Raw genomic sequence first — 70,709 nt, forward strand, 5'->3', positions numbered from 1 at the left:
TCCAGCTCTGAAGCCGCCATGGGCTGCAGCTCTCCGCCATCTTTGAAGGAGGCTGAGGCCCCTTCCCGCGGCCTCCCCCCATGGCTCCCAGCTGCCCGGCCGCTGCCGTCCTGCTGGATGGGACCCTCCGCCCCAGTCCAGCCAGCGTTTCGTTTCTCTGAGCAGCGCCTCCCTCACTGTGTCAAATTAGCTCAGGCGTGAGTTTCGGGAACAAATACCTGTCACCTCCTTCAGTGACAAGAAAAAGAAAGCGGTAGGGACTTTCCTTCTCTCCTGCCAGCCAAGGCTGGGCCCCTGCGATGCGGGGCTGCAGGGACGGCTGGGGCTGAGGGCGCCGCACCGGGGCAGAAGGAGGCCCCCGGCCACTTTCCACTTCGCCCCCACCTCGGGCACTGGGCACCAGGGCTCCTCTGTGCAATGTTCACAGTTGTTTGGGATGTGTGTCCTCTGAACTCTAGTGAAGTGTAACAGAGGACCTAAACACACAAACTTCACTCCCAGAATGCCAAAGGAGCAGCCTGAGCCCCTGCCAGCCCTGACCCGGCCCCACCGCTCCCCATCCCAGCCTCTGCACGGCCGAGTCACAGCGCAGGCGCGTCTCTGTGGGGCTTCTTTTCCTGAATACCCTCTTTGGGGGAACGTTTGTGTTTTTACAAGTATATATAGATCATTCATTCTCTTCCCGATGCAATAAATATACCACAAGGGGTATGGTTAGAGAGTATGAAGTTATCATTTTTGTAGCTTAAAAGAGCAAACAGAAGCTGGCTGTGGTGTCACGCGCTTGTAATCCCAGGACTTGGGAGGCTGAGACAGGATTGCAGGTTCACGGCCAGCCTCAGCTACTTAGTGAGGCCCTCTGCAACTTAGTGAGACCCTGTTTCAAAATAAAGAATTTTAAAAATGGGGCTGGTGATGTAGCTCGGTGGTAGAATGCCCCTGGGTTCAATCCCCATTGTCCCCCCAAAAATAATAATAAAAATGGCAATTTCATAAGCATGTGTTCGTGCCTGTTATTTCTGCTAACGTTTTCATCTTGAGTGGTTGTCCTGACTCTCTTTTCTTTCACTTGGCCTATGTTTTCTTTTTTTTTCTTCTTCTTTCTTGTACTAGGGATTAAACTCAAGAGTGTTCTACCTCCAAGCTATATCCCAGCCCTGTTTTTAAAAAATTTTATTTGGACACCAGGCGTGGTGGCACATGCTTGTAATCCCCGCGCTTGGGAGGCGGAGACAGGAGGATCGCGCAGGTCCGAAGCCCGCTGTGCTGGCTTAAGAGACCCTGTTTCCAAATAAAAATATAAAAATAGGTCTGGGAGTGTAGCCCAGAGGTAGAAGGGCTTCCAGGAACCCCAATACCATCAAAAAAAAATTTTTTTTTAATCTGGAAACACGGTCTCACAAAGTTGATGAGAATCCCACTCTTGCTGAGGCTGTCCTTGAACCTGCAATCCTCCTGTTTCAGCCTCCCAAGTACTGGGACAACAGGTGTGCACCACCACGCACATCTGGTGTTTGATTTGTAAGATCCACCTACACTCCTATCTGTGCACCGGTCACCTGGTCCAAACACCTGCACAGATGGGGTACGCCCACTGTGAGCCCTCCAACTATGAACACAGGGGGGCACTCCCGCGTTCCCAGTATATACAACACCCCTGGGCATCCCCTCTGAATCCCCGAAGGGCCCAGGTGAGAGTATCTTGAGGAGGATACTCAGGAGTGTGCCTGAGAGGCCACATGTATGTTCTTGGGAGACCACGTGTTTCGAAACACCTGGCATCCCCCATACCCTGCGGCTTATCCAGAACCCAAAGGCTGGAGAGGAGGGAAGGGAAGCCAGGAGCGCCAGAAACAGCCAGCCAGCAGGGGGCGCTGCTGCCCCGAGAATCATCAAAGCCAAGGGTCCTGGGAGGTGGGAGAGGCCTGGGACCTTGTGCACTGCTCCCTCCAGCAGCCCTTGGCCCTTCTCAGGGACCCAGCACGGCCTGGAGGCGGCCTGAACCCCAAGATGAGCTCCTGGGGGCTGTGGAGGTGGGGTACCCAAATGTGGGGCAGGAAGGGGGACCTGCCTCCCTGCATCCTCCGCCAGCACTTGGGCACCAGGAAAAAGAGCAGGCTGCGGGACAGTCCCTGGGGCCATGACAGCTCCGGAGAGGTCAGGGCCACCCAAGCCTGGGCTCCCAGTCAGAGGACCCCAGATATTTTGCTGACACAGGCCCCCTTTAACGGCCTATTTTGCATCTGGACTTCAAGTTTCAAGGATAAGAAAGAGAAAATGAAAGAGAAAGTCCACCAGATACTTCCAGCAGCCCCAGCAAGCTGCGCACAGGGACGGTTGTCCTTATCAAACATGATAAGCCCAGAGCTGAGCCTTGGAACAGCCCTGAGCTCAGAGGTCACCAACGTGGCCTGCTCCTTCCCAGGCACCTGGTACACCGGGCGGCGTGGCGTGGCGCACTCACAGGAGGCCCAGGGCCCCAGGACCAGGCGGGCAGATGCGCCCGCTCCCAGAGGCTCGGTGCACACAGAGGGACATGTAAAGGAGACGTCCGCTGTAGTAGGCAGACCTCCTGCTCACGTGCCCTTTGGCACGTCTTCACCTTTATGAAATCAAACCATGGGCGCCCACAGCCCCGGCAGTGGCCTGAGCTTTCCCTGGAGGCCGGGCAGCCTGGGCCACGGCCCCTCTGGCCTCCTGTGGCTGCCTCTCCCCAGCCAGGTCCTTTAACGCGACTGTTTTTGTCAAGTTAATGTTGGGGTGTGGCTAGGACCACCTACAGTAACTGCCAGGCATCTGGCTTCGTGTCTGTCCGGCCATGAGGACCCCATTTTACAGAGGAGGAAGGCAAGGATGGAGAGGCGAGGCGAAGGTACTCTTCAAGGTCAAGGCCTGCCAGGTCAAGGTCACTGGGCAATTGCAGAAGGAAGGTGCACCCCACTCGCACCCCAGCTGGTTCTAGAACATGCAACACCCCACAGGTGCAGAACTGGGGCTGTCAGCCACGTCTCAGATAATGGGGCATCCGGCCTGTGGGAGAAGGTTCTAGAAGAATAGAGGTTTTCTGCTGATGGCATCCAAGATGGCTTCTGAAAGGGCAACACCCTGAGACTTTATGGCCCCTCAAAACTGGAAGCAGGACGGTGCTTCCGAGAAATGTGGGGGTTTTACGACAGATCCATATCAGGCGATAAAGGTTCGGCTTTCTTTTTCACTTTCTTTTGTTGGGGGTTTGCTTTTTTAATTTTTTTATCCCCCTCCTATTTTGCATCTTCCAAGTTCAGCCCGTGTTGCATTTGGAATTAGAAAATAGGTTGCCTTAGGCGGGTCGGTCAATAAATGGTGACTTTCTTCAACCCACAGTTCAAGGAAAAAAATTAATAAATTGCCAGGATAATTCCAGAGAATGGGATCTGTATCCTTTCGTGCCTAACTCCTCAGTGTATTTCCCAGGTGTGCGTGGCCTCAGAGAAAACTGGACACATCCCTCCATTTTGGAGTGAAAACATGGTCGCATTGACAGTCGGGAGTCTCCGCGCTCCTGTTACAGGTGGGCACGCGGATGCCAGCGGTGGCTGGGCCCTGCCCAGTGTTGGGAGTACATTTCTATAGTGTCCAAAGCCACATGTTCAAAAATGGCCCTGCGAGGTGATTTTACTTTTTGCAGAGGGTCTTCCCATCAGGGAAGCCAGATACAACCAGAAGCCTGCCCAGTTTTTATATTCCTACCGCAAATTTCTTTCTTTTCTTTTCTTTTCTTTCTTTTTTTTTTTTTCTGCAGTACTGGGAATGAAATCCAGGGGCATTGTGCCTCCGAGCTATGCCCCCAGCTCTATTTTTTTATTCTTTATTTGGAAACAAGTTCTCGCTGGGTTGCAAAGGGCTTCACTAAGTAGCTGAGGCTGGCCCTCTGTCACAGCCTCTCAAATACTGGGATTACAAGCGTGCGCCACCACACCTGGCTTGTTTTGAATCAGAGCCTCTGACTCTAGGGAAAGATGAAACTCCAGCCTTTGCACCCTGAGGGACCCACGGCCCCCTGGCTACAGCTTCTTGTTCTACTCAGCTCCACAGGCAACAACATTGGCATCCAGAGACATTTCAGACAAGAGGTGGGCAGCAGACAGCGCTGTGCCCCTTCCCCAAGGCAGAATCGAGGCCATTTGTGAGCCAGCCGGGCAAGCCAGCTCCCTGGCTTCCAAGAGGCAGACGCAGGGAGAACCGCACACCTGAGCCTCCCTGCCGCAGACCCAAGCCCAGCCGAGCTCAGGGCGCCGGCCCCCACCTTCAGACAGTGACGACAGCCATAGGAGCCCGCATGGTGCTGGGAACTTCACACTATGACTCTATCATCCTCCCGCCGTCCCAGGAACAGAGGCCATTCTTGTCCTCGTGTCCCTAAGGGGGAAGTCAAGGCACAGGGACCCCTGGGCTAGACGGTGGTCGGGAGGGTGCTGGGAGGCCAGCCCCAGAGGGCTCCAGAGCCAGCCCCAAGAATCCTGGCGCTGCGGCCGTCTCGGGCAACCTGGGACTGGACAGCGCATCCTTGACCCAGCAGGCTGGTGCCGCTGAGGGACAGCCCCAGGCTGTGGGTGGGTTCAGAGGCAGCGAAATGGCGCACCGTGCAGAAACAGACATCTCCCACCAGGTAGCCAGCGCTCCCTGGCTTTGCAGAGGAAACCGTAGCGGGGGCCACAGAAACCCGGCTCAGAGTGGCCGCCAAGAGCCCTGAAGGGCCGGGGGTCTCCTGTGAATCTAGAGCCTCCCTCTGGCAGAACCCCACCCTCCAGGGCAAAGGTGGGCAGGGAGGACCAGGTGGGGCACCCTGCTGGGCCCCAGGGGCACTGGGTCTCAGTTTCCATGGGGTACTGCAGGGAGCGGCCCGAATCCACATGCCCTCCATCTGTGCCTAGAGCTGTATGTATGACCTCCATCAAACATTTCTGCCCCTCTGGACTTCTCCTCTGGGTCTTGGGCTGGGAGCTACGGTGTGCTTAGACTACAGCTGGTGTACAGTAAGCTACACTTCTCCTCTTACTTTTACCTGCCCCTCCCTGGCTACAGCCAGCCTGGCATCCACTCTACGGCCCAAATGAGGCCCTGCCCTCTGTCCTGGGAGAAGAGGTGCCCAGGGGAACTGGGGCCTGATGCCTGAGGAGGGCTGCAGGAGCCCGGTCAGCAGCTCAGGCCGCGCTGGCGTCCGCGGGGACGGGGCAGCAGATCTCAGTTGCTCAATGCGGGGCCGCTCTGGGTCTCAACGGTCGGACCGGCTGGCGCAGCAGGGGGCCTCCGAGCAGCCTCTCAGGCCACAGGCTTTTAATATTTTTAGAGAAGTTGGGTTTCTGCCAAGTTCCTCTCCCTCAGGGTCTTCCTGTCGCTGGTGCGTCCCGCCCGCCCCATCCCAGGCCCCAGTCCTCGAACATCCTCAGCTGGACTGGCGAGGTCATAGAGGACACGGGGGCCGAGCCCCAGCGACCCCACCCGGCCAGCACAGCTCAGGCCAGCACCCGCGTTCCTGCACCCTCGGCACTGCAGGGGCCTGCGTCCTTCCTCCCTTCCTCCCTCTTTTGGTCCCCTCGGGCATTCTCATGTGAGAGACGGGCCTGACCAGCTGGCCAGCAGGGTGTGCACAAGCACATCCACCCCAGCCCACAGGACAGCCGGTTAGGCCTCCACCCCAGCCCACGGGACGGCTGGTTAGGCGTCCACCCCAGTCAACAAAACAGCCAGTTAGGCGTCCACCCCAACCCACAGGGCAGCAGGCTAGGGTGTGTACCCCCAGCCCATAGGGGAGCTTTCCCTTTGATTGTTTTGTTTGTTCAGGCAGAAGCCAAAGTCATTGCTCCCTGATCCCACAGGGTGTAACTGCCAAGTCCCCGCGGTCTGCTCTGATCCCGTCTTGGCGCTGGAGCCGCTCGGCGACAGGAGCGACATCACGCACGGCCCAGAGCCATGCCAGGGGCTGGGGTCAGCCTCGGAGTCCTGTGCTGTGGCTGGAAACCTGGGAAGCTCAGGGCTGACCAGGGCCTCACGGTGAGCGCCAAGGGCTCCGAGGGCCCCGGGTCTCCAGGCAGGAGCTCCTGTTCCAAGTCCCCTGCCCACTCCTAGACCTGCCCTCAGCTCCTGTTGCTGCCATGACAGCCACAGAGGCAGCTGGAAGAGAAAGAGACACATGCTTACCAGCTTGGGAAGTCAGAGATCTGACATGGTCACACGCTTTACAGTCAAGATGTAAGTCAGGTGCAATGGAGTGTGCCTGTAATCCAGTATTCCAGAGGCTGAGACAAGAGAATCACAGGTCTGAGGCCAGCCCCAGCAACTTAGCAAGACCCTATTTCAAAGTACCAAATAAAATAAGGCTGGGGTTTAGCTCAGAGTTAGAACATTCATGGGTTCAATCCCCAGCTACACACAAAAAAATAAAACAATAAAAAAATAAAGTCAAGGTATGACCAGGGCCGGTTCCCCTGGAGGCTACAGGAGAATCCATGTCCTGCCTTTTGCAGCTTCCCCAGGGACTGCCCTCCTTGACTCACGGCCCCACCTCCAGAGCCAGCACCATCACCTCCTTCAACCCCCCCATTCTCTCTTCACATCTCCTGTGCCCCTCCCATGAGGACCCTGTGATGACATCAGCCACCCAGGTCACCCAGGAGGTCTCCCAGCTCACGGTCCCTCACTGACCCACACCTGGAATGTCACTCTCAGGTGCCAGGGATGCGAGGAGGGACAACTGGGAAGGAGAGGGGAAGGGGCCTTCCTGCCGCGAAAGAAGGGACCCTATTTATCTTCTCTGGATATCGCTTCTCCCTTCAGTAGAATGGGTTTGGGTTTGGATATACGATGTCCCCGGGCTAAACTTATGTATTGGCAACAAAGAAATGTCTAGAACTGGAGTCATCAGGGTTCTAAGCCCAATAGTGGGTAAATCCAGTGATGGATTCAAAATTAGAATTCACTAGGTGGTCACATAGCTGCGCAGGGCCTGGCTGGAAGAGACAGGCCCCTGGGGTGTGGTCTTGGGAACTATTTATGTCCATGGGTCCCCTCCTCCCCCACTCTCTGCTTCTGGCATCCATGATGTGAAAGCAGCGTCCCTCCTGACACCCTGCCACCACCACCACCACCATTTGTGTTTCAGAGCCCGCCCTGTGGACTGAAACCTCCAAGACTGTGAGCCGCGTAAACCTTTCTCTTCTAAGATGTTCTTGCCAGGTCCTTGGGTCACAGTGATAGGAAAGCTGACAATGGGAATGGTGGTGATGCTGGTGACCATGGAGATGGTGATGATGATGGTGACCATGGTGATGATGCTGATGATGCTGGTGACCATGGAGATGGTGATGATGATGGTGACCATGGTGATGATGCTGATGATGCTGGTGACCATGGAGATGGTGATGATGGTGGTAATGATGGCAGTGGTGATGATGATGATGATGATGATGATGATGGTGACCATGGAGATGGCGATGAAGACGGTGGTGATGATGATGCTGGTGACGATGGCGGTATCACATGGCAAGCTTTCAGGAGCCTTTGGGGGAAAACCAGCATTACCACCATCTCATCAAGATGGCTCAGTGTTCCCTGAGGGCTGCTGTACAGGTGAGGTCTATCAGAGAGTGCCAGCCCTGGTTTAGAAAAGGCCCTGCTGGACATGGACAGAGCAAGGCAACCGCCTCCCGGCACCATGCCCCCACTCATAGCCTCTGCCCCTCGCACACCAAGCCCCCTCTACCCCGCCACACTGTCTCCCTGGACGGCTCTCCCTGCTGTCCACGCCATTCCATTACTCCCCAGATGGCTTCCCCTCAGCCCCCACCTGCAGGGAAGCTCATCAGAAAGACCCTGCCCAAGAAGCTTCCTCGTGCCTATGACCACCAACCCATCCCCACAGCAATGTTACAATACTGAGCGCTCAGGGGCCTACTCGCCAGCCCTGCTCCCGGAGGTGCTTAGCTGCTTGACTCATGAATCCAACACAGGAATCCCAGGAAGGAGCCGGCACTAATTCTACCCCATGCTGTGGCTGAAGCAGGTTCAGCCGAGCACCCTGTGTGGCCACGTGCTGCGGGGAGGAGAAGGAAAAGCAGCCAGGGCTCCATGAGCAGAGCTGGGCACCGCTCAGGCAGCTGCGGCGGCATCTGAGACCAGAACGCAAGGAGGCATTGTGCGAGCTGAACGCAGGGGAAGGGCCCTGGAGAGTCTTAGAAGGGGGTGGGAGTGGCCGGGCGTGGTGGTGCATGCTTGGAATCCCAGTGCTTGGGAGGCTGAGACAGGAGGATCGCAGGTTCGTGGCCAGCCTCAGCTACTTAGTGAGGCCCTCCACAACTTAGTGAGACCCTGTTTCAAAATAAAAAATAAAAAATAGGGCTGGGGGTGTAGCTTGGTTCATTCCCAATAAAACAAACAAAAAAAAAAAGGAGGCCGGTATGGGATAGCATCACCTAGACAAGGAAAGTGACCCAGTGCCAGCCACAGGAGCCAATCAGAAAACAGAAGGAATGAGAGACCCGGCCTGGGCACTGCCCGGGCCGCAGGGACCTGGGTGCTTCAGGCAATCGTAATCGCCGTGTGCTAGGTCGCCTTGCAAGTAACTTCCTCTCCCTCTTTCTGGTTTTCTCTTTGGCCAGCCTCCGCTAAACCCAGATCATCCTGAAGCTGAAACAGGTGGGAAAGAACACTGTTAAATACGTAAGAGGCTCAGATACCGTTCCTGAAGGCTCCGTGCCATGGAGACCCGCGACGGGAGCCGCGTGGTGATGGTGGTGGGGGGGGGCGCGGGGGCTTCTGCATTTCCTGTTCACCACTCACAGATCTTCGTGGGACCAACCAACCCAGGAGCCACTTCTTTTAAAAGCCCACTCGTAACTTCCAGCATAGCCGGTCACGGTGATGCATGCCTGTAAGCCTAGTACTTGGGAGGATACAGGAAGATTGCGGGTTTGAGGCCAGCCTCGGCAACTTAGCAAAGCTCTCAGCAAATCAGTGAGACCCTGTTTCAAAAATAAGAAAGCGGAGCACGCTTGTAATCCCAGCATTTGGGAGGCTGAGACAGGAGGATCATGGTTTGCCAACAGCCTCAGCTACTTAGTGAGGCCCTTTGCCACTCAGTGAGACCTTGTTTCAAAATAAAGAATAAAAAATAGGGTTGGGGTGTAGCTCAGAGGTTGAATGCCCCTGGGTTCCATCCCCAGTACCGCAAAAAAAAAAAAAAAGTTTAAAAAACTAAGAAAGCGGGAGGAGGGGGTGTAGCTCAGAGGTAGAGTGCCCCTGGGTTCCATCCCCAGGACCACTTCCAACTTAAGGAATTCCGTGGCAGGCAAAGTACACTGCAAAGCGAGGCTCGCTGCAGGATGACCCCACCTCTGGGCTGGCGGGCGTAAGTGACCCTGGCCCGCTGACTCCCAGGCTGCACCTGAAGGAGCCCGGGACACCTCCCAGCTGAGCAGCAGACCCTTACGCTGCACAGCAGTGACCCGTTTACCCACGCCATGTGTTTGAACCCTTGAAACTATCTCAGCATCTTCCCGTTTCCTGGGGAGGGGACAGACAAAGGTGTAAGGCACAGCGCCTGCCCTCGGGTGCCAAGCCAGGGAGGGCCAGTCCTGAGACCGCAGACCAGCCACCCCGAGCATCTGCGTTGAAAGCCACACACTGACACGGGCGGGGGGGGGGGGGCTGACGGCCTCAGGCAAGGTGAGGAGCCTGTGCCCTTCAGCTAGGTGAGGCACGTGCAGCCCCCGATGTCCTGGACACCGCGCCCCCAAGCCTCGGTCTGTGACCAGAGGCCCGCCCGTGACCATCTCTAGGTCCACCTGAGGCACCATCTCTCCTTGCAGGGCTCACTGAGGCTGCTCCCGGCCCGAGGCGTCTCCCCTCTAGGTCTGTGGCTTCCAACCTGATTCCACATTACAACCACCGGAGATAGTCTTAAATTCAGATGATGCCCAGGCCCGCCAAAATCAGCAAAGAAAGATCTCCAGAGTGGGCTCTGGGTGCCTGTATTTTGGAAGCACCCAGGTGGGTCTAGGGAGCAACCAGGGCCCAGATCCCCTTCAAACACATTGCTTATACGACCTCCAGCTGCAGCAGGCTGCCTCCACCGGGCTTCCCAGACCCTCCTGCCCAGGCCAGGCCCGGGCGCATCCCACAGCATCCAGCTCTTAGACACTTACGTACGATTTCCTGCTGTCCCACCGCACCTCCAGATCACACGCTCAGCTCCCTAGACACCAGTACAAGGACTCCTTACACGTGTGTGCAACTGAATTAAACGGCCACGTGGAAGTGTAGGCACCTGCTCCCGATCCCTGCTTCTTCACAACACTGCACGTCCTCCTGTGTCCAGCCAGACCCTCGCCTCTGCTCTTGCCTCCCATAGTGGGCACCACCGGACCCCCTAGCAGGGCATCCCAGCCCCCTCCCTAAGGGTAGCCACTGCGTCCCAGCCCGCTGGCTCCACAGTAGTGCCAGGCTACTCCTCAGGTTGATGTGGGCACTGGCTGTGACCTCAGCCATCAGAGCATCCTTGGGTACCAGCTGGGACCCTGTCACCGGGGCGACCTTGAGCCCCAACTGGCCTTGTTTTCCTTCTGTCTTGCTCTCACACCGCTCTCCCCAGTGGGGGCTTGGGTTTCTTCCTTGCTGTCTGGAGCCCTGCTTTCTTCTTTGCAACCGTTCTGCAGCTCCCCATGCACATGTAAGTACACCTGCCCCGTGATGTTGGAGAACCCTACCTCCTGCTCTCCGGACTTCCCAAGCCGACCAGCTGTGGGCACCAACATTAGGCAGAATGCCCAGGGTTTAATCTCTGGTATCAGAAAAAAAAAAAAAGGAAAGATAAAAGAAAAAGCACTGGAGACTCCCTTTGGGGCTCACCTAGCTAATCCCAGCTGTCTTCCCAGGTCAAAATTCTTGATTTAGGCAAAAATTGTTATTTATTTATTTATTTATTTATTTATTTGTGTTGTATTGATTGATTATGTGCAAAGCTTGCTTTTATTGATTTATTTCTATTTTGTGGATTTCTTGGGTTTTGCCACGCATGGAGTCTACCACGCGGGCACGGAGTCTACCACACAGGCACGGAGTCTACCACACGGGCACGGAGTCTACCACACGGGCACAGTCTACCACACGGGCCATGGTGCGCCGCTTCACACCAGGGACACAGGAGCGCTCTGTAACCCTGGCCTCGCAGGGGCCCTTGGGAGCGCGGGGGGTGGGGGTGGGGGAGAGAGGGAAGTAACCATCGCGGCTGCTGCTGCTAGCTCCCTGCAACCAGAATGTGGACTCAGCACTTTCTCACACTTTTTTGGGGGGTAGGCAAATGCACCTGCTGTTTGTCTGGCTAAGACTCCCCGCTGTGTTGTGACCACTGGTTCCCGTGGTCACTTCCCCGAAAAAGGTCAGTAGACCCAACAGGCTGGGCCCGGAGCCGGAGGAACCAAGCCTCAGCGCTGGGTGCAGACAGAGCGGAAGGCGGACGCTTGGCCTGGAGTGGTGAAGTCAGGAGAACGGGAGACAGCGGGTGTCAAGAGGAGCAGTGGAACCCACACCCAGTGGTGCCAGAGACACCTTATCTTGGGCCAAGGACCAGCGCCTTCCAGCAAGCTCAAGGTCCTTGAGCTCATATGACCTACCCAAAAAATCTCTTTGGGAGAGAGATGTTAATATAGAGAAAAGGAGGAAGAAGACTTCAGGGCTGGGAAATTTTTCGATCATTTTAGAGGCTGGAGAGAATTAACTTTCTTTTCAGAGTCAAATGAAAACCAATAATGAACGTGTCATTGGGGCATTTTAGTAGGGACTGAATATTAAAGTTGATATTAGCTGGATATGGTGGTGCACACTCATAATCTCAGTAATTGGGAGGCTGAAAGACAAGACGATCACAGGTTGAAGGCAGCCTCGGCAACTTAGCAAGACCCTGTTTCAAAATATAAAATAAAAAGGGCTGGGAGTTTAGCTTAAAGATAGAATACCCCTGGGTTCAATCCCTATTACCAATTTGTGAGGGGGGGTCTGGGGATGGAACCCAGGGGCATTAGACCTCTGAGCCACACCCCCTGCCCTATTTTGTATTCTTTGTTTTGAAACAGGATCTAAGTTGCAGAGGGCCTCACTAAGTGGCTGAGGCTGTCTGCGAACCACGATCTTCTGGTCTCAGCCTCCCGAATGCTGGGATTACAAGCCTGTGCCACCATGCCCGGTGCAAAAATGTTTTTAAATATTCATTTTTCACATGATAAATAGTATTGGGGCTATAAAGAAAAAAACTATTTTTAGGAGACACTGCTGACATGTTTGTGTGGGGTCTACCATTGTGCCTGAAACTTACCTTCAAAATGTCAACAAATGAGCCTGGCGTGGTGGCGCACGCTTGTAATCTCAGCATTCGGGAGTCTGAGACAGGAGGGTCGCACGGGTTTGAAGCCAGCCTCAGCTACTTAGTGAGGCTCTCAGCAACTTAGTGAGACCCTGTTTCCAAATAAAATATAAAACAGGTCTGGGAGTGCAGCTCGGAGGTAGAATGTGCCCGGGTTCCATCCCCAATACTGCAAAAATTATACATATATAGTTATATAATATATATAGTCATATAATATATAAATATTAGTTGATATGTATAAATCAACAAATACAGCAACGCACATGTAGAAAGCAGCTACCAGATGGTTCCAGCTGCTACATGCGTGTCGGCAGTGGGTCAAGGCTGGTGCCTTCACGTCTCTGTAAGTTTGAAACACTTCCGTAATAAGAAGTCCTAGGCTTTACAAGAAAAGAAAGATGTTTGCATGAATGGGGAGAAACTGGCCGCTTGCCCCAGATGGACCCGGTGATCAGGGGCCTGCCCGAGACCAGGGCGAAGCTTCGGCCAGCAAAGGCTTCTGAGAGAAAGACGCCATGCCTGGGTCTCCAGACAGGGATCCAAGAGGGAGAACCAGCCGGACCGGGAGGAAAACCATGGTGAGCAGCCGGTCCAGCACCACCGAAGCCAGGACACCAGGCAGCGGCGGGACCCACAAGCAGCTGGTGAGAGCTGGCCGGCCAAGAGGGAGCGGTGGGTGCCACACTCTCTCGTTCTGTCTACTCCTCCTGTGTACGTGCCTGTGTGATACTGGGGACCGAGCCCAGCAGCGTTCTGCCTCTGAGCTACACCTCAGCCCTATTTTATATTTTATTTGGAAACAGGAACTCGCCAAGTTGCGGAAGGCCTCCGTAAGTTGCTGAGGCTGGCCTCGATACTGGGATCACAGGCATGTGCCACCACGCCCGGCAGAACCTACATTTTATTTATTTATTTTTCTATGGTACTAGAGATGGAACCCAGAGGCATTCTACCTCCAAGCTACATCCCTAGCCCTATTTTTTTATTTTTATTTGAAACAGGGTCTCACTAAGTAGCTGAGGCTGTCTGCGAACCGCGATCCTCCTGCCTCAGCCTCCTGAATGCTGGGATTATAAGTGTGCGCCACCACATTCAGCTATATTTTAATATAGAATAGGAGGCCTGGGATTCCACAGAGGAGATCACTTGCCTATAGGTGAAGAGCCAGATTCTACCACTGGGTCTCCATGAACTCTCCTAGAGACTAGTAACCAAATTTTCCATCCCTCCAGCCTCTCTGTTTTATTATTTTATTTTATTTTATTTTATTTTATTTTATTTTATTTTATTTTATTTTATTGCAGTACTGGGGATGAAACCCAGGGGCATTCTACCTCCGAGCTACACCCCCAACCCTATTTTTCTTTATTTTGAAACAGGGTCTCACTGAGCTGCAAAGGGCCTCACTTAGTCGTTGAGGCTGTCCGCAAACTACGATCCTCCAGCCTTAGACTCCCAAATACTGGGATTACAAGCATGAGCCACCATGCCTCTCTAAATGCAAGATTCTCACATTCTCCAGAGAAATCTGAATTCACTACCTCCAGCAGGCCCAGAGAACCAGATCTTGCCAGCCCCAGAGAGCCAGCCACACCCATCACTTCCAACTCCAGGACCAGCAGCCTCAGGCTGACAGCTCGAAATCCACCGATTTACACCACGGAAATTGGCAGCCCTTTCTTTTTCCTAGAAAGCCAGTTGTGAAATCCCTGCCAGCATACCACCTAAAAGTCCCAAATTTCCTGAAAGTATCTGGCCCTATGTTTAAAATGCTTGTGTGTTTTGTAATTACTACCAAAAGCAATATTCTTTTTGCTAAAACGTGTGTGTGTGCGCGCGCGCATGCGTACACGTGATGTACTGGGGATTGAACCCAGTGGTATTCTACCTTGGAGCTATACCCTCCAGCCCTATTTTATTTTTTATGTTGAAACAGGATCTCACTAAGCTGCTGAGGGTCTGGCCTCGAACCTGTAATCCTCCTGTCTCATGCTCCCAAGTACCAGAATTATGGCTGTGCGCCACCATGCCGGGCTTTGAATAAAACATTTTCATGACCCCCACCACCAATCTTAATTCAAGCAGATGCACAGAGAAGATGGCTGACACGTTTATTCCAGAGCTCCACACTTCCGGCCGCCGTGGAATTTTCCGGTTTGAGAAGCAGAGCCCTGAAGAGGGCGAGGGAACTGGAGAACAGAGAGGGCTGGGGCAGGGCCATGAGACAACAGCGGGTACACACCATTACAATCTGCCCAAACCCCAGGATGCCCTGCGCCAGGAGCAAACCCTGGTATAAACAAGACTTTGGCTGGGTGTGGTGGTGCACACCTGGAATCCCAGCTACTCCGGAGACTGAGGCAGGGGGCTCAAGAGTTGGAGGCCAGCCTGGGAAACTTAGCAAGACCCCGTCTCAAAAATAAAAGTAAAATAAAAAGGGCTGGCAGGGCAGCTCAATGGCAAAAGCCTTTGCTTAGCATGTGCAAGGCCCTGGGTTCCCGGGGGAAACAACTGGACTCTGGGTGCCAAATCACGTCCCTGCGGGTGTCGACGGGAGCGCTAGATCTCTCCGGTGGAGGATGTTGTTGGGGAGGCTGTGTTTGGGGGAGGCCAGGACGTACGGATACTCTGGACTGTCCACTCAACCTTGCTGCAAACCAAAACCCAATCCATTTTCAGCCCCCCGAGTCCTGGGATGACGAGTGCGCGTCACCACGCCTGGCTCATTTTCTTAATTTAAGAAAGACAGAGCGGGAGCATTTGTGTGTATAGGTGTTCCCCCAGACCTGGGGCGGTTGGGGTCCCTGCTCTCTTTACTCAGCACTAGTGAAAGTGGGATTTCCTGGTCCCGGTTCCTCCTGCAGGGCAGAAGCTGCGGCTCTCCAGGTGTCCCGGGTCACTGCCCGACGTCCTCACCGTGTGGTTAGCGTTTGGGGAAGAGGAGCCTGGGGAGGGCTGGGCTCGGGCCGTGGTTTCTCCAGGTGTCCTTTGGCCACATGCACCTGGATCACCTGCCAAGTGTGCTGGGATGCAGAGCCTGCCCCGCCTGGGAGCCGCAGAGCTGGACCGCAGGGGCAGAGGCCCGAGTCTGCTGGCCGCGGACCCTCCTCGGCCCAGCCACGCCGCAGCGGGTGGGCTGTCCCCAGAGCATAGGCGACCAGGGTGGTGGCCAGCGTTGACTCTCAGCTAATGGTTGATAGTGACAGCCCTGGGAGTCCTTCCCTGTTCTAGCACTTTCTGCATAATGGTAGGCAAGGCCCTCTGCCTCTTTGGGCCTGAGTTTCCCCAGCTGTAAAATGGGAAGAAGGAGGGCATCGACCCATGAGGTTGTTACAAAGAGTAAACTGGACACCCAACTTAGAAAGTGCCTGGATTCACACACAGGAGCTGCTCTTGGGAGCATCCCAAGACCTGGGACCCCTGCCCAATCTGGACTCACTGCACGCTCAGGTTCCAGTCGGGGCAGGCACTGGTGTCCCTGATCAGCAGAGGTGGAAACTGGGGTCTGGAGTCAGGGAGAGGCTAGGACAGTTGCTGGCCATATATATCCCTTTGCCTGGTCACCAACCTCACCCTGGATAGAGGACACTCCACTGAGGTCTCCTGCCCTCTCCAGGAGAGCGAGGCCACCCCTTGGGGACCAGAGACGAGTAATCAAATGCCGATGTCAAGGAACCCAGGCCAGGAGCACCGAGCAGCTGCCAAAGCTCAAGCCGGGTGGACTGTGTACGGGGCAGAAAGAGGCCACCAGGGGCTCGTGAAGAGGCAGTTCCAGCCTATTCTTCCCAGGAGCGAGAAGCACCATCGCTCACATCCTCCAGGGCGTTTAAGCCTCCCCAGATTGCAAGTGGCTGAAGGTCAAAGAAGAACCCGGATCATGGGAGAGGAGAAGGGGATTGCCTCTGAGTGCTGGAATCTGAGTCAACACACCTGTTAAAATACATCCAAGCTGGCCGGGCATGGTGGCGCACGCTTGTAATCCCCGCGCTTGGGAGGCGGAGACAGGAGGATCACGCAGGTTCGAAGCCAGCTGCTCGTGCTGGCTTAGGAGACCCTGTTTCCAAATATAGGTCTGGGAGTGTAGCCCGGAGGTAGAAGGGCTTCCAGGAACCCCAGTACCACCAAAAAAAAAAAAAAAATACATCCAAGCTGCTGGGCATGGTGGCGCACTCTTGTACTCCCCGCGCTTGGGAGGCAGAGACAGGAAGATCATGCAGGTTCGAAGCCAGCCATGCTGGCTTAAGAGACCCTGTTTCCAAATAAAAACAATATAAGGTCTGGGAGTGTAGCCCTAAGGTAAAAGGGCTTCCAGGAACCCCAGCATCACCGGGGAAAAAAAAAATACATCCAAGCAGCCCGGGCGTGATGGCGCACGCTTGTCATCCCAGAACTTGGGAGGCTGAGACAGGAGGATCACAGCTTCATGGCCAGCCTCAGCTACTTAATGAGACCCTCTGCAACTTAGTGATTTCCTGTTTCAAAATGAAAAGTAAAATAGGGCTGGAGGTGTAGCTCGGAGATAGAATGCCCCCGGGTTCAATCCTCAGTACCACTAAAAATAATAATAATACATCCCAATACAAAAAATAATAATACATCCACAGCGCGCCGGTGTCTGAGCCCAGCTTGGAGGCCGGGTTTGCGCCTCCCTCTGCCCCTTGGCTGGTCCACTCTGGCCAGCAGGATCCTTCCCCCAGATCCCCGCCATGAGAGCAGAGCCCAACCAGAGGCATGCTCTATTCCAAGAGAACTTCCCCTGGAACCCGTGGGCAGAACGAGCCGACTCTCCCTTCTGAGACTGGTAGATTCCCCTCCGGCCGCCTCCAGCTACCAAGACAGAAAACCCTGCCCAGAGCACAAGGGCGTGCCCAGCGCCTCGCTGCGTTGGCGTCAGATCGGGTCGAGGGTGCTGAGAGTCGGGTCTGCGCCTGGGCTGGCTGGGGTCGGGCCCCACTGCTCCGGGTTCTCAGGGACCAGTTTGCTCTGACTCTGACCACGCTGCGGTCTGACATCTCAGGACCCAAGTGATCGGGAGGCACCTAAAACATGCAGCTCCGAAGTGGACTCCTGGTGTCTCTTCTGGGACCTCGGTGCACCCACCACCCAAGGGTGTCCATGGGGGTGTCGAGGGAGGCATAAGCCCCACCTGAGATAGCCCCATACCTTCATATGTGCCGGGACACGGCTGCACCTTCCCTTGACAACTTGGTGGCCCAGAGAGAGACCTGGAAATGTCCCCAGCCCGCTAGGAATTCATGTGTTTGGTTGACAGGTACTTACTGAGCTCCTTCGGAGTGTCGGGACACACAGAGACTGGAGGTACAGCCAGGCGCATAGCCCTTGGCTGCATGGGGCCCCCCAGCTGGCAAATGTTGGTGGTAAGAGCTCCCAGGAAAGGGACACCTAGACAGCAGCAGAGAAAGGAAGGGTGGCACAGAGATCTCCAGGTATCTGCAGCCACCAGACCCAGAAATGGAAAGCCATCCAGAGACGAGCAGGTGTGGGCTGCCATGCACGGGCCAGAGGTAGACCATACCTCATGAGCCTGAGAGCAGTTAGGAAGCCCGGTGCGGCGTGTGCTGCAGGAAGGAGGGAAAGCGGCCAGGGAGCAGGGCGCATTGGCCACCAGTACTGCTGGCCCCGGGCCTATCCTAAGAGAGGGAACAGACGTAAAAACACACACACAGGGTCATTTGCAATATTGTCCCCGGAAACTGGAAATTGACGGCCTAACGGCCAGCTATACTGGGACTGTTTTAGAGGACGATGCCATCCCAACTCGCCAAGCCTCCAGATGACTCTCGTGAAGATTCTATAGCAAAGAGGAAAATGTGCATGATATAATAAGTTTAAAAAAAAATCACAGTTTAAACTCCGACCTGGTTCCCGAATGAAGACGCGGCTGTTTGGTCGGTGTGGGAGACAGGTGGGGAACGGTTCTTTTTTTCCTTTTTCAGATTTTATATGATGTGGTTGCGGCTGTATTATTTTTGTAATTAAAAAAAATTAAGGGGGAAAATGTGTTCACACCAAGCCAATGGCTGGGAGAGGGCAGGCAACGCAAGACAGTTTCCCTTCCTCCTGCCACCCACTCGCACCGAAGCGTCGGCTTTCTCACCACGGCCCCCTGGAAACCCGCCAGCCCAGGACACCACACCCCGCGCAGGGGCTGCCTCCTAGCTCAGGGGCTGCCCAGATTCTCAGGACGGGAGGATTCTCAGGCCAGGGCCTGATACCAGGGATGGGCGCAGGGAGGGGTGTTCTTACGGAACACCTGAAAACCCTCACCTCGCCCCAAAACCTCCCCAGCCTCAGCCTCCAGACCCATCCGGGCCAGCAGGGCTCCCGCCTACCCCCGATGGAGGTAACCCACTCCACATGATGCCCCGGATTCAAACGGATGGATCTGAGTTCTAGCGCCAGCCTCAGATTCAAACGGAATTGTTCTGTTACATTTTTAAATGACTTATTACAGAAATGAATTCAGAACACCCAGAAATAAACACACAAAGATGAACCCCCAAGCCCGATTCATTCCTGCTCCTGCCTCAGCAAGTTTGCAGGTTTTAAGGAGAGCCTCGGACCAGGCTCTCAGCCACACCGCCTCGGACAACAGGGCCTGGCGCAGGCCAGGATCCGGGACAGAAAACTCCTCATTCTGACCTGGGGCAAAGATCAGGCCTTTCTATATATTATAGTGTGTGTGTGTGTGTGTGTGTGTGTGTGTGTGTGTGTGTGTGTGTGTGTGTTACTGGGCATTAAACAGGGGCATTCTACCCCCAGCCCTATTTCTATTTTTTGAGACATGGTCTCTAGTTTACCGAGTCTTACTCCTTTGCCTAGGCTGTCCTCAAACCTGCCGTCCTCCTGTCTCAGCCTCCCAGGCACTGGGATTGCAGGTGTGCAGTGCACGCCCAGTTGGGGTGTAGATTCTAATGAGCTCTGGTGACTCCACTTAGGGTCTGGACTCGCATGTACCCTCCCAGGAGGCCCATGTTTTCAACAAGCCACCATCTCTGCCACAGGACTGCCTTCCGGTGACTATGGGAGTCTTCGGAGGGAATCATGGCTACCAGAGAGGTATTGCAGAGAAAGAAAGCGGAGCTCAGAGGGGCGCTGGGATGCTGCAGGTGCCCGTCCTGCGCCCTTGACAGGCAGCAGGCCACAGGGGCCCAGTTCCCCACCCGCCGCAGCGGCCGCCCCGTGGCCTGGCCAGCCGGGGCCTCGGCAGGGGTGGACGGGCTCTGGTCTCAGCTGAACTCTGAGCCCCCCTCCTTCCGTGTGGGGCCAGCAAAATGTGCAGCACCTTTGGAGGACCCTCCTCACTAAAGGCCGTGGTCTACAATTCCAGCTCGCTCCCTCCAAGCCTCCCAGTTCCCTATCCCCGTGAACTGGAGACTGTAACCTTCTCCCCAAACCACCTGCAAGCCCGCAGACAGAAACCCGTCTTCAAAGAAGCCAGGGCCCCCAATGAACACCCCCAGTGAACGTCTCAGGCGCTGACAAGTTCTTAGTTTCACCTCCCTCTGCGTCCCCAGGTGGCCTGGGCCCTGCACACCACCCACTTGCCATTAACTGAACAGAAACCGGCGTGGCGAGAGGGCGGAGGCCTTGGCTGGAGCCACCTGCGAACCGGGGGCAGGAATATCTAGGTGCAGCCCCCAGCGGCACCTGGAGCTTCTGCACCTATCTGCTCGGGCTGTGGGAATGGGATGTGCCCTGCATCATGGAGGAGGGCCGGAGCTCCAGCCAGCGGGGCTGCAGGGACGGAGGCAGAGGGGGCGGTCCTCAGGTGTGCCTCGGGGGCAGGGGTCGCCCGGGGGTCGCCGTCACACAGTCGCTCACTCGACCCATCGAGGCACGCTGCCCGATCACTGCGAGACTCAGCTTCTTCACCTGCAACATGGAAGCAATGAGTAGAAAGTACTGTGGGGGGCAGCGCAGCCCCCCATAGATGCCACGTGCTGAACCCCAGAACCGGCCACTGTCAGGGGGCAAGAGTGACCTGCAGCTGGGGCGGCTCAGGCTGCCCACCAGCTGGTCTTGTCTACTTGTTTATTTTTTCTTGGTGAGCTCCAATTGTGTAACAGTGGGGTTCATTTTGATGTGTTCACACACGCATGGAACATGATTTGGCTGGCTTCATTCCTTGCCTTTATCTACCTCTTCCTCCCCACCCTGGCCTCTCCTCTCCTCCCATCCTCTCCTCTCCCCCCTCTCCTCTCCTCTCCTCTCCCCACTCTCCTCTCCTCTCCTCTCCTCTCCTCTCTTCTCCCCCCTCTCCTCTCCTCTCTTCTTCCCCCTCTCCTCTCCTCTCCTCTCCTCTCCTCTCCCCCCTCTCCTCTCCTTTCTTCTTCTTCTTCTTCTTCTTCTTCTTCTTCTTCTTCTTCTTCTTCTTCTTCTTCTTCTTCTTCTTCTTCTCTCTCTCTCTCTCTCTCTCTCTCTCTCTCTCTCTCTCTCTTTCCCGAGTCTGGCTGATCCCACTCAGCACGCTGTTCCCAGCCCCAGCCACCTTCTTCACAGCTGAGTAGGATTCCACGTGTGTCTAGACCACACTTTCTTATCCATTTTGTGTTGGCCGTTGTGACCTGCACTGCTATAAACACAGCTGTGCACGCGTCATGAGCGTATGCTGACTTTCTTTTGGAAAGCGACTGGGAAATGGTATGGCTGAGTCTACGGGGCCTCCATTCCTGGGCTTTTGGGGACCTTCCATAGCAATGGCTGACCTTTAGACAGAGCCCCTGAGCCCTGCAGGTGCTCTGCCCATGTCCCCAGGGTCCTTTAATGTGGGGGGAGGGCACAGGAGGGAGTCAGGGTGAAACGAGGGCCTGCTGGGCACATCTGGCTTGGGGGTGGAGGGGACCACGAGCCCAGGAATGCAGGCACCTCTACACGCCGCGAAAGGCAAGAGAGCTGGACGCAGGCCGCACACTTGTCATCCCGGGACTTGGGAATCTGAGACAGGAGGATCACAGGTTCTAAGCCAGCCTCCGCAACTTAGCAAGACCCTCTGCAACTTAATGAGACCCTATTTCAAAATTAAAAACAAAACAAAAGCCAGGCGTGGTGGAACACGCTTGTCATCCCAGCCCTTGGGAGGCTGAGACAGGAGGATCTCAGGTTCAAAGCCAGCCTTGGCAACTTAGCGGGACCCTGTTTCCAAATAAAAAATGTTTTAAATGGCTGGGGGTGTAGCTCAGAAGTCAATGACCCTGGGTTCAACCTCCAGCACCTAAAACAAACAAACCTCGGCCATCCTGCTTGCTCCCTGGGCAGCGCCGTGTGCACGGAAACTGGAAGAAGGCCACGTCCTGCTTCTCTGCACAAAAACCAGGGCAGGGACTCTGGGCCCTGTCCTCACTGCCAGGGTGGGGCTCCTGTGCTCTCCAGGGCCCATCTCGTGTCCCCGCTCACACCTTCCCTGGACCCTTGCTTCTTCCCAGCGCGGGATGGATCAGGGCCGCCCCGCCGCCAGGCAGCTGCAGGGCGCGGCTCCTTGGCTCCCAGCACCGGGCTTGGCCCAAGTATCAGGTATCAGGACGCATGCTACAGAAATGTTGGACCCGCGGCGTCGGCGGGGCATCCTCGCGGGTGAGAGGGTCTCCGAGTCTCTGCAATGTAGGGAACCACCGATCAGAAGGGCGCATAAAGTATTGACACTTGAAAAAATATCAACAATAGGTGACGGGCGGCAGCGAAGGGATGTGGGGGCTCTGGGAGGAAGAGTGGTGAAGGCATTCTAAAATTGACTGCGGCGACGGTTGCACAACTCGACACAGTAAAGGCCGCTGGATCCCGCTTTATTACTTTTTTCAGTGCGGGTGGGTAGAACCAGGGTGTCATGCGTGCTGGGCAAGTGCTTTACCACTGAGCTACACCCCCACCCCAGCTGTGTGCGCTCTCGATGGCTGAGGTCTGTGGTCTGTGAATTCCATCCCAATAAGACGGTCACCAACAATGGCTGGAGCCGGGCGTGGGGGCGCACGCTTGTAATCCCAGCATTCGGGAGGCTGAGGCAGGAGGATCATGGTCCGCGGACAGCCTCAGCTACTACTTAGTGAGGCCCTGTGCAACTCAGTGAGACCCTGTTTCAAAATAAAGAATAAAAAAGCTGGCCATGATGGCACACACTTGTAGTCCCAGCATTCGGGAGGCTGAGACCCGGAGGATCCCAGTTCACGGCCAGCCTCAGCTACTTAGTGAGCCCCTCTGTAACTCAGTGAGACCTGGTTTCAAAATAAAGAATAAAACATAGGGCTGGGGGTGTAGCTTGGAGGTAGAATGCCCCTGGGGTCCATCCCCATACCCAAAAAAAAAATAAAAATAAAAATAAAAATAAAATAAAAATAAAGAATAAAAAATAGGGCCGAGGGTATAGTTCAGAGGTAGAATGTTCCTGGGGTCCATCCCCATACCCACACACAAAAAAAAGTAAAATAAAAATAAAGAATAAAAAATAGGGCCGAGGGTATAGTTCAGAGGTGGAATGCTCCTGGGGTCCATCCCCATACCCACAAAAAAAAATAAAAATAAAAATCTAACAAAACAACAGCTGGATCTGGCAGTCTACGGTGGTGCTCTCTGTACTGTTTTCGTTTGTTTTTCTTTTTCCTTTTTTTTTTTTTTTCATTTTTGGTACTGGGAATTGAACCCAGGGCATTCTACCTCTGAGCTATCTCACGGCCTTTTTTAATTTTTTTTAAACAAGGTCTTGCTAAAGCTGGCCTTGAATTTGAGATCCTCCTGTCTCCGCCTCCCAAGTACCAGGATTACAGGTGCATGACACCACACCCAGCTCTGTACTGTTCTCATAGAGTTTCTGTACATTTAAAATTATCTCCGTGCCGGGCGTGGTGGCGCACACTTATAATCTCCGCGCTCGGGAGGCAGAGTCAGGAGGATTGTGCAGGTTCGAAGCCAGCCACGCTGGCGTAAGAGACCCTGTTTCAAAAATATAAAATAGGTCTGGGAGTGTAGCAGGTAGAAGGGCTTCCAGGAACCCCAGTACCACCCAAATAAATAAATAAATAAATAAATAAATAAATAAATAAATAAAATTATCTTGGTGGTGGTGCACATTTGTAATCTCAGCATTCGGGAGTCTAAGACCAGAGGATCGCGGTTTGTGGACAGCCTCAGCTTCTTAGGCCCTTTGCAATGCAGTGAGACCCTGTTTTAAAATAAAGACTAAAAATTAGGGCTGAGGGTGGAGCTCGGAGGTAGAATGCCCCTGGGTTCCATCCCCAGTACTGCAAAAATAAATAAATAACTATAAAAATGATCTCTGGATAAATGATTTTTTCAGTGAGTACGTCAAATCCTTCCTCTGAGCTCGTGTGGACATCCATTCAACATTCTTCCTGCCACACTCGTCTGAGGAGGACTCCTTCCCCAACATTGGAGCCCTGCAAGGAAACCGAGTGACTTTGGCCCAGCACAGAGGTGCGGGAGGCAGGAGCCGCGCCCGGGACCTGTGGCCCTTGCTGCGGACAGAGCTGGCTGCAGGCTGTGATTTCCATGGGTGTGGGTCCAGGACAAGCCCAGAACAACAGTCTGGGGGGTAGTTTTGTTTTGTTTTGTTGTTGTTTTGTTTTGTTTGTGGTCCTGGGGATGGAACTCAGGGTCATTCTGCCTCCAAGCTACACCCCCAGCCCCATTTTTTATTCTCTATTTTGAAGCAAGATCCCACTAAGTTGCAAAGGGCCTCACTAAATAACCAAGGCTGTCCAAGAACCACGATCCTCCTGTCTCAGCCTCCGGAATGCTGGGATTACAAGCCAGTGCCACCACGCCCGGCTTGGGTGGTGGTTTTTCCAAGGGGTTTAATTCAGTCTCCCCTGCTTTGCCCTCAGCACCTGGGCAGCCTCTGGCCTGGGGGCCGCAGAAACCTCAGCAGCTGGTGTTGCAAGAGCGTGGCAGGGTTGGGGCAAGGCCCGCGGCCGCACAGAAAAACACAGCCTGGAGCTGCGCTGCGCAGGTGACCCAGGGACCCCCCCCAGCCCCCCTGGCCAGGGAGGTGAGATCCCGAAACCAAACCTGCTCCGACCAGTTCCCTTTCCACCACCAATGAAACGCAGGACTTCCACCAGGCTCTCCTGAGGGCCGGACGTGGACGGCAGGATTCAGGAAGTTTCTGGGCGTCTTCAGCTTTTAACTTCGTCTTTTCGCTTTTCTTATCAGAAAGGTGCGTGAGTCATCTCAGGAGTGGGCGCCTGGCGCTCTGGAACCACCTTAATGAGCAAGGACCCCGAAACTCCGCTCTTTCCTCCGGTGCGAGCGTCAAGGTGGGAACCTGAGCTGAAACGAAATTCAGAATGAGAAGAGCTGAAATAAAAAGGAGAAGAAACGGGACGGGACGGGACGGGAGCATCACGCAGCCCTGACGCCACCCGATGTTCTACCGCCTGAATCCTCTCTCGATGGCCTGGGGAGACGTCCCCTCACAAGGGAAATGGCTTCTGAGCCACACAGACCTGGCTGTGCCAGCCGGCAGCCACTGGACGCACTGGTCATGTCTCCTTGCTAAGCCTTGGTTTCCCCACCTGTAAGATGGGCACCAAGAACACGTACCCCGTCAGGTGGTAGAAGAGTAAGCCAGCCCACCTCTTCCTCTCCTCATTAATACTATTAATCATAATAAGAGCTATGGTTACGGTGTAGGTGCTAGTTCTGTTGAGGAAACAAACGTGTCCAGCATCCAGGTACAGCTCCCTTACCCATTCCAGGCGCTATGCAGAAAAACATCTGCCCCACTTACTTATCTGATCCTACAGCCAGCCAGTGAGGTGGGTCCTATTATTCTTTCTTTCTTTCTTTCTTTATTTATTTATTTATTTATTTATTTTGGTGGTACTGGGGTTCCTGGAAGCCCAGTACCTCCAGGCTACACTCCCAGACATATTTTTACATTTTTATTTGGAAACAGGGTCTCCTTAAGTCAGCGTGCGGCTGTCTTCGAACCTGCGCGATCCTCCTGTCTCTGCCTCCCAAGCGCTGGGATTACAAGCGTGCACCACCACGCCCAGCTTCTTATTCTTAATTTAAAGATGGGGGACGGAGGTTAGCAGGGCGAAGCGGCTTCCCTTGTGGGCCTGCTGTATGAACAACTCAGAGATACAAAATAAAAGAAAAATACAAAATTCAGCACAAGACCCAGTGAAGAACCAGCAAGAAAGGAATGCTACTATTTAAGTTTGGGGAACCTCACAGACGTCTACCTTGCCCCAAGCAAGGCAGAGCTGAGCTGGGGAAGCTGGGGCCCATTGCACACTAGCCTCCCAGGGCCCAGGGCAGGGAGGGGCAGCGAGGAGAGATGGAGGGCTGCGGTGAGGCTGCTGTACGGAGGGGACTACACCTGTGGATGGGTGCACCTGGGATGCTCTCTGGCTCTTGTCTAACTGATGGACTGAGGCCTACATGAGATGCAGGCAGGAGGATGTCATGACTCTTAGGTAACTCATTTGAATCTTAATGGCCCCTGGGACTGGTGGCCACCTGTGGGCAGCGCTGCTCTGAGCCTATAGCGGGTTGAGCTCAGCAGCCGCGACTGATTGGATTGGTGGCCGATGTTTACAGGGAAACCATCACCCCACTGTGGCAATAACCCCGCAGGAGATGGCCGTGGCTTGAGAGGGTCCAGTCTCTGCAGCCAACCCTCACTGAGATGTGAAATCCGGGAGGTGGAGCAGACTTGGGTGCAGGAGTGTGTCTCAGTGAGGGGTCTGGGGTGGTAACCTGAGTGTCAGCCGCCTGCAGGCTGTCTGGGCAGGCGTCCCAGAGGTGCTCCGTGGACAGGTCCATAGTCCTCGCACTGGGAACAAAGACATAAATTTGGAGGTTTTTGACCCAGGCTGGTGGCTGTCCCATGGGAGTAGACACAGTCAGGCGAGAAGACCCAGCCCCGGCTGGGGACGCACAACCCTGGGTCGTGGCAGGAAGTAACCCAAGATCCAGCTGGCTGGGCCACCAGCACACCCGAGAGTGACCAGGCCCAGGAACAGCTTCTCTTGACTGGGGGTGGTCTCCCAGAGAGGCACAGCCCTGGCCACGATCCCCCTTCTCCTTGAGCTCACCCTTGAAGTGCAGCTGGATGCCCCGATTTCTTCATCGGGGCTTTTTCTGGTCATCTGCACCCACCCTGCCACCCAGGAAGGGCCAAAAGAGCCGGGGAACCACAGCTGGGCCAGCGCCGGCCTGCACCCCACTCTCCTGCCTGGAAACCCTGAGAAATAGGGGCTCCAGGGTCACCCTGCTTTACAGATTTCCAGCCCGGCCACTGGCCACCAAGTGAGTGGCCCTCACAGCCAGGACCCTAGGGCATTGCACCTGGCACCCACGTCCTTCACCCCCAGGCACGAGGCCGTTTCCAGCCATCTTTGGGACTCCCTTGGGATAGTAAGGGCTGCTTCACAGCTGGCCCCTGGCTCTCTGCCTGCCCGTCGACCTGGCCACAGGCCAGCCCGCTCCAGGGGTGTCCTCGGACCCTCCTGCTCAAGTTGAGGGCTGGGACTGCTGCTTCATGCAGGACGCCCCTTGCCTCACTCTCCAGAACCAGGCTCAGAAAAAATAAGAAAGCCAAGTTCAAAATTAGCACATGATTAGCTAAGAACCCAAGACACAATTTCCTGTACTTTTTTTTCTTCAGTTTTTTTTAAGACTTCCAGAAAAGTTTCCTTTGCAAAACAGACCCAAAATGGTAAAAAAAAAAAAAAAAAATGCAAATGTGATGGTCTGACCTTGAGCCATTTTCTGTGCCCAACGCTGGCCACCACAGAGAGATTCCAAGACCCCCCAAGACCCAGAGAGACATTCTAGAGAGACACCAAGTCCCAGAGAGACCTCAAGACCTATGATGAAAGCCAGGAGATGTGGCCAACCCCTCAAGGCCTGGAGGCGCCAAGCTCAGGCTGGAGTCTTACAGGGTCACCAAGACCGGAGCCTCCTTGCGGGCAGGGGTGACTTGACTCTGTATCCCAAGCCTGGTACCATGCTTGGCTCAATAGCTGGGTGCATGGGTAGGTGCATGCATTGATGGGCAGGTGGGTAGATGGATGATGGATGGATGGTGGGTAGATGAATGGATGGATGGTGGATAAATGGATGGATGGGTGTGTGGATGGTGGATAGATGGATGGATGGAAGGATGGATGGTAGATGGATGGATGAATGGATGGTAGATAGATGGATAGATGGATGTGTGGATGGTGGGTAGATGGATGATGGATGGATGGGTGTGTGGATGGTGGATAGATGGATGGATGATGGATGGATGGATGAGTGGGTGAGTAGATGGATGATGGGTGGATGGGTGGCAGGGCTCAGGCTCTGCTGAGCAAAGAGGACGACTAGCAGCTCTGGAACATTCCAGACACTTTAGAACCCATGGCTCACCCGCTCACACACCCAATCCATTTGGTTGTTCATTCAACAGACATCCCTCAAGTGCCTACTATGTGCCAAGAAGTGGACTGGACGCACAGTCAGCAGCCATCAGTCTGAGTCACGACGCATGGGCACATCATGTCTTTAAGTTCTGGGCACCTTGAAGACAATCCTATGTGAAATGAAACAGAAACTGAGCCTCGTTTAAAAATAATCCTTTTCCTCCCACACAACCTATGACGACAGGTGTGAGGATGTCGCTTACATTTTCCATGACAAGCCACCTTTAGGTCAAGCCCAAAAACACGAAGGAAGAGAAGGAAAATGTCCCGAGAAGGTGATGGGTACATGGGGGTTTTGAGTGGAAAAAACTCGCTGGCTAAGATGGCCTCGGGGTCACAGCTCACACTCAGACACACCAACTTCAACCTCAAAACTGGAAGGCCGTCAGGCGAGAAGAAAGACAAAGCCGGCAAACTTCCGCCCCAGGTCCTCGAGCCGCGGCCTGGGCAGGAAACCCGGGAGAAGTCTTTCCAAAGAGCAGCAGCTCCAGGTGCCGGGTGTCTGAGGGCCTGGGTGACAGAGAGCCTGAGCCCACGATACAGGACAGAGGGCAGGCGCCAGGGGGACAGGCCGGCGGCAGCCAGCCAGAGGAAGTGGCTTCGAGAGCCTGCGGCCCCGCAGCGGGCGGAGAGGCAGAAACTTAGCCAAGCAAGGTGCAAAGCTATTTTCAACTTGGGGTTTTTACCCCGGTGTCCTCACAGCGCGGGGGGCAGTGTGGCTCCCCCGAGAGGACAGCCCGGCTGACAGGACGGGACAGAGGCCGCAGGCATGGGGAAGGAGCGTCAGAGTGCGTGGGGACTGGGCCCCTCGCTGTCCTCACACTGGGTCTGTCCAAGTTTGCTGTAACAGAGGCCACACGCTTTGGCTTAAAAGAATCCCAGCATTTGGGAGGCTGAGACAGGAGGATCAAGGGCCACCTCCTCCTTCAAAGCCTCTGACTCTCGTCCCCCAGCTCCGACCTCTACCCCACCCCGCCCCGCCCCTGCCAAGAGTGTCACCAGCTCCGAGTTACTCAGCCTCCCTGTGCCTGCTTCCCCCGTGCTCAGTGGAGAAAACGTGGACATCGTCCTCACTGGTGTCACGATGGGCCAGTGGCCCCCAACAGGGCCCGTGGCAGACACTGGTACGCTCCCTGGGGCTAGAGAGCCCATGGATGGTGAGTGCTTAGGGGGCCGCGTGACTCTGTCGCAAGGTCTCAGCTCTGTCCCCGCACCATGACCACCGGCCAGATCTGTCTGCTGCCCGGGATGAGGGAGCGGAAGAGGCAGGGCAGGGACTGGGGTGAGAAAGACAGGGTTGTTCCCCAAAGGTGGCCACATCCACAGGACGAGGAGAGCGGAGCCCACGAGGAACCAGAGTCACGGGCGGAGGCCCTGGAGGAAGCAGGGTGCAAGCGCCCGACCCTCTCCTCTCGTGCACTCCTTGAGCTGGGGCTGCCCGGCTGTGGGGTGTCAACGTCCAGGAGCCCCGTCCTGACAACCAGAGGTCCAGCAAACTGAGCTCAGACCCCGACGGCTCAGGCGCTCAGCCTCCTCATGAAGCGGCCTCCGGAAAGAGGCCCTCAGCAAGACCTCTGGCCCCTGCCGGCTCCACACCCACTGAGCAGCTCCTCAGATTGCTGCCCGCGTCCCCTGCCCACAGGGAGAGGCCGGAGCAACGCGCTGGCATGCTGGCCACTGTGGGAGGAGCCCGCAAGGTTGGTGCACCTGCTGGCCACTGGCCTGGGGGGCCAGCATAGGGAGGTCCCCTCCCACGGCCAGCCAAGCCAGGGGGACCAAGAATGAAGCACCGAGCTCAGCTCCCCCCATACCGCTGAGTCCCCGTGGGCACACCAGAGACAGCCCTGAGCCTGCAGCGAGGGCGTCTCTAGAAGAGGGGCCATGCCGAAGATCCCGAGAAGTAGCCTCGGCCGCCGCTGCTGTCGGATGGCACAAACAGCCCCCAGTGCTTACAGTGTGCGGGCACCTGATCCTGCACTTTCCAGGGACCCTCTCGCTCAGTCCCCACAGCCACCCCCAGGAGGTCAGGACAAGTGCGGGACACGAGATGGTGAGCGCTTTGTGCTCAAGGGACTGGAGCTCAGAGAGGGCAAGCCGGGCCCCCAACCTCACACAGCTCATCCCTGAGGACTTGGGGTCTGAGTCTCAGTCTAGCTGACTTCGGGACCATCCTCCCTCCTCCCGGGCTGGTCCTGGGCTCTGCCCCGCAGCTGAGTCTGGCCCATGACGCAATCGGCCCGCAGGCTGCTGGGGGCTGTTCTGCAACGCGCTGAGGGCGGCCATCTGCTTCCTCCTAGTGGCCTTCTGCCTCGGGCGGGGCGCGGGGCAAACGAGCAAGACCCCAGACCAACAGTCACTTTATTTCTGGGCTCGGGACTTCTAACTGGCATGGGTTGCTCAATGCCTGGCTCGGGCGCAGGGTGAGCCGTGGTCAAGAACAGCTTCGCAGAGGGGCGCCTGGAGGGAGCGGCGCCCGGCCGGCCGCACAAACACATCGTGATTTTCTTCCCCACAAGCAGGTCAAGAAGACAGTGCAGGTCCCGCCCTCCTCTGTTTTCCTAGGGAATTTTTATTTACAAGTGCCCTTTTTCTTTCCTAACTCCATCTGGCTCAGGTGTGAGCCACGCTGGCTCCCCTCATAACATCACTGCGACTCAGGAAACATCGAGTAAGCACCACTGTATACCTCCAGACACTGGGCGGGGAGGTAGAATCAGAGAGAAGACCAGAGCAGAGGCACCTAAGTGGAGCTTATCCTGGGAGCTCCTTAAAAGTGAATGATCATTACTTAAATAATTACTGCTATCAGCCCGGCGTGGTGGCGCACGCTTGTAATCCCCGCTTGGGAGGCAGAGACAGGAGGATCGCACAGGTTCGAAGCCAGCCATGCGTGTTGGCTTAGGAGACCCTGCTTCCAAATAAAAATGTAAAAATAGGTCTGGGAGTGTAGCCCGGAGGTAGAAGGGCTTCCAGGAACCCCAGTACCCCCCCAAAAAAAAATTACTGCTATCTAAGAATTATATAACTGTGATCACTTCAGTAATTCATATAACTATTTATAAAATTAAATATTATGTTATCTTGACCTGGTGGCGCATGTCTATAACTCCAGTACTTGGGAGGCTGAGACAGGAGGATCCCAGGCTTGAGGCCAGCCTTAGCAATGTGGTGAGACCCTGTTTCAAAATAAAAAGGGCTGGAAACCAGCCATGGTGGCTCACGCTTGTAATCCTAGTACTTGGGAGGCTGAGACAGGAGGATCATGGTTCACAGCCAGCCTCAGCTACTTAGTGAGGCCCTCCCCAATTTAGTGAGACCCTGTTTCAAAATAAAGAATAGAAACTAGGGCTGGGAGGTAGAGTGCCTCTGAGTTCAAGCCCCAGTACTGCAAAAAAAGAAGAGAAATAGCGCGTTCGTTGCTCTTGACTCCTGGCTTGTGGCAGCGGGGCCTGAGAAGGCTGGCTCCCGTGGCAACGCTCGCCCAGCGCGCAGGAGGGGTCACGCCAGCCCGGGTGGGCGCGGAGCTTCGTCCCGTGACGGCGGCCTCCTGTGTTCTGCCACTGAACGGTGTGCGTGTCCAAGGAAAGCGTGGCGCGGTGCGCACCCCGTGGGTTGGAACATTTGCTGTTCTCCTCCTACTTTTCATAAAAGCAGCCAGATTTTTCCACTGTAAGGCCTTTCTTCCCCCACTCAGCCCACTGAGATGTTAGAATTACAGCTATTTAATTATAGACGCCTCTTTAGAAAGAGCTTCTAAATGCTTCTGAGTAATTCGGTTGCACAATTTTCTATTCTAGAGGGCCTGAATCACGGGCCTGGGCAATTCCTTCCCGCTTCTTCAGCTGCGCTCTCAGCAGAGAAAAAGTCTCCACAGCACATGGGGACCATTTCCCGGTCAGCCCTGGCCTGAGGATTCTCCCAGGATTCCCTGAGCCCGGCAGGTCCTATGGATGCCTATGCCAGGCTCATCTTCAACCTTCCAGATGTCACAAGGGAAAACGAGAACCCTGCATCCAGGCAGGTGTGACAAGAGTCGATGAACCAAGCAGCAGCCACTCAGAAAGGGGCTGAGCCGGGCGTGGTGGGCACGCTTGTAATCCCAGCACTCAGGGGGCTGAGACCGGAGGATCGTGGTTCGCGGACAGCCTCAGCTACTTAGTGAGGCCCTCTGCAATTCAGTCAGACCCTGTTTCAAAATAAAGAATAAAAATCAGGACTGGGGGTGTAGCTCAGGGGTAGAACGCCCCTGGGTTCCCTCCCCAGTACAACCAAAAAAAAAAAAAGCCTCAAAATCAGTCTCATATTATTTTGTAATTCTTCTCCCTCAAAGACCCTAGAATTTGGTGCCATATTTAGCAGTGGATAAAAAAATAAATTAATAAGAAGAAGAAAGAGAGACCAGGCATAGTGGGGTATGCCTTAATCCCAGTACTAGGAAAGCTGAGAGAGAAGGATCACAGGTTCAAGGCCAGCCTTAAGGAGACTCGGTTTCAAAACAAAGTGAGGGTCTAGCTTGCAGGTGGAATAACCCTGAGTTCCACTGCCAGTACCAAGAGTGAGAGAGAGGGCGAGAAAACACATCAGCTTTATAAAAAAGCATTTTATTTTAATAAAGAATAAGAAAGATCAAAATGTTGTTTAAGTGGATACAAAAATAAATACCCATTCGCCATTTTACAGATGTGCTCGTTAACACTCCAAGGCGCTGGAGACCCAAGCCTACGCTGATCTTACGACCCCTCCCCGGGATCCCGGGGCAGCGGGCGGCGAGACGCTAGCGCGCTCCTTCTGACCTCGCGCTCAGTCACCGTCCCCGCACCAAACTCGGTGGCTGGAAGAGAGGCCGGCGATGCCCCGGCATCCACCTGGCCCTTATATTGGCGCCTCCATCCTACCCATGTGGAAGAAAAAGGACAGATTCGAAGCAGTTTACAACTGTAAAGTAAGACAAATTAAAGTTCAAATATATTTTTGAAGGTTGAAAGCTTTTACAAAGAAAAAGAAAAGAGAGATCCGGGATGACTTAAGTACAGAGGACAGAAATTTAGCCTTCGGCCCTCTGACAGTCTCCAAAGGGAAAGTTCGCGTGGTCTGGAAATAAAAACGCACCTGGGCGTGGATGGACTTTCCTGGCCCCAGGTCCAGGAGGAACGCAAGCAGCCTGGATCTGCCTTGCTGAGGGAGCCTGGGATCCAAACTATTTCGAAATCTTACTGAGGAGCTTAGATGCACAAAGAAGCATCAATCATCATGGAATCACAAGCCTAAGCCTCCAAGGAGATGAAGACCACACACACAGAAAGAGCCTGGTGCTCCCAAGTTGATTTTAAACTCTGAATTCCTTTACTCGAAGCAGATGACCGCCAGTCAAAGACAAGCACGCACCTCTGGAGATGCCGCTTCACCCCGAGAAGAATCGTAGCGACTAATGACAATTAAGAAAAAATACAGACAGTGCAAGTTTTCATGACGGCTCCTAGTTACAGCGTCTGGACTCTTTGGTAAAGTTGCCAATATTGGCGTCTGAGCAGCGGAACTGTGCCCGACGCAGACTCCTGAAGTCAAAGCCTTCCTAAATCACAGCGAAGAGGCACCCCACGCCATCAGCAGGGTCCTCGGCCTTGAACAGCGCGGTGGGTGGACGCCCGGGATGAGACGCCGCTCACACGGTGATCTGTTGGTTTTCTCTGAAAAAGGCCCTCTGGTGCGAGGCGCAGTTATCCGTGAACATCCGGAAGGCCTGGTCCAGCCGGGGCTCCTCGGGGGCCTGCAGCACGGAGCCCGGGCCGGCGCCGCAGCTCTTCCCCGCCTCCTCCATCAGCTGCCGGACGTAGACCTGCTCGATCTAGGGGCACAAAATCAGGGCTAGAGTAAGAACAGAGGCAGGGCCTTGTTTGATCACCGCAGCCCAAAGCTCTGGTTCCTGGGTTTTCGCCTGCGTCCTACAGAAGGGAGCCGGGCAGGCGGTATTCCTTCAAAGAGTGATATATACTGCCAGTGCAGCCCAGGGTGGCTGGCTGGGCAGTCCCAAAGTTCCACCATGACAGCTTCATGTCTTTGGCTGTAGTTAAATAAGGGCTGATGGCGCACAGTAGTAATCCCAGCATTTGGGAGGCTGAGACCGGAGGATCTTGGGTTTGCGGACAGCCTCAGCTATAGCGAGGCCCTTTGCAAATCAGTGAGACTCTGTTTCAAAAAAACTAAAAAAACTAAAAAGATAGGGCCGGGGATGTAGCTCAGAGGTAGAATGCCTCTGGGTTCCATCCCCAGTACTGAAAAAAAGAAAGGGAAAAAAAAAGGCTGGTCAAGACCTGCCCTGCTCTTAGACTTTTTTTTTTTTTCAGTACTGGGAATGGAACCCAGAGGCATTCTACCTCTGAGAGGCACCCTCAGCCCTATTTTTTATTCTTTGTTTTTTGTGTGTGTGTGGTACTGGGGGTCGAACCCAGAGGCTTTCTACCACTGGGCTATACTCCCAGACCTATTTTATATTTTATTTGGAAACAGGGTCTCACTAAGTAGCTGAGAGCCTCACTCAGTAGCTGAGGCTGGCTTCGAACCTGTGCGATCCTCCTGTCTCAGCCTCCCAAGCGCGGGGATTACAAGCGTGCGCCACCACGCCCGGCTTATTCTTTGTTTTGAAACAGGGTCTCACTGATTGCAAAGGGCCTCACTAAGTAGCTGAGGCCGTCCTAGAACTGCGATCCTCCTGTCTCAGCTCCCCAGTGCTGGGATGACAAGCGTGGCCACCAGGCCCGGTGCCCTTACACTTTAAGGCATCCAAACAGGTAGAATCCTTCAGAAGAGGCTTTGATTTTTAAAAACAACCAAACAAAACACCTCGGTCTGGGCTCTCGACTCACCCCAGCCCGGGGTCCTGCCGCTCTTACCTGCACAAGGATGAGCTTGGAGCGCAAGGGGGCCATGTCGGGAAACTCCTCCCCAAAGCACAGCACCACCCTGCCATCCGGGAGGCGGCCCTGGTTGTTATAGAACTGCTGCAGCTCTGGAAGACAGGAGAGGGGGTGAGCCCCAGCACAGAGCGGGCGGGGACTGCGGCCCCCACCCCCGCCCAGGGCAGGAGGCTCCGCAGAGGGCGGGGCGTGGAGCCTGGAGCACTGGAGCTCACACCAGAGGCCCTTTGGCCAAACCCCCACTGAGGGCCACCGGGTTGTTGCTGGGTTTTTTATTTTCTTTTTCTTTCATTTATTTATTATTTATTTTTGGTACTAGGTTCTATCTCTGAGCTATATCCCAGCCCTATTTAATGTTTTGGTTTTAAGAAGGTTGGTTTCACTTGGTTGTTGAGAGTCTCGATAAGTTGCTGAGGCTGGCCTCAAACCTGCAATCCTCCTGTCTCAGCCTCCCAAGTACTGGGATCATAGGTGTGTGCTATTGATTTTCAATTCCTGTACTGATCACCATTGCTGGGAGCGGCCTCCCCGCTGCACAGGTCCTACTGTCCCATAAAAGAGTCACTCTGTCCTCACGCACTGCCCGCCCGGCCCTGAGGGCATGTTTACAACCCGACAAGAGGGACCTGAGGGCACCCGGGCACGTCAGTCGGCTTGAAGCCTATCGCGGTCTTCGAGTGTGCGGTGTCCCAGAGCAAGGAGGAAGAGAGTGATGGTACTTTTTTTTTTTTCCTTTTAGCAGCACTGGGGATGGAACCAGGAGCATTCTACCTCTGAGCTACACCCCCAGCCCTATTTTTTATTCTTTACTTTGAAACAGAGTCTCACTGCAAAGGGCCTCACTAAGTAGCTGAGGCTGTCCTCTGCGATCCTCCTGTCTCAGCCTCCCAAAGTGCTGGGATTGCAAGTGTGCACCACCACACCCGGCAGGACACACACACACACACACACACACACACACACACGTCTCCAAGATGCAGGCGGTGAACCTGGCCTGGATGGGAGCTGCAGCCTCACACTTCTGCCCAGCTCCTGGCCCGGGGATGGTCTCCAGGCAGCTGCAAGAAACAGGTGTTACAGAGTCCAAATCCCAGAGGCAGATGCTGATTCTATCCTGCCATCCGTTCTATCCTGGAGAAGCCGGGGTGCGGGGAGGCTCCCTGGCTAGCTCAGACTGCAGAGCGGGATTCAAGGGGCTCTGGCCACAGCCTCCGCAGGAGGGGGCGTGGCCAGGCCCGGGGCTTGGGGCTGCAGTACCCACCTCGGAAGAACTGGCTGGTGTCGAAGACCTGGACCACATCGTCACGCTCCAGCTTGTTGGGCCGGCCGCGGCCCAGCACGGCATTGCCGCTGAAGAACACGCGGCCCTGGCACAGCCGCTTGACAAACACGCCCTGCCGGCTGCTGTGCAGAAGCACCCCGCGCTCCAGGTGCCCAAAGAGCTTCCTCGTCACCTGTCTCTGCCGCTCGCTGGCGATGGCGTCGGCCGGCGGGAAGCGCACCAGCTCCAGGCCCTCGGGCCCGTACAGCCTGGCGTTGGGCACGCCCGGCTGGCTCAGGGCCAGGCGGCAGCCCTCGGGGCAGGTGGTGGTGGTCTGGCCCACCAGCCTGCCGCCGTAATAGAAGCCAATCACCATCTGGGAGAAGCCTGCAGAGACAAAGGGGCGCTCAGGGATGGGCAGGGGACTCTGCCCCCTCCGTGTGCACCTTGGACTTCGTTGGCATTCGGCAAGGTTGGGCACGTTTCTAGAAATGACACTCACATACAAACGAATAGACACACTAGTGTTAAAAACTGCCAGCGTGTGCCAGCTCTGCAGGCCTAGGAAGGCCTGGTGGTCACGCAGCGCACAGCCGTGAACGTCCACACCTGTGACGGCTCGTGAGCAGAGGTCAGGGGGAGCTGCCAGGCCGGGCGGGGCACACCTGTGATCCCAGGACTCGGGAGGCTGAGACAGGAGGATCACAGGTTTGAGGCCAGTGTCAGCAAGTAGTGAGCCTCTCATCAACCTACAGAGACCCTGTTTCCAAACAAATAATAAAATAAGGCCAGGGTGTAGCTCAGAGGGAGAATGCCCCTGGGTTCAAGCCCCAATTCTAGGAAAAATAAAAATAAAAAAGAGTCAGGGAGAGTCAGGATGGAATCTCTCTCGACAAAGTCACAGTCGCCTTGGGGCTCCCTGGATGGAGATTAGGAACCTCTGGAAAACTCTTCACCGGCCTGTTCCCAGGGAAGGCCTGGAAACCTCGGGGCAATCGCTCTGACACTGAGCAGCGCCCAGAGGGCAGGCACGCGATGGAGGGCCTGCCTCACTCCAACGCTGGCGGCCCCACTCCGGAAAGACCGCTTGGACGTCGGCAAGGGACCGGTCTACGCCGAAGGCGGAGTGCAAATGGGCGCAGCCACTGTGGAGATGCGTACGGAGGCTCCCCAGATGGGAGAGGAGCCACCACATGGCCCGGCTGCACCCCCTGCTCCGTATCTCTCCAAAAGAGCGGAAGTGACCACACCGTGGACATCCCTGTGTGCCCCTGCGGACCGAGCACAACTCAGCACGGCCACGTCAGAGAATCCACCCAGGAATCCAGGAATCTGCCAACAGGTGGATGCGCAAAGAAAATGTGGTATACACACACACGCGCGCACACACACGCACTCACACACACACACACGAGACAGAGTTTTACTCCACCATAAAGAAGAACAAAGTGGCATTATTTGCAGGAAAATGGATGCCAAGTAACCTCAGCCAAACTCAGAAGATGAAGGGCCGCGTGTTTTCCCTCATATGTGGAAGCCAGAGAGAGAAAAGGAAAGAAAGGGGCCGCAAACAAAGGATAAAAAATAGGGCTGGGGGTGGAGCTCGGAGGTAGACTGCCCCTGGGTTCCATCCCTAATGCCCCCAAAAAAGAAAAAAGTAAAATATGCTGCTGAGAATAATCCCGGTCGTGCCTGACCATAAACCCCGCAGCGACGGCAGGCTCGGGCACCTGGCCAGGTCTGAAAAACAGGAGGCGAAGGTGGGGCGAAGGAGAACTTCCAAACGCGGGTACCCAAGGAATCGGCATCTTCATAGCCTTAAAAGAACCGCCCCCACTAAGGAGCTCGGGAGTTCGGAGCTCGGGCTCCATCCCGCCGGCCCGTCCAGGGCTGCCCTCTGGAGCCACCCGAGCACTGAGCTGCCCACCCCGCGGCTGTCCTGGAGCTGAGCAGTGCATGGCCGCCTGGCTAACACCGCTGGGTGCTGCCAACCCCTGGCAAGACCTCCTAGCAGCAGTCACAGGCTCCGCCTCCCCCTCATCAGTACGAAGGGTCAGAGCTGTGCTAGTCCAACTTGACAATTGGGGAAACTGAGGCCAGGCAGGGTCAGCAGGCGGGTACGCGGCAATGCTGGTCCAACACCCCTGCTCACAAGCCCTCCTGCTGGCCCAGTGGAGGGCTGCCGGGGGCATGAGCTCACACCTATGCCGGGCACCAGCAAGCTCCAGGAATGTGGTCGTTTAGCAAACGGTAGCAGGACAGGAGCTGGGCTCCACAGATAAGACTCCTGCAGCCCTGAGCCACCGACCCGCAGGTATGTCCCACGTGCTCCTTCCCAAACATTTAACCCCGCGGAGTAGATTACTAATCATTACAACTACTTTCCTTGCGAGGAAACGAAGGCGTGGATGGTGAGGTCACGCGTCCAGCCCACAGCGGCTAAGCCGGGTCAGGTTGTGCACTCACCACAAACGCACACAGGTGGAGCTAACTGCACCAAGCACCGGGGTCTGGTGGGGCCCGCCAGCAGGCGTGATGCTAAGGTGGACGGTGCCAGCCCCACACACAAGGAGACATCACACACAGCCACCTCTGGCTCCGCTGGGAAGATGCGGAAATGGAGCCCGGCTGGGTCCGCAGCCCTCGGGCCTGGGTGCCGCCTGCCATGGTCTGTTCCCAGTGCACTCCCACCCACCCAGCTCCTCCTGCACCCCGTCATCCCCACAGTTGAGAAGCAGAGTGCATGTGAACTGAACCTCTGCAAGGACGTCCTGGGTTCTCTCTGCACACGGCAGTGGCTGTAAGTCACTGTCCCCGAGTGCTCGGGAACACGGCCCCTCGCTCACGTGACAGTCCCGCCAGCGGATTCCCAGGCTTCCTCCCAGAGCTGAGCAGCTCAGAGCTTAGCCCCGAGGTCCTGCCTGGGGAGGCTGGAGCCAGAGCCTGCGAGAGCCTGGGCTAGCCACGCCGTCCCCAGCTGTGAGGCCAGGGTCAGAATCACACCTCTCTCTGCACGCCATTCCCTCTCTGTCCAGACATCCCCGGTCTACAGCCTTCTGTTCTGTGCCACCGTGAGGGGACCAAGGGTACACTTCCCAAGGGTCACCCTGGCCCCCGGGGCTCAGAAGGTGCTGCCTGCAAACCCCAACCTCAGGCCCAGGGCCAGAGTCCTCCAGGAGACCAGGCAGCGAGGCAGCTGCTGGTACACAGAAGCCACCTGTCCCCACAATGGGCAGCAATGGGCACAGGACAACCAGGGACAAATCCCTGCTCTGTGGCTAATGAGCCACATTGTGGGGGAGGGTTAACAGGGCAGAGCCTAGGAAACCGGAAATAACTACACGGCCTGGAAGTGGCGGAAGGGGAGTCGGGAAGGAGGCTGCGAAGTCTAAGCTGTCCCCGAGAGCTTTCAGTAAACATCGGCATCACCGCCATCACCAGCAGCATCACCAACACCATTGGCATCCGCTTTCCACTGAGACCTTGGGTACCGGCGGAAGCCAAGGACCCAGGACAGGAGTCATTCACAGTCACGTCCAGGCTCAGAAGTTTTCATATCAGTACAGAACACGGAATCCTCACAACAGTCCCATAAGGCAGGTCACGGGTCCCCTTTCACAGATGAGAAGCCTGAGGCTCCACCTGGGGCCCCAGCAGGGGGCAGGAAGGGCCTGGAGGGGCCCACCCACCTCTCCCTCCTGCAGAGCCAGACAGCTGCACTTCTGAAGAGCCCTAACTAGCTGGTGGACTGCTCAAGCAGAGGCTCAGAAAGGCCCACGGCATGCCCACTCCCAACAGGGGGACAGAGAATTCAGGTCCTCCACCCCCACCCCCACTGGAGCTCGCCCGCAGATGTCACAGCCCCAGGGCTCAGCCAGCAGTGCCCGTGCCCACAGCCACCCAGGCCGGCACATACCTGAGTGGTGGGCGTCGTAGGCCGCGTACCCGGCCATCAGAGGCAGGCCTACGGGAGAAACAGAAAAGCAGATTGGGACGGAGCCCGGTGCCACGTGCAGGGAACCGCCCCAGATGCTCCCGGAGTCTCACGCGGCGAGCCCAGGAGCCCGGCCACAGACTTCCGCCGGACGCTGCTTTTCGCTTGCAGGGCAGTGACCCATCATTTTATAAATACAGAAACCAGACTTCAACCACAGCCGAGCAGAGGAGAGACTGCCTCGGAGCTGTGCGATCCTGCCTATGTGTTAGTGACCCTGCAGGGCTGCTTCCTTCCAGCCCCAGGGCCTGGCCCCAAATTATCTCAGGACTGAGTGCCAGCACCCAGGGCCTGTCTGCGGAGGGAGCCGGGGTCCAAGCGAGCCTTCCAGAAGGTGCTCCTGCAGCCGGGGAGGGCCTTCCCAGAGGCCTTGCTCCACGCTGCCCGCCACAGCCTGGAACTTGAGGGCTGCGGGACCACTGCTGTCTCCCCGCGTGCCCCGCGATCATGGCAGAGAAGAGCAGGGCCGAGGTGGGAGCCCAGAGGAGCACCTCGAGCTCCTGAGGATGCTCGGCAAAGCTGCTAAGGCGTGAAGTCTCGCTGGCCTTGGGGACCCCCGGGCAGGCCCTGCCGTCTCCATTTACAGAGGAGTCGACTGAGATTCCGTGAGATCCGCATCTTCCTGAGGCCCCAAGCTGCTTCCCTCCCTCAGGAACCCCGCCACCTCTGTCTCTGCAGGGGTCCTCAGTGTTGGACCAGACCAGGGAATAGAACAGAGAGCCAGGGAGGGGGCTGGGTGGCCGAGAGCCAGGCCTTCCCTCCAGGGTTGGGATGCTCCCATACCCCTCCTCAGCATCCCGGGAGCACGTGAGCGGGACAACCAGGAATTGAGTCATGGGTGCCCTCCCGGGAGCTACAGCGGGCTGGGCTCTGCCCAGGGCTGGAAGCCAGGCCCGCATTCAGTCAGCTCCCTGGGTTCAGCTGTCTTGAGCAGGACGCGGGTCCTCGTAGTACCAACTGCTGCACCCTGCAGGTGCGAGGCCGTCGGGAGAGACCGCCGACGCATGGACGGAGCTGCGTGCCCCCCACACTCGTCGCCTCACCTGTGCCCGGCTGCGGCGCCCACCACTCCGGGAGGAGCTGGCTCCTGCAGGCCTCGGGGGGAGAGGGGCTCCTCTTGACCATCTCCATGTACTCGCCCACCTGAGGCTGTGGGATCGGGAGAGAAGAGCCGCTCAGTCACAGACCTCCAGGCCAGGGCTCCGATGCTTGGAAAGCCGGCAGCCAGTGGCAGCCACAGGTCGCCTTCAGCCCAGCAGGTGAAACAGAAGCTTCACTTTTTTTTTTTTTTTCCTTCAGCACTGGGGATGGAACCCAGGGGCATTCTACCTCCGAACTACACCCCCCAACTCTATTTCTCTATTTTTTATTCTTTATTTTGAAACAGGGTCGCACTGAGTTGCAAAGGGCCTTAGCAGCTGAGGCTGGCCGCAACCTGGATCCTCTGTCTCAGCCTCCCGAATGCTGGGATCACAAGCGTGGGCCACCACGCCCAGCTGCAAAGCTTACTTTGCAACCTGGAAGACCCCAGACTAGAAACGCGCAGGGCTGGCAGTGGAGCGACGTGGCGGAATGACTGGCCTCCTCGGGACCCGTGGCAAGCGTACAGAAGGTGCCCGCCGCAAGTCCAGTGCCTCCAGCTTGCCCAGCTGCCCTGAGAGCAGCAGGACAGACAAGCCCTGGGAACCGCACGAAGCCCGCCACGCTCTCAGGAGCCCGATCCTCAAACTCAGCTCGAACCAATCCCAGTGATGAGACATTATGGAACCTGTGTGTCTCATGACCCTGGTGTGGCAACCGCTGACTCCTCTCTCTCTCTCATACATTGTGTGTGTGTGTGTGTGTGTGTGTGTGTGTGTGTGTGTGCGCTGAACTGGCAGAAAACTCTTGCATGGAAAACAGGAGGATGTTGGAGAGACAGAGAGCCCAGAATTCATTCCATCTGCTGCCAGAGATCACTCGGAAACTGAATGGCTGCCACGTACAGAACCAGGCAGCTCACGACAGGTCACACAGTGTTGTCTGTACTCCCAACCACTGCCCCCCTGGGCCATAGCTGCCCGGTTACCATTAAGAACAGTACCTCCAGTGCCCGGACCACCGTCTGCAGGGACTGCGTGGGATTATTTTAGTTATGCAAAGTTCATCTTGTAACAACCATAAAAAAAAAAAACATAGTAGAGAGGCTAAAGATAGAATAAAAGGACATTCAAAGAACTAAAACAGGGGCATCAAAAACCTTGCCTAAGGAGACCCAGGGGTCGTTTCCGTGCAGCCTAGCAGCTGTGCGATCGTGTTCAATCCCAATGGGCTTGCTTATCTGGTTTTCCAAGCCATTGAGGAATCAGATTTGCACATTAAAAAATAAGCAGTCGAGCCGGGCGTGGTGGTACACGCTTGTAATCCCAGCACTTGGGAGGCTGAGACAGGAGGATTGCACAGGTTCAAAGCCAGCCTCAGCTCCTTAGTGAGGCTCTCAGCAACTTCGTGAGATCCTGTTTCCAAATAAAGAATAAAAACTAGGGCTGGGGGTGTAGCTTGGAGGTAGAAAGGCCCCTGAGTTCCATCCCTAGTACCACAAAATAATAATAATAATAATAATAATAATAATAATAAGCAGTCAACATCCATGAACCAGGACAAGAGCCCAGGTCACAGTGACAATGCAAGTGGACGTGTCCTCCGCCGCCTGCCTGAGAAGGCGAGGGGGTACCTGATGTGTTTTCAAAGACTTCCATTCAGAATGATGAAAATCTGAAACGTCTAGAACTTGGGAACCCGCACGGACGGGGGACAGGCCGTGGGGGGCTGGCCGGGCTGGCGGCAGAGGGGCCAGTGAGCCCCGCGTCCATCTCCCAGGAGAGCTGGAGCACTATGGCTCCCGCAGGCTGGGCTGGCCCTGCACCCGCCACCCCACTCACCTCTTTGATCAGTTCCTCGATCTCGGAGCGGCCACACTCCATCTCTGTGACGTCACTCACACAACTGGATGGCGCCACACCGAGCTTGCCTAGGGAAAACCAGAGGGATAGACGCCATGACGCAGGGCCGGAGGCAGCGTCGGTGCTGAGCACGAGCAAAGCAGAGCCGCGAGCGTCCTCGCCAGCTTGAATCAGCAGCTGCCGGAGGCTTTGGGAAAGGCAGCGGCGACTCTTCCCATGCCTGTCATCTGACCAGCGAGGCCAGAAGGGAGAAGTTGGTGGTGGGGGCTGCAAAATCAACATTTTTTTTTTTTTTGCGGGTCTGGGGATGGAACCCAGGGGCATTCTTCCTCCGAGCTACACCCCCAGCCTTATTTTGTCTTCTTGAGTTTGAAACAGGGTCTCACTGAGTTACAAAGGGCCTAAGTAGCTGAGGCTGGCCGCAACCACGATCTTCCTGTCTTAGCCTCCCAAATGCTGGGATTACAAGTGTGCGCCATCACGCTGAGTTGAAATCAACATTTTTATGGAATGAAAACAGCACCCCAGCCTCCTGTGTTTGCTGAGACCCAAAAGGAACCCTCTCAAATGCACTTCCTACCAGGTGTTGACTACTACCCTGTAAAAGTTAAATTTACAAGCTCAGGCATTTGAAAACACCCAAGGACTTCCTGGTACCATATGTTTCTTGGCAGGCTGGGGTTTTTTTTTTTTTTTTTTAAATAAAATTGGCAGGAAATCTCTTTTTGGCCTTTCCAAATATACATGTGTCTATCTGCACACACAAGCCAAACCATAGCTGCAAGGACACCCAACTGGACCAGCCTTAGCCAGCAACTGCCCAGGGGTACCCAGCACTCCCACAGCAAGCACCCAGCACCAGACTCTGGTCTTCCCTACCTCATTCCCCTCCCCGGTCAGAAATCTGACTAGCTGGGCATGGTGGTGCACACTTATAATCCAAGTTCTTGGGAGGCTGAGACAGGAGGATCACAAGTTTGAGGCCAGCCCTTAGCTACTTTGTGAGGCCCTCCATAACTTAGTGAGACCTTGTTTCAAAAATAAAAAAAAAAAAGGGCTGGGGGTGTAGCTTGGAGGTAGGATGCCCCTGGCTTCAGCCCCCAGTACCACAAACAAAAATAAAAAAGAAATCTACCTTGTCAGTGTGTGATGGATCAGAGCCAAGAAACACTGGGACCTCATCTGCCCCTTTAGCTAAAGAATTCCCCCATCCCTTTGTCCTAATGAAATTCTGATTCCACCTGGACGGGTTTAAGAATTCTCTCAGAAGCAGCTGATGGGGGAGGGAGGGGCGCCCCAGTGCCACTTGCAAATCGCTGAAGCGCTAAGATCTTCATACCGTTTAGACATCACGTAAACACGGGCTGTGCTCCCGGACCCTGCCTGCCTGCCTGCCTCCCCTCCAGCCCAGGCCCTGCCCGCTGCAAACTCTTTGGAGCCACCTGCCCCGGGTGTCAAGAGAAGCTTTCCTATTGCTTTACATGGTGAAAAATTACCCGAGACTGGGAACGAAGCTAGAACAGCCACCGCGTGGCCTTCCAGAGCCACCTGGGGCCACCAACTGAACACCAAGGGGCCTGCAACGCACCCAGAGAGGCCACTGGGCTCGACTTCCTACTACTGTTGGTGCTCAGAAAATTGCGACGGGCCAGTATGCTCGCTGCTGCAGGGAATGGCTGGGAAAAGCAAAGTGCTCAAGGAACGTTTTCAGCCTGGGATGGCGATCAGGCCGACTCTTGTGAGCCAGCTCCGAGTCACAGCGGCTGCACTGCACGCCACCGGAAAGGATTCTGCGGCTGAATTCCGATTGATTAGTGATGTCTGACCAGAGCACAGGGATGTGGAGTAGGGACGCGCGGCAGTCTGGAGCCTCCACTTTTCAACCCTTCACAAACGCTTTGGGGGGGTTTAGAACCAGAAGAGACTTCAGGGATTCTCACGTTCCAGAGCGCCCAAGTGATGGTAAGATCTCATGGTAGACAGAGGCGCAGCCCATCTCCAGCAAGAAAACCAACCATGCCATGCTTGGGAACTTCGAGAACTCTTCTCCAAACCCTTACTAGCCATCCTTCCTCAAACACCGGGTCTTCCCCTTCCCCCTCTGTAAGAAAAAAAGGAATTCCTCCTCGCAGATGGCTGGGGTCCTGGTTCCTGTCCACTGGGTCCTGCGCCCAGCCCCAGGGAGGCTCCCTGCACGCTCGGATGCCCTCCGTCCGCCCTTCCTTCCCTTCCGCCCCGGCGCCCCTCAGCTGGAAGCCACCACTTGACAACAGATGGTGTGTGAGGTCAGCGGAAAGAAAGCTCCGTATCTTATACAAGGACAGAACACTTCTGTTGAACTAAAGCCACGCAGCCAGGTCCCAAGGCCGGGGACGTCTCCCCAGACCCACGCCCCGGGGGAGGGCTGCAGACCGGGTGGCAGACCAGGCACTCTGGAAGGCTTGGCGCCCGTAACTGATAGTTACATTTTTGTTCTTCCTCGGGGACAATTCGGTAAACTTTGTATGGCTCGGAGATGTCCAGCTGGGACCGGTCAGTCACTTCCTCAAAATCCGGGCTCTTGTTCAAAGCGCAGCGTAACCTCGTCTTCCATGTGGCCGGCTCAGCCTTGTCTCCTTCTTTAAACTTTCCCTTAAAAACTGCCCAGGCCTGAAGACAAAAAATAGAACCGCATGAAACCCCGGGGCAGGCCACCGGCCACCAAATCCCACGCCCCTCCACCCGGCGGGTTCGGGTGGCCGTCCAGGCTCATTCAAAGACAGCCGCAAGGAGCCTTCGAGCAGGCCACGTTCTCTAACTGCTGTGGGAAGACCCCGGCGGAGGCAGGGTTCCCCAAGATCACCCCCGCGCCCCGAGCCGAAGCTGGAAGCCAGGCCCATGGCTCCTCCCACGCATGCCCCCAGGACGGCCTTTCGCACAGTCCTTCCCTGGACACGAGGCCTGAGGTTAAGCACTGCAAAGGGGAAGTTGCACGTGGTTCCAGCAGAATGTTCAAAACAGTCTTTTTCTTTTTGTCCTTTCATTCGGGGTTTGGGGTGGCAGTGTGCTGGAGATTTTCAAATCAACCCCGAGCTAAAACTTAGAAGAAGGAACACTTACAAGTCTACTGCGCCACCCGTTCCTTCTAAAAACAAATTTGTTTTTGCATTTTTGGCATGACTCTGGCCTCCCCAACCCCCGGGCGCTGTTTAAAATGCAGCGAAATGTTGATTGGTGACTTTAAAAAAATAAATAAATAAAAGCTCTGTATTCTGACCTCTCCAGGACTCAGAATCTGAACTAAAAGCAGAAACTCAAAGCTGGAAACAAAGTCAAAATGTAGGATGGGGCAGAATTTAAAAATAAAACATGAGAATGAACGTATTTTAAGATTCCAAAATTAGAATATAGACCCAGCAACCCGGTTAGGAGGTAACCCACTGCCAGGCCGTGACCTTGGGTTTCAGGCAAAATCAGCGTCCTTTAGCCTAAAATAGTTAAGAGATCTGGGGGGGGGGGGCTCAGCACCACTCAGGAAGGTCAATTCCAGGAGGAAGTTCCTCTCCCTAGGTATGCCAGCACCTGCTAGTAGCGATCACACTTCCAGAAACCCCTGAGGGTCCCTGCGAGTCACCGCTCCTTTAAAGACAGGTTTGCAAGGTGCCGGGCGCAGTGCCGGGCGCACACCTGCAATCCCAGCACTCAGGAAGCTGAGGCCGGAGGATCACAGATTTGAGGCTGGCCTCAGCAACTTAGCAAGACCCTGTTTCAAAATAAAGAAGGAAGGAAGGACGGACGGACAGACTGGGGTATATCTCAGAGGTAGAATACCCCTGAATTCAATCCCCAGAACCACACACACACACACACACACACACACACACACACAGTAGCCTGGCTTTTCACTCTCCCCCAAAACAAAACTGTTTACAGTTCAAGGCCTACGCCTCCAATCTGTTGATGCTGAATTTTGCATCTGTGCCCAGGAAAAAGAAACCGGGAGGACATTCCTGTCTGTGAGGTCAAGTGGTTGTTTCCTGACATTGAAGCAACCCCCCTCCTTCCAAAACAGTTTCACAAGCCCATGGTCTCCAGTGTGCCCTCGAGGAACCGCACTGTTCCCGTGCATGGACTCCTGTCGACGCCGAGCTCCGAGAGCAAACCACGCTCTCGCTCGCGGGACGGTCCCGTCACACGTGTGCCACCGAGTCGGGCTCTGTCCACCTGGCACTGCGGGGCTGGCCCAATCCCCCGCTGTGCGCGCCACGTGTTATAGGACTATTACTTGCATCCTCCGCCTGCACCCTCGGGTGCCAGTAGCCTCCCCTGCTCAAACTACCCAAAACATCTGCAGACGTGGCCAACTGTCCCCTGGGAAATGAAGCTGTGGACCACCCCCACCCTTAGTTTTGAGAACCACTGGGGTACCCCACATTCTAAAAGGACCTTGGATGGGCCAGGCCTGGTGGTGCACGCTTGTCATCCCAGCATTCGGGAGGCTGAGACCAGAGGATCGCAGTTCGCGGACAGCCTCAGCTACTTAGTGAGGCCCTCCGCAACTCGGTGAGACCCGGTTTCAAAATAAAGAATAAAAAATAGGGCAGGGGGTGTAGCTCAGAGGTAGAGTGCCCCTGGGTTCCATCCCCAGACCCGCAAAAAATATGTAAATAAACAGATAAGTGGACTTTGGATGGAAGGGACTGGGAAAGCAGGGCTCCGAGGCAATGCTACCCAGTTGGCAGGTGCACGCACACAGCTGCAGCACTGTGGGTCCTGCAGCCCTCAGAGACTCATGCTCACCTGGTAAGGGAGACAGGGATGCGGCAGCCATCAAAACTGGCCCAGATGCCGGGCGTGGTGGCGCACGCTTGTAATCCCCATGCTTGGGAGGCGGAGACAGGAGTATCACGCTGGTTCAGAGCCAGCCTCACTGGCTTAAGAGACCCTGTTTCCACATAAAAAAAGTTAAAAAAAATAGGTCTGGGAGTGTAGCCTGTGGGAGTGTAGCCCGGAGGTAGAAGGGCTTCCAGGAACCCCAGTACCACCAAAAAAAAAAAAAAAAAAAAAAAACTGGCCCAGAGGCCTCATGGGTTGCCACTGGGCCCATGCGCAGCCTGCCCTGGGCCCTGTCACCCGGCCTCTCGGGGCCTCTCTGGCCAGCTCCAAAACTCAACTTAGCTGGAGGGTCCCTGGAGATCTAGGGCTAAAACTAGACACACAGATGATTCTGAGGCCCGCGAGCAGGAGCCACTAAGCGTGTCCCTCCGGATGCGCAGCTCTGTGCTCTCAGCAGCAGCAGCAGCAGCGCCGTGTCTCCCAACTGCATGGCACCGTCACACTGTGTTTTAAAAACAAACTGCTGTCGGGCGTGGTGGCGCATGCTTATAATGCCCACATTCCGGAGGCTGAGACAGGAGGATCGCGGTTCCCAGACAGCCTCAGCTACTTAGTGAGGCCCTTTGCAACTCAGCGAGACCCTGTTTCAAAATAAAGAAAAAAAAAATAGGACTGGGGGTATAGCTCGGAGGTTGGATGCCCCCGGGTTCAATCCCCAGTACCACCAAATAAAAAAAAAAAAAAAACTCCTAATTTTTTCCTCCAGGGCAGTTTAACTGTTCAGACCTGTGACAATCCCGCTCAGGGACCATGAGCAAGTCACCCACTCAGTGACCTTCATGGGAAGGAGGCCAAGGGCTTTTTCTTTTTCTTTCTTTCTTCCTTTTTTTTTTTTTTTTTTTTTTTTTTTTTGGTGTGTGGTACTGGTAAATGAACCTAGAGGCATTCTACTTCTGAGCTACACCCTCAGCCCTACGTTATGGTTTTTATTTTGAAACGAGTCTTATTAAGTTGCTGAGGGCCTAAGTTGCTAAGGCTGGCCTCAAACCTACGATCTTCCTGTCTCAAGTCCCCCAGTCCTGCGCCGCCACACCCAAGGACAGCAAAGTGCTTTTTAAAAAATAAATATGAGCTCATAATCCTGAGGTTTGGTACCACATAAGCTACATGTTATTTTTTTGGGTATACGGGATTGAACCCAGGGGTATTCTACCTCCAAACTCATCCTCCAGCCCTTTGATTTTACTTTTATTTGGAGACAGGGTCTCTCTAAGTTGCCCAAGGTCTTACCAGATTGCTGAGGCTAGCCTCAAACCTGCGGTCCTCCTGTTTCAGCCTCCCAAATACTGGGATTACAGGCGTGCACCACCATGCCCAGTGCTACATATGTTTTTAGCCTCCCATCTGAGGTCTACGCATGAGGCCAGGCACCAGATGACGCCTTCGGACACCAAAGGATTCTCTAGTATAAAATAAAGTGGTTTCTTATGATCCTTTTACCAAGGCAGAAAACCAAACACATATATTTTTTTGTTTTACTCCTAAATCTCGGAGAAATTTTCTTTGTTAAGGCAGCTCCTGAGCCAGAAAATGCCCGAGGTGGTTTATCTTACCACGTCCTCAGTGTCCACTCCTTCCATCAGCGAAGTCACACTGGTCCACACTGCAGAGCGAGGCGCCTCCCGGGGGACAGCGACCAGCCTGCACCTCCGCGCGGCCCAGCGCAGGGAAGCACCAGACGGACCCCTGTGGGCGTGCGTCTCCCGACGCCGCTCCGGGCATCACCCCTGCTGGCCTCCCTGCCCCTGCTCCCAGTGGGCGCCTAGGTGCCCACCCCCGTGCCCGCTGAGATTGTAGGTTCTCTCTAGATTGCCACATCTACTGACTGCGTAACCAGCGGAAACACTGGAGATCTTGCAGCCTTCCCGGCGCTGCTGAAACGGCCAGGAGGAACTGCGTCAGAGGTATAAATCTGGGGCTCTGCTTCCTTACACCGGAGCCCCGGCTGAAGGCACCGCCTGAAGCGGACACCCGCACCTCCATTGCCAGCCCGTGTTGCTAGGCCCTGCGGCCTCTCGGTCTACAGTCCACAGTTCCCTGGAAGCCGTCTGCTGAGGCCTCACCTGCGGCTGAGCCTCAGGACCCAGACCCTCAGGTTAATGATGATCAACAGCGGCCACTCTAGTGAGCTCAAAATATAGTTCTCAATGGGGCACGGGAGACGGTGCTCCCCCAGGGACAGCTAGTGTCCCAGGCACTTTTAGCTGTCACACTAAAAGCAAGGATGCTCCCGGCATAGTGGGCAGAGGCCAAGAGTGCCACGAATACCCTTCAGGTCACACAAGAGGACAGCCCGCACAGCAGACACGCTACCTGGCCCCAGATGTCAGTGGAACCCCAGGGCCCACGGCTGCCAAGATCCAGAATCCCCGACTCCCTGGACGGCCCCTGGGCACTGCTTAAACTGAGCAATCATCCCACAGAGGACCCCACCACGGTGCCAAAGGTACTCTGAGATAGAAGGTGAGGCTCGCACCGTGCCAAGCACGAGGAGGCAGGCGCTGGCGCGGCAAACCCGGCTGTCCAGCTTCCTGATCCCGCCGCTGATCGGAGGGGATCTGGGGACACGTGCGCAACACGAGAGGCTTCGAAGGTGGTAATAAAACATCCCCCGTGCCCATTTTCCTTGCATCCTCAAAGAGACTTGCCCCCCAAGCTACCGGCTTGATGTTAGTGCTACCATGGACAGCCCCACCGCAGACAGGGGCCAGGCCAAGACCCAAGTTACTCTTCAGCCAGCCCGGCCTGCGGGTGCTAACTCTGGGGTCCAGCTGTCGTCTTCTGCCATCCCTGTACATGAGTATAGAACACAGACATTTGGGGCTGAGATATGAGGTGGCCCTGTGCCCGCAGGCCTGTCCACCACCTCGGGTCTGTTGTTGGTCCTCTGCGTCTGGGTCTTCCCCACCTCCCTCCCTGCGGTCACGACTCCCCCACCTGTCCCCAGTGCACACAGAACAAATGCATGGCTGGAGCCTGCAACCTGGGCTGCAGGTCAGTCCAACCTGGGCTCCTGGGCACTCACCAGTGACACAGCAACTCACAGGGCTAACCTGGACCTCGGGCTCCAAACCTCCCAGGGGTGGACCCTGGGTACCTGGTGCCCCAGAGATGTCCACGGGTAACTGTGACACTCAGGGGCCCCAAAGACCCAGCCAGCCTGCAGAGCTGAGCTGCCCAGTTCCTCTATCCGGAGCTAAGTGTAACTTTTTTTTTCTTGCGGTACTGGGGATAGAACCCTGAGGCTTTCTACCTCTGAGCTACACCCCCAGCCCTATTTTTTATTCTTTTGAAATAGGGTCTCACTAAGTCATAAAGGGCTTCACTAAATAGCTGAGGCTGGCCGCGAACCGTGATTCTCCTGTCTCAGCCTCCCAAATGCTGGGATTAAAAGCGTGCGCCTCCACGCCCGGCTCCAGATCTGGGTGTAATGAAAGAAATCTCTCTACTTCTCAGTGGTGTGAGAGGTCGGGGCCAGGGGCTCACAGCCAGGCCACCCCCATCCAAATGCGCTCGAGCACAAAGGGAAACAGATTACCACACGTGGGCCAGGCTGGTGCAGAACGAGCCCTCGGCCAGGGCTGGCTGTCAGTGTCCACAGAACAAGGGCCAGGCTGTCCATGCCAGGGGTGGACAAGGGAGAGGAGACTCTGCTCAGACATCTGGGGCAGGCTCAGGAGTGCCCCTGCCTAGAACCACAGGCCTTGCCCTTCTGAACAGCTCCAGCGCCTGGCAGTCCTCACAGCTTTGAAACCGCCCAGAGGGCACCACGCCTGGTGGTAGCGCAGGGACAAAGGAGTGAGTGTGGGGAGGCAGAGCCAGTAAGGGAAGCGCTCTCCATCCCCAACAGAAAAAGGCCAGTGAGAGCCGGGCGTGGGCACACGCTTGTCATCCCAGCATTCAGGAGGCTGAGACAGGAGGATCGCAGTTCAAGGACAGCCTCAGCTACTTAGTGAGGCCCTATGCAACTCAGTGAGACCCTGTTTCAAAATAAAGAATAAAAATAGGGCTGGGGGTGTAGCTCTGAGGTAGAATGCCCCTGAGTTCCATCCCCAGTACTGCAAAAAGAAAAGAAAAGAAAAAGGCCAGTGACCAGGCGTTTTCACGATTTAGTACATGCAAAGTCACCTAATGTACACTCCTGAGACAGCCCCGGCACTCTTGCTTGCAAAGACCACAGTAGGTTCTGGTAAAGCACAGAGGTTCCTGGTCACCTCCGGAGCCACGGGGGAAGAGGCTGGGGCGCGTACCTTGAAGATGGAGGCGTCCACCTCCTGGTTGTAGTCCTGCTTGCCCGCGTGCTTCCAGGGGATCCGGAACATGGTCTTCTCATCGTTCTCCCAAATCAGCCCCGGGTACATGGCGCTGTCGATCTGCTCAATGAGCCACTGTCGGAGCCGCCGTCCGCCGTTCCGGTCACACATCCTGGGGACAGAAACGCGAATCCCATCACGTGACGGTCAGAACACGGCGGGAACCACGTCCAGGACAATCAGAGGAACGGCAAGGTGCCGGCTGCAGGGAAAGCCCCTGATCCAGGGAGTCTGGGCCACCTGCCAGGAGAAGACCATGCCGGCCTCCATGGACAAGCCCCAAAGAAAACTGGAAGCTGCAGAGAGAGACCCACCCGCCACGGAGCCCGGCCTACAGTCCCGGCCATGCTGTCCCCCTGACCTGCCGGCCCGGCAAAGGCAGCTGCATCCAATAGGCGCACTTTGAGCACCAGCTGGGGAGGCTGCACCTCCGCCCAGGTGGGCCCCTGTTCACAGATGGCGGCACCTGTGCTGCCGGGGAAAGAGGAAACCGCAGTGACAAGACCTGGGGGCTCGTTCCCGCTGGGTGACCCCAAGGAGCGTCAGGGAGGACTGTGGGTACTGGGTGGCACTGCAAGGGGTCCCTGTGGGTCACATAAGGTGCCTGTTCTGGAAGATTCTCCCAGTAACAGATGTGGTCACCTGCTTCCAGGCAGACTCTGCCAGAGGCAGAGGCATCATGACCTAGGGACCTGCCCATCCCAACACACCCAGAGGCACCCTCAGACACCCTGCCAGCACCACCGGACAGCGTTCCCAGCAACTCCAGGCCGATATTCACAAGAACACTGTGGAAATCCCCTAGCAGCTGGATGGGCGCCCACCCAAGACCAAAAAAAAAATTTTTTTAATAGCTTTTCTAGCACCGGGCGTGGTGGCACACGCTTGTAATCCCCGCACTTGGGAGGCGGAGACAGGAGGATCGCACAGGTTCGAAGCCAGCCGCGCTGGCTTAAGAGACCCTGTTTCTGAAAATAAAATAGGTTGGGAGTGTAGCCTGGAGATAGAAGGGCTTCCAGTAACCCCAGGACCACCAAAAAAAAGTAATAATAAAAATAGCTTTTCTCTTCTTCCAATTAAAATGTGACCTCCAGAGACTAACAAGTTTGAAGCAATCAGCAGTGACAAGACATAATGTCCCTGAGAATATGGTCATATTCACACTAAATAAGACAAGTATCTGAAAGGTCCATGAAGTAAAACAAGGGTCAAGAACCTTTGCAAAAACATAGGCATTTTGGAAACTCCAGCCACCCAGCAGGTGGCTGTGGGGGTGGAGGGCAAGTCCCACGGGGAAGGAGGTGAAATCTCTCCGGTGCCAATCTTAGCCCTCCAACCCAACCACCCCAGTCGCCCACTCGTGGGTGGTGTGAAATCGGAGTCGGACTTTGATCTGGCAACCCTGGACCTAAAGGGTTCTTCTCTAGCTAGACCTTTTGGAAGACACTTGAACTTCTCTGAGACCTCTCACCTGAAAAGGGGCGAGCCTGTATCTCAAAGACGCCCAGAATTCTAAGGGCCCTGTGTTTATAAATAAAAAGGGACTGATTTGGGAGGGGTACCTGGGGAAAGAAATGAGACCACCACCACCAGGCAGCACCCCCTGAAAACAGCCAGTGTGCCGAGTCCTTCAGCAGCTCAGGGAAGGGGGGGGGGGACACGGGGACAGAGAGCAAGGGAGGGGCTGGGCACAAAACAACTCAAGGAGCTGTTTCTGCTTATCCACGGAGCCTGGAGACAGGCTGGCTCTTAAAGTACCGTGCGAGGTCCCAGAGCCCCCTGAAGTCAAAGGTAAATTCTCCTGGTGTGGTGGGCCCTTTTCTAGAAAGAGGGTCAGTACTTTCTCATGAGAAAACCTAAGGGGTTCATTACCCCCAGAATTGTAGAGGATAACTGTCAGAGTGACTTAGAGAGAAGGGCCCTGGGGAGAAAAGTGGATGGGAGACTATGCACGCTGAGAGAGTGCTTCGGAGATGGAGTCCAAAGTGGATTCCAGAAGGAATCCTTAACTGGATCCATCACCTGGATCCCAAAGAGAACAAAGGAGGGCTCAGAGAAGTCCTGCCATCAGCAGAACACACAGCAGCCGCATGGGAACTGGCCCCGGCCCCCAGCATCGGCCCTCTGGGGCTCATCCGTTAGGGTTAGGCAGAGAAGAGCCGCGGTTCAGCTCCGGAGCTCAGCACGTGGACAGCCCCACCTGCGTTTCCTCAGCAGGGTAGGGACCCGCCATGGCTTAGTGAGACAATCACAGTTGGGGCTTAGTGAGCCATAACAAATTAATTCCACCCGATACCCAGCAAGGAAAGAAAATAAGAATTCCAGTCACATGTTTATAACTTCCTTGATTTTGAAGTGCTAATTCTCTCTATTGGCCAGGTCCGACCTGAAGCTAACCTGTGGCCCTATTAAAGCGTCCTGGGCCCGGCTTCCAGATGGGAGGTGACCAGAGGCTGCCCTGCAGACCCGGACCGCGGCAGGACGGACGGACGCAGGGTCCACCTCCCCCACCTCTAGAACCCTGGGCACTCACTCCTGAAGGCCACTCAATACCCTCATCGGCGCCGGAAAAATGCCAAAGTCCTTTCTCTCTCCGGCCCCAAACTTCCTCAAGTGGCCCAATCACTCCCAACCCTCTTCACGAAGGAACCTGCCACGGCCCCAGAGGACAAACTGAGAACGTCGCTGGCACTGGCCCTTACCTTGGGTTTTAACCAAGAAAAAGTGGGAGTGGGACTTTTTAAAATCTGGAACATGCCGCCCCTAGTTTCCACCCCTAAAGCAGTTCAGAGCTCTGGGTAAACAACCCCGCCGGCAGAGTTGCGCAGCCCCGGGGCTCCTTTTCACCAAAACCTCCTCCTGGGCCGTGACCTGGGTACCGGATTTCTTGCCCGAGAGGACCGGGGCGCGGGCGGGGACCGAGGAGCCCCATCCCACCCTACCCGGGAGCCCAGACCGTTGCACAGCGGATGCCCCGCGGGTCTTGGGATAACGCTGGCCCCGCGCAGACCCGGCCTCTAGAGACAGGGGCCCAGTCCCCGCGCCGGGCCCGCCGTCCCGCCCCGACCCACCTGCAGCGCCGCGCTCCCACGCTCCAGCCGCCGGCTCCGGCCGCCGCTCCCGGCCGTGCGCGGCCGCTTTAAGGGCGGGGCGGGCCCGGTGCGCCGAGCGATGGCCGCACCGACCAATGGCGCGCGGCAGGGGCGCGGCCCTCTCCAATCGGCGCGGCCCACTTGGCCCGCCTTCTTCGAAGCGCTCGGCTTTCCGAGAAATCACTTCGGCCGTCTCGGCCGGCTGCGCGGGGGTCCCGGCGCCTTCCTCTGCGGGCCCGGGTCCTCGCGAGGGCTGGGGCGGCGTGGGCGGGGGGTTCCCGGAGGAATCCCCGAGGGGTGCGGGCCGTCCGCCAGGACGGATCGAGGTCCCGGCGGTTTGGGGGCGCGGGGCACAGGTCCCCGCGGCCCCCGGGAAGCCCCGAGCACGTGTCCCGGCCAGGCGGAGGACGGCCGGCGGGATGCCCAGCGCCCGGAGCGCCCGAGGGCAGGAGCGTGCCCCGCCAAACCGGTTCTGGAGACGGGCAGGGGAGGCGGGCTGCTGAACGGAAATGTTCAGTATAAATCCTTTTACCTAGGGGCCATCGTTTTGATAAGGAGAGGTGGCCCGGGCCTCCAGCGCCCGGCCCGGGGTGTGACCCGGCCTTACTGTAAATAGGGAGTGGGGAGGGACAGCACCGCCAAAGATGGGAAGGGGGAAGCAGTGTTTCCTGCGTTCCCGGCTGGAGCAGCCTTCCACGAGGGCTGTCATCCACTTTTATTGCCAGGCGCCGTATTTACCAGGGCCGCCCTATTCATCCGGCTTTTCCAGGACCCGTGGAAATAAGTTTGAATCTAAAAAGAGGAGATCTGACGGGCCCCACCAACACGTTAAAAGTACACGGCAAGTTTCAAATCCATAAAGGTCCCCCAAACCTTTCCAAATTGTAATTCAATCCATTACCGCTTGATTAGATTTGAAAGCCGCTTGGGAGTTAGAAAGCTCTCGGTATCAATTTCCTACCACCGTGATTACCAGGAAGTCAGAAGCAATCATAAAGTAAATGAGTTCCCTGGTGCCAAGTCATCGCAAAGGAAAACTGGTTTTTTTTTTTTTTTTTTTTTTTAAGCCCTTGTTCTTTGAGAGTAGCTAGTTAATGTGGGAATGTTTTACTATGTTTGCCCGCAGGAAGGAAGGAGCTTCCAGATATCAGAGCCCCTGGGTCGTCCAAAGTTCTGAAAACAGCCTGGCCCTTTTCACAGATATGCCCCAAGCCTTCACAGATGGAACCTAGCAGTGCTGTCCCCAGCGCAGTGACAGGTGTTCACGCTTCTGCTCTGCACTGGGGTGGCTGCAGGTGCGGTGAACCCGGTAGAAGCCGGGCCTGGCTTCTAGCATCTCTTCCAGCAGTAGGTGTCAGTGTAGACACTGCGCTGGGACGCCTGCCTTAAGACACCCCCGCCCAAACCTGCGTGTCCAACGCGGTGGTTTCTGCCGCCTTGGGTCGGACGGTTTCCAGTCTCTTTAGTAATGGGCTTCTTTACTAAGCACTCACTAAGCAACTACTATGTGCTGGGTATCTTCCTACACCATTCCCAATACTGGTACACAGGTTCTCTGATTTGTTTGTTGGTTTTGTTTTGTTTTAGTACTAGGGATGGAATCCAGGGGCATTCTACCACTGAGCTACATGCCCAGCCCTATTTTTTATTCTATATTTTGAAACAGGGTCTCACTAAGTTGTGGGGGTGGAGTGGACTCACAAGCCGCTGAGGCTGCCCGCAAACCTGCGATCCTCCTGTCTCAGCCTCCCAAGTACTGGTAGTCCAAGCACGCACCACTACACCCGGCTCCCGGGTCCTCTTTATAAACCTGGAAAAACACTACAAACCTCCATTCGTTTTCTATGGCTGCTATCACAAATTATCACGAACTTTATGACTTGAGGCAACACACTTTTATTACCCCCGAGTTCTGGAGGTCAGAAGTCCAACACAGATCTCACAGGGCTGGGACCAAGGTGCCCAGGGGCCTCCTGGAGGCCCTGGGGGGACAACTGGTTCCCTGCCCTGGTCTCCCCAGGCTTCCATCCCAAAGCCAGCAGCAGCCAGGTGAGGCCTTCTCCCCGGACAGCCTTCTCCAGCTATGAGCACCTGGTGACCACACTGGGCCCACCTCAAGGACCTGAGGTCAGCTAATTAGCAGCTTCAACCCTTTGCCACATCACCTGGCATTGTCCCAGGCTCCGGGGAGCCCGACTTACTGTGCACTGTGCTCTGAACTCAAGAGTCCGCCCAAGGACTGTCCTCCTCAGACTCCAGCCTTCCTCGACCTGCCCTGGCCCAGTGTCAAGCCCACCAATCAGAGAAATGCACTGCTTGGCTTCCCCCGCCCCGCGTCCCATAAGAAGCCCCTAGTCTGTAAGGAAGGGGGCTCCTGGTTTCCCTGTCGGCCCCTCTCCCAGGCTTACTCCAATTACAGAGCCTGTTCTGGTCTGCTGCACTGCCATCTCTTTGTTCCCGTATTTTCCAACAAACTGAACTCCGTTACGGTTAAGAACTGTGTCCCCCAAAAGAACAACATCAGGAGTGCGGGAGGGAGAAGATGTCCACCGCACAAGGCCAAGGAGCTTCCACCTGCAAGTGAGATCAGGCATCCTTTCATACGTAGGAGCAGTGCATTGTTGGAGTTAAGCCCCGGGTAAGAATAATAACTTATTAAGTCCTCAGCCAGGCGTGGTTGTACACACCTGTAATTCTAGTATTTAGGGGGCTGAGACAGAAGGATTTCAGGTTTGAGGCCAGCCTCAACATCTTAAGACCCTCAGCAATTTAACAAGACCCTGGTTAAAAATAAAATAGGACTGGAGGTGTAGCTCAGAGGTAGAATGCCCCCCGGGTTCAATTCCCAGTACCAAAAAAGAAAAGAAAAAAAAAAGATTTCTATCCAGAAAAGTAAAAATTAAAAAAAAAAATTTTAAAGGCAACTACCACATTAATCCGGGTACAGTAATAGCTCCATCTCAGCCCTCAAGCAGCAGCAGCTGAGTGCGCGGGTCTTTTGGGCAGAGATCGCTCTACTTACGAAGCTCAGCAGCTCAGCGACAGCGTCAGACATGGACTCTGCTCAGCAGTGCTCCCGCGGCGGCGGCCGTTTTAACTGTCCGCCTGGTTTTAGGAGGATTTCTCACCAGTGACCGGAGGCCACTGTTGTGCCATCCGTTTCCTGTGTTTCTATCTCTAGTGCCATCTTTTTTGCCCAGTTCTAGCATCCTTGTGTCTGGGCAAGTGCTCAGGCATTAAAAAGAAAAAAGTTTATTTGGACAAAGCTGATCAGTTGCGAGAGGCCAATCATAGTCTCAGAATGTTTCTGTAGGTGCAAACAAGGGGTAAACTCAAACTGGTCCCTCTAAGACTATGATAATTAGGTCTAAAATTAGGGCTGGAGCCACGCTTGTAATTCCAGTACTTGGGAGGCTGAGACAAGAGGATCATGCAGGTTCGAAGCCAGCCTCAGCTACTTAGGCTCTCAGCAACTTAGTGAGACCCTAAATAAAATATAAAATAGGTCTGGTAGTGTAGCACAGAGACAGAAAGTCCCTGGGTTCCAGCCCCAGCACCTCAAAAAATAATAATAATAAAATTAAAATAAATAAGTAAAATAAAAATTAGGTCTGCCTAATTTACCAAACCTTGTCCTGAATTTGTTTGCCTTTAGTAATTAAAAAAAAAAGAAAGAAAAAGGAAGGAAGGAAGGGAAGGAAAGGAAAGGAAGGAAGGATTAAAAAGCCACTGGGTTAACGAAATAACTTAGAAGCACATATAAAAGATGATCAAAATCGGGCATCAGGGAAATGCAAAGTAAAAGTGATAGCAAACGGCGGGTGGCGCATACCATTAATCCCAGTACATCGGAGGCTGAGACAGGAGGATCACAGGTTCAAGGACAGCCTCAGTAAGTACTGAGACTCTGATCAACCTAGTGAGATCTTGTTCCAAAATAAAAATAAAATAGGGCTGGAGATGTAGCTTGGAGGTAGAATGCTCCTGGGTTCAATCCCCAGTACCACAAGGTAATAACAATAATAATAATAATAATAATAATAATAATAATTAATAATAATAATAATAATAATAATAATAATAATAAAGCAAGGCATGGTGGTCCATGCTTGCAATCCCTGCGTTCAGGAGGCTGAGACAGGAGAATCGCAGGTTCACGACCAGCCTCAGCTACTTAGGCCCTTCACAACTCAGCAAGACCCTGTTTCAAAATAAAGAATAAAAGCTAGATCTGGGGGTATAGCTTGGAGGTAGAATGTCCCTGGGTTCCATTCCCAGTACTGCAAAATAATAATAATAATAATAATAATAATAATAATAATAATAACAATAATAATAATAATAATAATAATAAAAAACAATGCACAACTGCCCCCTCACCAGCACGGTTAGCGTTACAAACACTGACGACACCAAATATTGGAAAAGACGCAGAAGGTGAAAACTGTTGTTCCCGGCCAGCGGGAGGGTGAATTCACTTAGCTGCTTGGAAACCCCAGTTCAACCTGTGCCCTGCATTCCCGCTGCCAGCTGCACCCCCAGAGAAAGGCGAGCAAGGACCCTCAGGGCAGCCCAGGCCTAAGACCCAGCGCCACTCCCCTCCAAGCACAGCCACGCCACAGCTAAAATCCCAGATCTCCAAACAGAAGATGGAGCAGCCGCTACCCCAGGCGCAGGAGGGACCTGCGGGGCTTAAGACCGAGCAGAGCCACGCAGGACGGCCCGGGAGTCGGGCCGCGTTTACAGCTTGTTCAAGAACAGGCCCAACTACCTCTCGTGCTCTGTGGGAACGGAGGCCTCTGGGTGGCAGCTTAGGAGCCGGGATGTTCTGCGTCTTGACCCCAGCGCCCTGGGACAGTGTGCATGCGGAAACACCACCCTGTGGCCTGCGTTCGGCTGGCTCCATAGGACAGGTTCAGACGCAGCGAGGGCACCCGACAGGGATGCTGGCTCAGCAAGGACCCAGCCTCACGCCCAGGGCTACGCGCGAGTCGCTTGTGACGCCCCTGAAGCCACCGAGTAGCTGAGACCTGACAGTTTATGGTGGCAGATAAGGAAAAGATTCATTCGCTGGTTTATTTATTTATTTATTTATTTATTTATTTATTTATTTATTTTGGTGGTACTGGGGGTGGAACCCAGAGGCTTTCTACCTCCAGGCTATACTCCCAGACCTGTTTTTTATATTTTATTTGGAAACAGGGTCTCACTAAGTCGCTGAGAGCCTCACTAAGTAGCTGAGGCTGGCTTCGAACCAGCTCGATCCTCCTGTCTCAGCCTCCCAAGCAAGGGGATTACAAGCGTGCGCCACCACACCCGGCTCATTAGCTGGTTTAACTCGACGCAGAACGTGCGATCACACTTGTGCATGTGTGGCATGCGTGTGTACGTGTGTGCCCGTGAGCACACATGCGCATACGTGTTGCAGGTTGTGAGATTTCTTGTGTAAGAGGATACCTTCCAATAAGGTGAGGTGTCCTCAAGGTGGTGAGTAGGGCTGATTCAGGGCCTTGTAAACATAAATATTCAAAAACTGGGCAGAATGCCCCTGCCCTAAACATAGGGACTTTGCCCCCGTTTGCCAAGGTCGTAATTTCCCTTTCACCAAATCAGTTTGCTCCATTTGCTTACGGTGGATTGAGATGATAATTTACTAGTTGCTAATACTGCCCCAATCTATTTCTTTACTCTAGAAAGATGTCAAATAAAAATCAAATGAAATGAATATCAAATGAAAATCTGAGATAGGTTTCTACCCTAAGGTCACTCTTTCAAGTACACTCTTTGCTCGTTATGGGGAGACTGTACACGGCCTGCCGGGGGCTGAGGGAGCATCTGACTCAGAACCCTCCCCTATTACAGCATAGAAAACACTTTAGAGGGGAGAGTGCCTGCAGCATCTGACCAGCTTTTGCCTGTCAGGTACGAACTGCATTCATACTCATTGCCAGTGGGAGTGCTTGAACCTCCTAATGAGAGCAGCTCTTCAGGGTAAAGGACTCCAAGTAGAGACCAGAGCTGTCCAGAACACGTGGAGCCATTGCCAGGAGACACCAGGTCACCCAAAACAGAAATTCTGATGCATACCTAGATGGCTGTCTTAGACATTTTTTGTGCGTATGGTACTGGGGATTGAAGCCAAGGGTGTTCTACCTCTGAGCTACACCCCTATCCCTATTTTATTTTATTATTTTATTTTATTTTGAAACAGGGACTCATAAAGTTGCTGAGGCTGGCCTCAAACCTGAAATCCTCCTGTCCTGGTCTCCCAAGCACTGGGATGACAGGTTTGTAACTCTACACTTGGCTTAAATTTTTAATATATAAAAATGACAGTGGGGTGCTTATCAAGGTCAGATTCCCAGGAGGGACCCAGGGATTCCAACTGGGGATATCTGGGGTTCAGGGACTGACTCATATGATCAGCAAGCAGCTTCAATTAATTAAGAACAAATTAACCCATGTCTTTGTCCAAGTTACTTTTGTAGACATGCAACAAATATATCTCTAACAAATGAATTGCTTGAAGAAAGAAAGAAAGAAAGAAAGAAAGAAAGAAAGAAAGAAAGAGAGAGAAAGAAAGAGAAAGAAAGGAAGGAAGGAAGGAAGGAAGGAAGGAAGGAAGGAAGAAAAGGAAGGAAGGAAGGAAGGAAGAAAGAAAGACAATGATAATTTATAAAGAGAATCACAAATTCTGAGTATGGCAAGAGACCTTTTAAAGTAGTATTCTGGCTGGGTGGTGGTTCATGCCTATAATCCCAGCACCTGAGGGGCTAAGACTGGAGGATCGCCAGATCAAAGCCAGCCTCAGCTACTTAGCAAGGCTCTCAGCAACTTAGCAAAACCCTGTTTCCAAAAAAAATAAATAAAATAGGGCTAGAGGTGCAGCTCAGAGGTAGAACACCCCTGAATTCAATCCCTAGCTCCACCAAAAAATTAAAAATGCAATTTGCTTTCTTTTTTACAAAATGATTGCTTTTTTATTGTCTCATTTTGTCCTCAAACAAGTAAATGAACAAACAAGGTATTTGATGGAAACAAAGTTCAGGATATAAACAAACACAGATCTGACTCGGATTTTTATTTATCCTTCCAGAGTAAAGAAAGAGATTTGGGCAAGGCAGGCAAGATTGTCCCCATTTGACAGATGGGGAAATTGAGGTGCAGGGAGGCCAAAGCCTCCAGTCTTCAAGTCCTAGGCTTTCCCCGCTCCTTTGTATCGCAGATCTCAGGGATCAGAGGTGTAGACCAGAGTAGAGGGGATAAGTCACACCTCTGTTTCTTCTTTGGTGAAGTGAAAGAGTTGAATCAGTCGCTGCCCAGGTTTCTTTCAGATCTGAAAGCCCACTACTGCGGACAACACTTCAGGGCAGCGTTGCTCCACTGAACTAAAAGTGAGCTGATCAGGAACTTGGGATGGGGACAGGGAGAGGACACATGTGGCTGAAGTTCTCTGAGGGTTAGTCATTTCCTTCCTGACCCCTCCTGATCTCATGCAAATAAAGGCAGCGTCCCTTGCGAGTCTGGGTGGACATATGTGCAGACAGCACCCACTTGGTGCTCCTCTCTGGACGGTGCGTGGAAGTCGGGCTTGTGCCAGGTTCACGCGGGTTCACGTGAAGCCCCAGGAATCGCCAATCCTCTTTCCTTACTCAGCTCCAGTTCTTGGGTTTATCTTGGGACCCCCAACGGTTTAGGATTATAACCTCTGTAAAATAATTTCCCAGGACTTTTCTGGATTTCAGCAACTAAAAAGGCGCTTTGTTTCTTTCCAGGATGCAGGGATCCCAAGAGGTGATACGGGCTACTTTATACTGCCTGAAGGCCTTGGATAGGCGTGTGACCCTTTCGAGCTATGGATGTCAGACTTCCTTTTTCTTAAGACTCTTCTCATCCTCCTACGTCTTCATTTACTGCTTGGACTACGGGGTTTACAATTTTGACACACACATTTCCTTAGATGTATAACACAGTATTTCCCTTTATCACTGGGTACGTATCAGTAGTGAGCCCCTTCTCTCTTCTTCTGTGTGGCACAGTGATGAGTTTATCTTCAAGTATCTGAATCTATATTATAGAAAGAAGATGCGTATCTCACTCATTCCAGGAAGCTTCTAGAAACTTGATCCTATGCCTAAATGAGTGAGTCGAGAGAGAGAGAGAAAGAGGGAGAGAGAGAGAGAAAATATATACCAATCTTATTTAGAAATACAGATTCCAAAATCTTTAATAGATATGAGAGAATCAAGTTTGATTTGAATCATGACCACATTAGGTTTTCCCCAAGAATTCAAGAAGATTTTATCCTGAGAAACTCTGTGAGCACAATACATCATCCTTTAACATATTGTTAAAGGAGAAAATCTATATAATAATCTCGTCTTTAACATGTCTAAAGGCATCTAACAAAAACCTGTAGTAACAATCTTAAGTAATATATCTGAAAATCAATCTACTAAAAGTCACACAAGTGTTTATAGGGAAAGAGTGCAGAATATTATTGCAAGTGACTCAGAAAACCTGACTGAATAATCTATACCATGTTCATGGATGGGAAAAGACATAACATAGAGAAGAGATAAAACAACTTTGAAGAGCAGTGTGGAGGCCCTACTCTACCATATGTCCAGTCCTATTATAAATCTGTTGGAACCAAAAGGGTATGATAGCAATATAGGTTCAAAGTTTAAAATACTGGAAGAACATTATCAGCTCAAAAACTGTCCCCTGTATATGTGAAGACTCGGTGTATGATACAGGAAGCATTAGAACTCAGCAGAGGAAAGGAAGGCTGGTTATATATCACTTACTAGCCACATGGGAAAAATATTTTTAATTAGTTCCATATTGCACAATAAACACAACATTCAGACAGACTAACAGTCTAACTGTAAAAGGCAACATGTTTAAATCCTTAGAAGAAAATATAGAAAATTAACTTCATAGCCTCAGAGTAGGAAATTATTTCTTAGATAAGCCTGAGAAAGCATAATCCATAAATAAAATGATTGCCAAGGTCCAGGCACCCCTTGGGAAGATCCCAGGGGACACAGGTTGGGAATCCTTTGGGAACATCTCAGGCTTAGAAGCATAAAAGAATGCATCCTTTCCCTGGGAAAAAAACTTTCTAGGTGGCTACTCTCCCTGAGCACAACACTGGGAGTTTCCAGAGGGGCAGTCCCTGTCTCCGGCTGGAGGCTCCTCCTGCCAACTAGCTGGGAAGTGCCTCGTCCATTCTCCTACCCCCACACGTGTCTCTCCAAACGGTGACAGACTCTATGCAGAAGACACACATTTTCTTTATCCTCAGGGTATGTGGTTTCCACACTGTACCTACTCTGAAAATTCCATTCAGGAAAAACATTAAACATTGGCTTCTATAACAGCCAAGGCCAGCCTTGTGGATATACTAAAGTCCGTTGAATTGCATTCTTCCGATGGGCGAACTTCACGGTCCACGAATTCTCAATCAAAAGAAGGAACCGAGTGAACACAACGGTGGTGTGTCCGGGGATGGAACCATTTAAGCTCGGTGTCGCGGTCAAGCGCAAGCAATCGTGCTAGTTCAGGAAAATTAGAACAGAGCACAGAAACTGAAATCACCCAGAGCTGACTCTCCGTGTCTCCTAAGCCACTTGGTTTATACCCAGGGATTCCCACTTCTCTCTTCTGGTTTTTATTTGAGGAAATTTAAAAATTATGTCATCCAGTGACACTGAGGTTGCCTTTCCTTGCCATGCAGAGACCCTGGGCAAGAGACACAGAAGGAAAAGGAGTGTCCCCGGAGCCCCTCCTTTCCAAGAAGGATGGAGGACAGGCGGCTTGGAGAGGAAGCTGAGACCCGCAGACCAAGCCGCCCTCGCCACGCCAGTTGAAGGGCCGGAGCCCGCGGCCGCATGAGTCACGGATGAAGGTGGTTTGGAGCCTGCAAAGGCCCCAGTCGGCTCTGACCCAGCTGTGGCTTCCATGTCTCAGGAGAAGTGGCGAGGACGGGGAGTGGGGTTTGGACTTAAGACTGAACCACAGAACACGATGAGCCAGGCGCGAAGCAGGACCCCACGCGCTGTGGGATTCTCCTTCTGCCTGAGAGCGCTCTGTGCGGGTCATGCTGCAGAAGGCCCCAGGAGAGGGGTCAGTCAGCCCCGCTTGCGGTCTGCTGAGGAGAGTTTTTGAGGGTCAAAAATACACTTGTCACCAGGCGTGGGGGGGCACGCTTGTAATCCCCGCGCTTGGGAGGCGGAGACAGGAGGATCACGCAGGTTCAAAGCCAGCCTCGCTGGCTTAAGAGACCCTGTTTCCAAATAAAAATATAAAATAGGTTTGGGAGTGTAGCCCGGAGAAGGGTTCCATCCCCAGTACCACCAAAAATATATATATATATATATATATATATATGTATGTATGTATATTTGTCAGTCCTCACCATCCTTTAACCCCGTTAAGGAACCTTTTAGAGAAAGGTTCACTTTCAACCTGCACAGCCCAAACTGCGCCGTGCCAGTGTAGTAAGAATGTAAGCAATCAACAGCAAGTCACAGAAAGGAAACTTGACGGCAAAGAGCAGTCACCCTCCAGCAAGTTCACGAAGGTTCTTTTTGTGTGTGTGTGTGTGGTACTGGGGATTGAACCCAGGGGCATTCTACCTGGGAGCTACATCCCCAGCCCTATTTTTAACTCTTTATTTTGAAACAGGGTCTCACTGAGTTGCGAGGGCCTCACTAAGTAGCTGAGGCTGGCCGCGAACCACGATCCTCCTGTCTCAGCTTCCCCAATGCTGGGATGACAAGTGTGCGCCATCACGCCCGGCTCCTTTTTTAACGTAGCTTCTAAGAACCATAAAATTGCTCTGTGGCTCACACCGCGCTGGCCAGGGCCTACGTGTGTACTAACTGGCTAATCCTCACAGTGACCTGTTGCAGATGACAAAATGGAGATTCATAGGCCCTAAAGATGGTAGAAGGTCAGAGCCGGTCGGCAGAGCCCACGCACGCCAGCATCTTGCCACATCAATGCCCCATCAACAAAGACGTAGATCGCTAACAGAGGCCTCTACTGGGCTCCCCCAAGCGCATGGCTACAGATGGGCAGACCGCAATGCCAGCCCTCGGTGGAGTCCTGTGGCATAGACAGGGACCTCAGTCCTGGTCAAATGATCCTCTGAGAGCCATCTCTGGTAGCCCAGGGATCTAGACCCCACAGTGAGTGGCCAGACAGTCATGGGGACATGGGCTTCTGGGCCTCCTTCCAAATAGAATCGGACGTTCCAAAGCCAGGGTGGTTCCATCTCTAACCCCCCCCCCAAAATGAGGAATAAAAAATAGGGCTGGGATGTAGCTCAGAGGTGGAATGCCCCTGGGTTCCATCCCCAGGACAACAAAGGAGGAGGAGGAGGAGGAGGAGGAGGAGGAGGAGGAGGAGGAGGAGGAGGAGGAGAAGGAGAAGAGGAGGAGAGGAAGGAAGGAAGGAAGGAAGGAAGGAAGGAAGGAAGGAAGGAAGGAAGGGGAAAGAAAGAAAGAAAGAAAGAAAGAAAGAAAGAAAGAAAGAAAGAAAGAAAGAAAGAAATCCACTTTGTCTTCAGTGACAACATATGATCTTTTTTTATTTTTATTGGTGCATTATATTCATACAACATATTGGGGTAAAAAACTTGTGTGTACAAACATGTACTCATCGCTGATTTAACCCCTACCCAATTCCCACCCCATTCCCTCCCCGTCCTTCCCTCCCTTGCTTGGCTTAGTGGTTGACTTCGATATGTTTAAGTACATTGTGTGTTTTAGAGAATTTCCTTCTTCCCCCCTTCTTTCTCCTCCTTTAGGTTGCCTTGTTTGCTCCTCTATAGGATTTCCTCTTTCAAGAATTCCTCCTATGACCCATTTCTCCCTAACTCTCACATATTAGGGAAAGCATCTGATTTCTTATTTTTTGTGACTGACTAATCTCACTTAGCATAATGTCCTCCATTTCCATCCATTTCCCTGAAAATGATGTAATTGAGTTTTTTTTGATGGCTGAGTAAAATTCCATTGTGTACATATTCCACATTTTTGTAATCCATTCATCTGTTGATGGACATCTTGGCTGGTTCCATAGTTTGGCTATGGTAAATTGTGCAGCTATGAACATAGATACACATGCATTAGTTTGGTAGTTTGGTTTCTTTTCTTTTGGGTAGATACCCAGAAGTGGTATTACTGGATCAAATGGTAGATTTGTTCCCATTCTTCTGAGGATTCTCCATACTGTTTTCCAAAGTGCTTGCACTAATTTGCAGTCCCACCAACAATGTCTTAGAGTTCCCACTTCTCCACATCCTCGCCAGCATCTGTTGTTGTTTGTGTTTTGAATGATGGCCATTCTAGTTGGAGTTAGGTGAAATCTCAGGGTAGTTTTGATTTGCATCTCTCTGATTGCCAGTGATGTTGAGCATTTTTTCATGCATTTATTGGCCATTTGAATTTCTTCTTTTGTGAAGTGTCTATTTAGTTCATTTGCCCATTTTGTTATTGGATGCTTTGTTTTCTTAGTGTTGAGTTTCTTGAGTTCTCTGTATATTCTAGATATTAGTCCTCTATTGGAGGGGTAGGTGGCAAAAATCTCCCATTCTGTTGGCTCTTGATTGAGATTCTTGACAGTGTCCTTTGCTGAACAGAAGCTCTTCAGTTTCATGCAGTCCCACGTATTGATTCTCTTTTTAATTTGTTGTGCCTTTGGGGTCTTGTTGAGGAAATGTTTGTCTGTGCCTATGTGTTGTAGTGTTGGACCTATGCCCTCTTCAAGGAGCTTCAAGGTCTCTGGTTTGATTTCCAAGTCTTTGATCCATCTTGAGTTGACTTTGTGCAGTGAGAAAGTGGGATTAATTTCCCATATGACCATCTTCATAACTTCTCAGAAACTCTTGTTCCTGAGATGCTGATTGGCAGGCCTGGACGGCGGCTCCAGCAGGGAGCTGGACTCCTTTCCGCTCATCCTGGAACGTGCTGAGCGTGACCTGGGAGAATGTGCTTCCCCTGGGTCACACGAACCCAGTGACTGTGAGTCGTAAGAAAAACTAAGTGGTCCACTCAAGGTCCCCGGGCCTGGCGGGTCAAAGCTCTTCTGTTGGAGGCAAACTGGAATTTGTTGTTTATAAAAGTCAGCTCTAAAAGCCAGGCATGGTGGGGCACGCTTGTAATCCCAGTCCTTGGGAGGCTGAGACAGGAGGATCTGGGTTCACGGCCAGTCTCAGCTACTTAATAAGGCCCCTTGCAAGTAGCCCTCAGCTACTTAGTGAGACCCTGTTTCAAAAGTAAAGAATAAAAAATCAGGCTGGGGGTATAGCTTGGAGGTAGAATGCCCCTGGGTTCAATTCTCAGCAACACACACACACATACACACACACAAAGCTCCGGCCGGGTATGGTGGTGCACACCTGTAATCCCAGTACTTAGGAGGCTGAGACAGAAGGATAGCAGGTTCAAGGCCAGCCTCAAAGACTTATTGAGATTCTCAGCAATCTGGCAAGATCCTGTTTCCAAACAAAAAAATAAATAAAAAATATAAAGGGATGGAGGTGTATCTTTGTGTTAGAATGTCCAAGTTCAATCCCCAGCACCACAAGAAATACATAATTTAATAATTAAAAATTATTTTAATGATTAAAAATAAAATTGGCTCTGCACCGAGCCTCTGAATGCTTTATTTTCTGTTAAATAGTTTTTCCCAGCCAGGCACAGTAGCACACACTTGTTATCCCAGTACTAGGGAGGCTGAGACAGGAGGATCTCAGGTTTGCAGTCAGCCTTATCAACGTAGTGAAGCCCTTGGCAACTTAGTGAGACCCTGTTTCCAAATAAAAATAGTAAAATAGGGCTGGGTGTGCAGCTCAGAGGCAGAAAGCCCTGGTTCAATCATCAATGTGCGTGCGTGCATGCGTGTATGTGCATGTGTGTGTGCGTGTGTGCATGTGTGCGTGTGCATGCGTGCGTGTGTGTGCGTGTGTGTGTGTGCGTGCGTGTGTATATGTGTACTTTATTTTCCCTGCCAGTGCCTCAGCGGGTTATCCTGGGGTGGACACTCCCGAGGCCAGCCTCTGCTTAGGGTGAGACCACACTTCACTGCCCCATTTCCCTGCGTGTGGCATCTTTGATGAGTGCTTTTTACAGATGATTGAATTTGTCCCTGCAAGTTCACAGCAGCAAGCTCACCAAAGCCCAGAGGTGGCAGTAGCCCAAGTATCCAGAGACAGGTAAATGGAACAAGAGGGTTCTCTCCATATGATCACAGTGGAATACTACTCAGGTCTTTTTTTTTTGGTGGTACTGAGTTTGGTGCTAAGTTACCCAAACTATTCAGCCTTCTAAAGGGATAAAATTCTAGCCAGGTGCAGAGGCTCCGAATTCCAATTTCAGTGCTTGGGAGGCTGAAACAGACGTATCACAAGTTCAAGGCCAGCCCAGGCAACTTTACCAAGACCCTGTCCCAAAATAAAAATAAATAAAAAGAGCTGGGGGTGTAGATCAGCAGTAGAGCACCCCGGGTGGAATCCTCAGTATCACAAAAAAATAAAAGTAAGCCGGGTATCATAGTGCATGCCTGTAATCCCATTACTTGGAAGGCAGAGACAGGAGGATCACAGATTCAAGGCCAGCCTCAGCAACATAGCGAGACACTCAACAACATAGCAAGACCCCATTTCAAAATAAAATAGGGCTAGGCATATAGCTCAGAGATAGAAGGCCCCTGGATTCAATCCCTAGTACTGCAAAATTAAAAAATAAATATATAATACTTTATTTATAGTTTTGCAGTACTAGGGATGAAACCCAGAGATATTCTACCTCTAAGCAACATTCCCAGCCCTATTTTTTATTCTTTATTTTGAAACAGGGTCTCACTGAGTTGCAGACAGCCTCACTAAATAGCTGAGACATTCCACGAACCACCATCCTCCTGTCTCAGCCTCCCAAGGGCTGGGATTACAAGCATGTGCCACCAGGCCCAGCTTAATAAATAAATAAGTGAATGAAGTTCTGATGCATGCTATCATGTAGACACACTGGAGGGCATGATGCTATTTGATTCAATAAGCCAGACACTGAAGAACAGATACTGTGGAACTCCACGAGCAGTGAAAAATAAAGCCACAGAGACCTAGGATCCCGGTCACCAGGGCTGCGGGGGAGGCGCTGTTATGGATGAACACAGGGCTCCAGTTGGAGGAGGGAAGGCGCTCTAGAGGCAGATGCTGGTGAGCCACAGAGCTGTGCTCCTGAAAGCAAAGCACACATTTCATGTATATTTTACCACTGTAAAAAAAAAAAAAATTGAAACGTTTGTAGCAAGAAGAAAAATAAACGATCTGTATTCATTTTTTTGTTTTTGTTGTTGGTCATTGTAGTTGTTTATTGTTATTGTTGTTGTTGTCATCCTCGGGAGGGAACCCGGGATCATTCTACCTCTGAGCTACACCCTCAGTCCTTCTTATTTTTTTATT

General features: G+C 53.7%; 1 protein-coding gene across 3 annotated transcripts; it reads right to left on the reverse strand.

Moving 5' to 3' along the window:
* Positions 1-33,505: 33,505 nt before the first annotated feature.
* Positions 33,506-52,253, reverse strand: IRF8 (interferon regulatory factor 8; the record flags this gene model as incomplete). 3 transcript variants are annotated; one of them, XM_080702326.1, is made up of 8 exons in its annotated part: positions 33,506-33,688; positions 34,734-34,849; positions 36,019-36,405; positions 39,935-39,982; positions 41,056-41,161; positions 42,934-43,022; positions 45,420-45,603; positions 52,080-52,253. In XM_080702326.1, 8 exons carry the CDS (start codon positions 52,251-52,253, stop codon positions 33,506-33,508), a joined length of 1,287 nt encoding a protein of 428 aa, XP_080558452.1. The 3 variants fall into 3 exon arrangements, with proteins under 3 accessions (XP_080558452.1, XP_080558451.1, XP_080558450.1); XM_080702325.1 differs by having other exon boundaries at positions 41,044-41,161; XM_080702324.1 differs by lacking the exon at positions 42,934-43,022 and having other exon boundaries at positions 41,056-41,155; positions 45,280-45,603.
* Between the last annotated feature and the right edge of the window lie 18,456 nt (positions 52,254-70,709).

Source organism: Muscardinus avellanarius (assembly GCF_963383645.1).
Source record: "Muscardinus avellanarius genome assembly, chromosome: 10".
NCBI classification, from domain to species: Eukaryota; Metazoa; Chordata; class Mammalia; order Rodentia; family Gliridae; genus Muscardinus; species Muscardinus avellanarius.